The 72,089-nt window shown below is 35.0% G+C and overlaps 1 protein-coding gene and 2 long non-coding RNA genes across 3 annotated transcripts in view; 1 reads left to right on the top strand and 2 right to left on the bottom strand.

Annotated features, from left to right (window-relative positions):
* Window positions 1–33,795: 33,795 nt before the first annotated feature.
* LOC128192459 (uncharacterized) lies at window positions 33,796–34,421 on the bottom strand. Its single transcript, XR_008244548.1, has 3 exons — window positions 34,280–34,421; window positions 34,077–34,175; window positions 33,796–33,877 (listed from the first exon to the last, which is right to left on the bottom strand). It is a non-coding gene; the product is annotated as an uncharacterized LOC128192459 (long non-coding RNA).
* A 178-nt stretch (window positions 34,422–34,599) lies between these two features.
* On the bottom strand, window positions 34,600–35,260 carry LOC128192011 (uncharacterized). The gene is made up of 3 exons (XR_008244495.1): window positions 35,163–35,260; window positions 34,807–34,987; window positions 34,600–34,679 (listed from the first exon to the last, which is right to left on the bottom strand). It is a non-coding gene; the product is annotated as an uncharacterized LOC128192011 (long non-coding RNA).
* Window positions 35,261–60,740: 25,480 nt separating this feature from the next.
* The window catches only part of LOC128156779 (uncharacterized), a 15,361-nt gene continuing 4,012 nt past the window's right edge, over window positions 60,741–72,089 (top strand). The window contains exons 1-4 of the mRNA XM_052819067.1: window positions 60,741–60,891; window positions 64,851–64,919; window positions 65,080–65,517; window positions 70,119–70,292. Coding sequence (XP_052675027.1) covers window positions 64,877–64,919; window positions 65,080–65,517; window positions 70,119–70,292 — 655 coding nt within the window. The 5' untranslated portion in view covers window positions 60,741–60,891; window positions 64,851–64,876. The remainder of the gene's footprint in view (window positions 60,892–64,850; window positions 64,920–65,079; window positions 65,518–70,118; window positions 70,293–72,089) is intronic.

Raw genomic sequence — 72,089 nt, forward strand, 5'->3', positions numbered from 1 at the left:
TCCCTTTGCACCGATCAACGCAATAGAAAATGATTTTGGAACACAAGGTATTTTTGGTGTTCCAATAATTCACAAAGACCAATACTATACAATTCTGACATAATAAATGATGTCCAATTGTAGCATGACCTTTGGCTTTGCAGTTAATGATAAGATTTACATAACAGGATTTTAAAATACAGTTTGTGGTTCCAAGTAGTTTTATTCAGTACTTTATCATTCTAATAATTTGTCACAGACCGAGACATTCCAATTCAATGTTAACCACAGCATTGTTACAGTTTGATTTAAATTTGATTTAACTCGTAATAAACGCCAACAAAACTTTATAAAAACTTTGTCATTATCATTTGCCTTGTGTGATCCGCAAACTTCACAACCATAACATAAAATGCTTTTTACATATGTTTCGAACAAAGACAACATTGTTTCGATATTCAAATACAAATCTTTTGTTTTAGAAAACATTGTAGAGACACTTTAGTTCTTGTTAAGCTACCTTTTTTTACGTTTCTAAGATTTTACAATTATACTTAAATATGACACCTAAGTAAATATAGCTATCAAAAACAGCTAGTAACTGTCTATTGTATAACCAGTGTTCATTCATGTGTAATTTACCACCATTTCTAAAAACAACAATTTAAATTTTTGCCACTTAATAGACAGTGTATTCATATAAAAAAATCGAACATTTTTTGTAAACCACCTTCAGATTCTGAGAAAATTACCATGTTATCTGCATATAGAAGTACACACAGGTTTAAATTTTGAATAAATCGATAATGTCACTACACAAGAATTCATTTTCAAAATCATTGACATAATTTTCAAAATTATTGACATAGAGAGAGAACAGAATAGGTGAGAGAACTTCACCTTGCATCATACTTATATTTTTTTCAAAGTCTTCTGTAACCATTACCAAGTTCCGATGGTCTGACATAAGCATACATAAATTTGATTACTAGCAGCAATTTACCACGTATTCCAAGTTTTTAAAGTTTGTACCACATATAACACATATCTATAGAGTCGAACGCTTTCTGATAGTCAATAAAACAACAATATTACCTTTACTTTGGCTTATTGTAGAATTAATAATTGAGTATATACTAAAAATAGCATATGTTGTTCCTGACATGGGTTTAATAAAGCCAAAATGGGCATTAAGATATAACTTTTTTTACTAAGACCATTCTAATAATAGTAATCTAGATTACAGAATAAATGACAATTTTTTTCTAAGGTTGCTGATCAGGCTGATACCACGATAGTTGTTCGGGTCGGAGATGTTGCCTATTTTATAAATCGGTACGATGAAAGCTCTAGACCAGTGATGGGAAAAACATTGTTCAAAATGTTCTTAAATAAATAATGAAGAGATGGCAACAGCAAATCCATCGACCATGTAGTACTTAAACGTTTCAGTTAAGATCATGACAGGACCACAAGACTTTTTGTTTTTCGTGTTTTTCACTGCGTTTCGAATTTCCTGGAATACAATTTCTCCATCCAATTTTTCAATTATCGAATCTTCGTCCAGTTCTGGGTACGGGTCTTCTGGAAGAGTGGTCCCCTCTAAGTATTTTGAAGTGCTCCAGTAAATCGTTTGCCGTCACAGCAGGTCTTATTGATTTGTGTTTAGAAACTCTTTAGTAAAACAGTTTAGGGTTTGATTTTTTTTAAGCACAAAGTGTATCTCCTCCCCGTTATACAAATACTGAAGCTTTGCGTGGGTCTCGTACGTTTTGTACATATGTATAACAGCGTGGAGCTTAAGCCTATTATATTCAGATTTATTCTTTTGTAATTTGGCAGGTGAGTAAATATAATCCCGGTCCTTTTGTTTACACATGTTTGTGACCCAGGGTTTATCTTCCAAATAGGCCCTGTGGATATCTGACGCTGGGTATTAATTTGTGTTCTTAGGTGTTTTTGTTGCATGAATGCAAGAGCTTAAATTCTAGATGAGGGGTCAAAACTTCCTGCAAAAAATTGGTAAAGAACTTAACACATAAACTCTGATTTAAAAAAAAAAATTAGATTTGAACAAATTTATGCAATATTACTGCATAATTAAAGTTGTTCGAAAGTTTTTAAAAGACATAAGAGTCTACTCTAAATTAATTTTGAAGGATGTGTTTAAAGTATGTTCCAAAGTTACAACAGATACTTCTGTGCAGTGGCTTCAATATAGAACTCTATAAATAATTCTCCTAGGAAACCATTTCTATATAAGAGGCCAATAGGCCTTAACGGTCATCTGAGTAGCATATAACCCATACACAAACTTGTGGAAGTGTCTCATAAATGCATTTAATTAGGTTTCATTCTGGAGTAGAAAAAGTATAGATTTGTTATGATGACCACCTCCCTACCTGAAATCTTTCATTAAGAACAGTGAATCCCATAATTTTGGCGAAAAACTTAAAGATCTGGTCTACAAAATCATGAATTCAGTTTTCCTTTCAGGTGTGTGGGAATACAGAAGATAATTTTTAAACATTATATGCATTAACACCTATACATCCATTTAAGCCCTGCCCTAGAGTAAAAACCCATACTCCAGGGGACATGAAATTAAAAATTTTAATATAGGACTTCCTGGTAAACATAATTATAAGTCAGTTTTTCGTACAAATGTGTGAGAATAGAGAAGAAGATTTTTAAACATTATATGCATTAACACTATATTGCCCCCCCCCCCCCCCCCTTGGGCATTGAATTTCACAATTTAAGTAGAGGAGTTACTGGACATCATAACCATGTATTCAGTTTTTTGCCCCACATGGGTGGGAGTAAAGAAGAAATTTTTTTAAGATTTAATACATTTTAACTATATGGCCATATTAGCCCCACCCTAGAGCCTGAACCCCTGACCTAGAGGCCATGAATTTCACAATTTTGGTAGAGGGCTTCGTGGATATTATACCCAGGCATTTAGTTTTTAACAAATATATATGGGAGTAGAGAAGAGGATTTTCTAAGATTTAATACATTTTTACTATTTGGCCATATTTCCCCAAACCTAGAGCCTGAACCCCTGACACAGGGACCATGAATTTCACAATTTTGGTAGAGGGCTTCATGGACATCATAATCATGCATTTAGTTTTTAACAAATATAAATGGGCGTAGAGAAAAAGATTTTGTGAAGGAAAGCTCTCTCTCTCTCTCATTCCTAATTAATACATGTATTTAATATTTGACTAAATAATACTTGCATGAAAACCGTCATTCGGAAAATAATCGGCATAAATATCTTGGAACAGACTATAACCTAGAGGTACTGTGAGCAAGCTCACAATTGATACCCCCCGCTAAGGAAAAAATATTAATTCATGTATTTTTTCTATTATAGAAAATATTGGATGAATCTTTTTCACCGTACATTTTTCTATATATACAACTGCTCTATTTTTTCAAACTGTTAATGCTAATATTAGTACACAAACCAATTTCTATTCTTTAAATTCCATTTAATTTCAAGTTAACCGTTAATGCATGCTGACATTTGCATCCTTTTGTTAACAAACATGACTCGAATCAAAACGAAAATCCACATGTCAAGGAGCCATTTAATATAAACATTTTGAATTATTGCTATACTGAGCCCGATTTTTTTTCGAGTAAAAAAAAAAAATTAATCAATGAAGGCCATTTTCAGAGAGACAGAGATGAGAATCTAAAAAAAAAAAAATATGTGGCCTGGGACAAGCAAGCTTTGTGTCAAATTTTAGCTTCTAATTATTTCCATTAATACAACACATGACACAGACAGGAATATAGCATTTTTTAAATAATGACCTCGAACTCTCTCTACTGACTTGGGGGTCAAGATCATAACACACCCTCGGGTCATAAGCAATCTTTATGTGAATTAAGAACTTCCAATAGTTGTCTATAAGAAATATATGGACCGGACACAAATTTTGCACTTTTCTTCCAGTGACCTTGACCTTGCCCGAATGACCATGGGTCAAGGTCACATCACACCTTTAGGTCATAAGCAATCTTTATGCAAAGTAAGAACTTCTAATGTTTCTCCATTAAAAAGATATGGACCGGACACGAATTTTGCACTTTTTCTGCCCTTGACCTTGCCCGAATGACCTTAGGTCAAGGTCATGACACACCCTTAAGTCACAAGCAATCTTTGTGTGAAGTAAGAACTTCCATTGTTTCTCCGTAAGAAAGATATGGACCGGACTCGAATTTTGAACTTTTTCTGCCAGTGACCTTGACCTTTCCCGAATTACATTGGGTCAAGGTCTTGACACACCCTTAGGTCATAAGCAATCTTTGTGTGAAGTAAGAACTTCCAATGTTTCTCCATAAGAAAGATATGGACCGGACACGAATTTCCAGACCGACGGACAGACGGACGGACGGACAAGGTGATTCCTGTATACCCCCAAAACTTCGTTTGCGGGGGGTATAATAATGTTTTCTCTCCCATAATATTTCATGTCGCATTACCTTAACGGTTGCTTTCAGTAAGAAAAAGACGTTTGCTGGTTTTATTCGAAAAGTAAATTTCAGTCAAACCACTTTTATTTAGAACTAAAATCAAAGTACTGAAGAACTGACGGGAGTTGATTTTGTCGATGTTTATTTTAAAATCATTGATGTGTTATTTTGCATGGCAAGTACATGTATTTCTAATTTGAATTACACACTTTTTTTATAATATGAATTATTGGACTTTTCAATCAAACGCTCGGCTGACACCGTAAATCTCCGACAAGGATTTACGGAGACAGCTGAGTGTCGAGTTGAACGAGACTATATTGAACTCTGGCGTAGGAATACACACGACTGCAAAATATATTTAAATTGTTCGTACCATTTAAAATCTGACTATTTTCAAGGTATTTATTAATAAGTTTACTTGAAAAACAATACTTTAGCATACATTACATCGAATTCATCAATTATTTTCAAGAACTAAGTCTTGTCAGCAGCAATGATTTGTTCTGAGGTCCAAACACTGTTTCACTTTCGGCTTGTCTGAGTAACTGCATAGGTGAGTTGATTAAAATCAACTCCCAATTAAAACAGTGTGTGACAATTTCGGACACTCAGGTAATAAACACACAGAAAAGTAAATCTTATTGAAATGTTTAATTTTATTCACAACATGTAAGTTTTACAATCTTGCTACAATTCATTTCTTTAATAAGGTATATTTTGTATAATTTATTATAAAGGTATTATTTTCATTTTTAGTAATTTAATCGAAATAGATGGTATTGTTTTGACCAACTGAAGCACCTGTTTCCGAAAAAAAAGCTTATGAACCAATTAATTTAAAGGGAAAGAGGTGTATGTCAGAAATGAGCAAGATGCAAGTTCTTTCTTAAAATAATGCTTCTAATTAGAATCAATACATATTCTATTCCCAACATTGATTATATTTACCGTAACTGCATGAAAATCGACAAGTCTCATAACATGAAAATTCAACTAAAAACTAAAACTTCTGTAGTTCCTAGATGAATATTATATATTAATGATTTTTCGGTAATTTTTTTTTTATTTTTTACACAAATCAGTTTCATAAAACCAATATCTTTTAATTTCAGAGACTTTGTCAAGAAATCAAAGAAAAATTAAGACTAGATAAGGAACGAAATCGAGAGGGACAAAAAGGGAGAAAGAGGGAAGAGAGAGAGGGGAACGGAGACGTCGAGAGGGGGAGGGGAAAAAAAGACGGTGAAAGTGAGAGAAAAATATCGATAGAATAAGACTGAAAGAACGAAGGCGATAGAATGAAAGAGAGAAAGTCTTCAGAGGCCAGGAGAGTCTCTTTTGAATTCTCCTTCACACTGAATCTCTTGTCTTTTCGTTAATAATTTCTACAGACAAATTTGTATGTCTACCAACACATAAATCTATAACCTGTTTGTCCAGAACCCATCAATCGAGAACATATATGTCCTGACACAGCCCGTTATGACTTATGCAAGCAGCTACACGTTTGTATCCATGCAAGTAGAAACCGTCCAGGCATTAACACCTGGAGAGATTTCAATATCTGTACCTGTTCGCCAGACAAGTGTATAGACTGCACGTGTCTCATGCAAGTAGTTGGACGTTTATAACCTATGCAAGCAGAAACTGTACAGCCAGTACCATATCTTGACAGATTTCAATACCTGTGCCTGTTAACCAGACAAGTGTTTACAAAAAATATATGCTGGAGGAGCTATCAGTGACAGGAAAAGGACTCAAAGGAACAGATGCTAGCTCTGCTATCGCTGATAAATCAAAAATTTATATAGGTAAAGTGGATCCTAGGTAAATGATTCATTGTCTCCGTACAGATTTTAAGGAGAAGCATTATGTATATTTTCTATGTATTCTTTCTGCAGTCCCCTGAACGTAGTGGAGAAAACATGCTATTTGCGAAAAAAGAAAGAGTTCCTCTGTGTAGTAATGATGCGAGTCTTTTGTTTGTATGGCGAGTTCTAATTTTTAAAAATAAATCCTTTAATACTAACTATCACAAAACTAGTGTTTAGCCTTCAATAAATTCATTCAGCATTTCTGATATCTGTTTTCCTTCTAATTTAAGATTTAATTTGGAATCTAATGGTCTAACTAAATGTATTTTTTTTTACTAGAGCCAGTTAGTCGAATATAACACAAGTCTTTATAAAGTGAAAGGGATTCAGCTTTTTTCAAATGAAGGGGCGGGTCCTCTAAAAACGGGAGATAATTTAGTCCTGTTATGATTTTGGTATTTTTCAAAATCTTCAAAAACAATTGTCCATAAAATTTGGAACTTGTGTGAAGTATCTTAAGTATTGTATATTAAAATTTATTCAAATCATAATCTCTTAAAAGAAATTTTTAATTAGGAAGAAAAACTTCCCCTCAAACACTGAAACAACAAAAAGGGTTTGATATTTAACATAAAGCTATGTTGATATCAGTAGAAAGATGTATTTTATACTATTTTAGCAGACTCTACTACATATGTACATTGTCAAGGTATTTTGAATTTGATACAGTAACTGTAATGCTCAGATGCACCCCCTAGGCCACTTGTTTTGACGACATTATTCATTAATGCACTGTATTAAAGTGATTGGATTAAGCATTGGGCTAAATGTGACACTGGCACGTTCCAAGTCAGTGTCAATGTGACATTTCCAAAACCAATGCGCAAAATGAAAATTTTAAGGGACAAGTATCGTAAAATGTCAAGTTAGAATTGGACGATTTTTAGGAAGACTTAAATGACACTAAAAAAAAACTAATAAAATATTGTTTATTCACTAATAAAGGCAATAATTTAGTTTCAATTCATTATTTTTATTCTTCTCTATTTGAATATTTTTTATATGAATTAATCCTCGTCCTCAACTCTTGTTATGGCTTTCTGCATATTAGCTCGCAGTCTGAAGCTACAGACCTGCAACTCTCTGTATATTTTTACGCTTGGGACACATGCTGCACGGCAGGTGTTGATTCATGTCTATTCATAGAAGAAGCCCTCTTAGTAAAACATAAAACATTCTTTGCAGGACATTCCATCATCTTTTAGGTATATGTATTTATTTTCAAAATATAAAAATGCTTATAATGTAGTCACACGAAATATATTTTTATATGACTTGAATTATACTTATATAAATTATCGTTTTCGGGATATAAATATGCTTGTAAATGAAGTCAAACGAAAAGTACATGTACAATTAGATTATCGGTTTTAAAATAATAAAATTACTTGATTATCTCCGGGAAGGTATACAAGAAAATTATGCTTCATGGGAGAGTTGCAATCTTGAAAGAAAATTATGTTTCATGAGAGAGTTGCAATCTTGAAAGAGGAAAGCTATTGCCAAATCAAAAGAATCCAAGTGAAGAAGACCGAGCTAAACTCCTGGATATCAATTAACTAAAATATATTCGCACCTGAACTAGAACATTTTAACAAGACCTTGGATTTTTGGTAGGATGTCACTTTTTTGTACGTCCAAACAAGTTAAAAATGACGCTGGTTTCAAGTGAAATATACACACTTTCCGAAAGTCCAAGCTCTCATGTTAAAACGGTTCTAATCTGTTTTCTTTTGGATACATAATGCCTGAACATTGCTGTTCATTAATAACAGGTTGTTTATATTTTTAACAAGTGAAAAGCTGCCAATGTGACAGTAAACCGGGTTTCTTTTTAATCCATAATCCATGTTAAGCCTGAATTTGATAAACTTTACCTACCGTATCCAGTGAAATGGAATACCCTATATGAAATATTTTGCCAAAAAATAAGCTAAAAAGCTGGTATTTTTTCATAAATTATCAGAAATCCAAATCCTAGCAATATGCACACCTCTGATATATGTACAAATGATCTGCAAAAGAACAACTTCCTAATTTGAAAACTAAGAGGAGTTGTCCGTACAATGAGGGTACCATTTTGGCAGCCGCCCCCCCCCCCCCCCCCGCCATTTTAATAAACGGATTTTTTTGTTGGAAAACCCGATTAATAAAGACAAATCGTTAAAAATTATCAACATATTTATAGAGACAAAAAAAGCAAGCGTCATACAAGAGCGTGTGCGGTAATCATTGGGCTATTTCAATAGCACATGAGTTTAAAATCGCGTTATGTCCGCCGTCACGATATGTCCGCCACTTTTTCAAAAAAATCATCACGTTATGTCCGCCTTTACAAAAGTCATTACCATATATCCGCCGCCTTCAAATTTCGGAGAAATAGTATTTAATGCATGCACGTCGCTAATAATGTCAGCATTGTTTTTTGGAAAATGTATGGTCTAATGTCCGCCACCAGTTTTGAACACACTACTCTCTCTATTATTTCTAAATATCATATTTGCTATCCCATTGTGTAATATTATGTTTGGCATTTATTGATCTGAAATTATTTTCAGAATGAGAATTATTATAGCATTGAATCATGATTTTTTGAAGTATACACTCTCATAACTGCAGCGGTGTGTGCATACAAATTGAGTAACGCGCGTTAGCGCGTTATGAAAATTTGTATGCACACACCGCTGCAGTTATGAGAGTGTATACTTCAAAAAATCACGATTTAATGCTTATATTTACATTTTTTTTAACTTCTTGCCTTGTCTGCAAATGTGATTCATACCTTAAAATCCCTATCTTATACTAAGGGTAAGTTGATATTTATGGAAGAGCCACAGTAACAGCCTCAAGCGTGAACTTTGATTTTCGCTTGTGACGTTGCAGTTTACAGCGTTCAACGTTTGTGACGTCATAATAAAACTCGTCAATTTGACCTTTGACTACTTGTTGCATTTAGAGGCATTTAAACATCACGGAATTTAATGGAAAAACACAGTAGAATGTAAATATATGCATTTATACACGTTTTTTTGCAATTTACACTGATCGTATTAAAAAATATACATAAATGTACACACTATCTCAAAACGTTGAAACGTATGCCCGTCATAAATTTGGAAAGATCGTATCATGTCCGACGCGGAAATTTATTGCATAATGTCTGCACATAGGAATGCACGTTCAAATCGTAAGTCGGAACATTATGTCTGCCGCCTTATACAGACTATTAGTTCGTTTAACGCACACGATGCACACGCTAAAAATTGTGAAAAATCGGGACAAAATGTCTGCAAACAGGAATGCATGTTTAAATCGTTAGTCGTAACCTTATGTCCGACATTATTAAGTGCACTCCAATTTTCTAAATTTCGTTTCATAATGTCCGCCGCTTTAACTTTTGGAGAAAACGTATTCTGTCCACGCTAAAACCAGTGAAAAATTATGGCATAATGTCTGCAAACAGGAAATGTGTCGCAACATTATGTCTGTCATTAAAACCATGATCACTTATTTCTTTTAAAAGTCGTTACATTTTGTTTGTTGCCTTTAAATTTTGAAAAAAAAAAATCGTTTTATGCCCACGTTATAAATTGTGGTATAATGTCCGCCATCATGAATGCATGTTTAAATCGTAAGCCGTTATGTCCGACATAAAAAAAGTGTTATCCTATTTATAAAGTTACGCCGCATTAACTTTTGGAGAAATCATAAATGATTATGACCACGCTAAAAATTATGGCATAATGTCCGCCGACTGTAATGTATGTCATAGCATTACATGTATATTAGCCATTTCAAACATTCACTTATTTTCCAAAAGTCGTAATATTATGTCCGCCGTTATATTTTTAAAGGGATTATATAATTACAAAGCTTAAATTGAAAAATAAAATGGCATAACATCCGCTAACACGAATTATGTTTCAATCGTAAGTCGTAACACTATATTAATAGTCGTAACATTATGCCCGCCACTGAAATTTTGGATAAATCGTATTATGACCACGCAAATAATTGTGATCGTTGTTGCATAATGTCCTCCTACTTGATTGTATGTCGAAACCTAATGTCTGCAATAGTCCAATCCACACTTTGCAAAAGTTGTTCCCCTTTGCGGGGTCAACCCAAAGGTCAAAAGCAACTTTTCCCTTCTTTAAACAACCAAATATTTGGTCGTCCTCTGAAGAAATCTCTTGGAATTTGATTTATTCCTTCGATGTGTGGGTTGTCCCAACTTGGGGCAATTAACATTCACAGCGGAAAAGGATTTTGATGTCAAATGACGAAGTTACAACCCTCTGAACTACAAAGGCTACTGTGAGAAATATATGGGTTTTCCCCCAAAGATGGCGGCCAAGGGACACAACTTTTGTAAAGTGTGGATTATATATCATTATCAATAACCCTATTCAACCAACCTGATTTTTTTGTTGTGATCTTTATTTCATTTGATCAGACCTCTGTAGTTGCAAAGTGACATAGTAGTGGTCTGAGTAATATGTTGGATGTGCATAGCAGGCATGGTATGTTTTAAGCAGGTTTAATGATAGATATACATGATCTAAACATGAGCCCTGGATATGCGTCTTCATAAAATTTACACTGGTAAAGTTATATCTACCCATAATTTCTAATAGCTGAGCATTATTAGGTCCTAGGGCATCCACATTAAAATCTCCAAGAATTATTGTTTTTGATACACTTGCAGATAGCTCAGTAGGTTGTTAAGATCATTAATGAAGAGACTAAGAGACACTGATGGTGACCTGTACAGAAGAATTAGTATGAGCCCCTCAAATTCCATCTGTAATGTCTCAATATGATGTCCTTCAAATATAAATTTTCTTTCACAATTGATTGGATTGTGCCAGTAGCATGCTAAGCCATGTTGATGTTTTTATGTGTTCTTTTAAACAATCTCATGCTCATAATCAAAGATTTTAACCATACAGCTTGACTGTTGAAAATATGGGTCTCGGTGTACACCAGTAAATCTGAAGATTTGGTAATAGGGTCCTTGAGCACATCATTGAAATGTAAACACAATGACCTTTCATTCAATAAGCTAATTGTCCATACTCTGCATATTAACGGGTTATGCATAAAGATATATGGGCTTGGCAATCTAACATCATCTCTCAGTCTAATCATCTCACATTTAATCGAAGAATTTTGCAGGATTTTTAAGGGTCGAAATCTAGAATTTGAAGGCCTTGAATCAATCTACATCTACTTAAATCAACATATGCTTGACCGCCAAAAAACTTTTTTTAAAGGACACTACCAGTTCGTCCACTGATAACCCTTGTACTTTATGGATTGTACAGGCAAATGCTAGCTTTAAAAGGAATTGTGTCCATGTGATTGAGAGTTCAGTTCTTTTAAAAGAGGTACAGAATTGAACATCTATTCTTGAAATAAGGACTGCATCCTTATGATAGTTGTTTAAGTTGAGACTTGATGAATTCCTTGCAGTCTGACCAATATTAGGTTTGTCAAACTTGACCAAGATTGCTTGAACACTATTAAGGATTGGGAGGAAATCTACGACTTGCCCTTGAGCCCCATTGACAAGTCCATCCTGAACATCTATGTTTCGAATTATCGTTACTCTTGCACTTACACAAAGATGTAATGTTTTCACCAAACCACCTGTATGATTGGGTTATCAGAAACAGTATAGTTTTCTAAAGAAGCTGGTCTGCGTTCTCTTCTTGTAAGCTAAATATGTCATTGTTGTGTTGATCCGTTTGAAGTTTGGTGGCAAATATATGTAATGCCTCTCTATTGTAGTCTTGATTTGATGAATCAATGCATCTGTCTTGTAAAATCTTGATCTCGTCAGCTGTTTTCTCCTTGACGTACTCTATTCAGCAAAGCTGCAAAATTGCTGTCATCTTTTTGCCGCATAATTTGACAGAGTTCCACCAGATGAAAATGAGACTGCCACACAGATCCAGCAATTCGCGCCATGACATTGGATGAAAGCTCAAATACATATTGGCCTACAGGACGTAACTGGTAGAGATCTCCTACAGCTACAACTGTTATACCACCAAAGGGCTGAGTTGAATCTTTAATTTGCTGCAATCTTTTGTCTATGTAATTGAATGTTCCAGAACTGACCATGGATATCTCATCAATGATCAAGATTTTCAAATATGCCAGTTGTACTCTTAATCGATTACAAGTCGAATCTGTGAGCTTCTGGTAAGTGTCATTCATCTTAGTTGGAAGTTGGAGAGCTGAGTGAATTGTACACCCATTTATATTAAAAGCAGCTGTTCCTGTTGGGGCTATCAAAATAATCTTTGGTTTATCTGGTTCTGCACCCTCCTCCCTCAACTCTCTATTTGCCATGTTGAATATTGCAGATATTACGGAAAACTTTCCAGTTCCAGCTCCACCTGTTATGAAGATGTACTGTGGATCAATAACTTAAAAAATGTGACCTTTTTGCTGATGGTACCATCTCAATAGGTACTCAAATGCACATCTCTGTTCAAAATTTAATGACTGTACTAAATGATAATATTCCGGGTTGGACAAAAAGCTGTGGATCCACTTCAAATACTGACTGAATATTTTCTCCACAAGGTTCAGTAGAAGCTGTGAATGTGGCATTGACATTTGAATCTGGATTCACAATAGCATAGGTGTCGTCAGATTCATAACCTTCCTCGACAAGCTGTGCCTCTACATGCTCAGTCTCAGGTGCAATCTCATCCCAGGCATGAAAAGGAGGGCCAAAATCATGAAAATGAGATATTGCTTCAGTAACTATTTCATCATTTCTCATAAGTCTTGCAAATGTGCTTTCAATTTCATTCTTTTTAGACTTGTAATGTTCACTAAAATTGTTGAATTTACCTATCAGGTCACTTTGTTCATCAAACCGAGGCATAAAATGAAGCATGCTGTTGTAGAAGTGCAAGTCTGGGTTTGCAGACTGAGAACACTGATGGTATCGGACCACTGCCTGTGAACAACGCTTTTTCGTTTTTCCAAGACCTTCCAAGGTTATGATTTTTTCAAAGTTTTGTTCTGATTGGATATCAACTTGAATGGCTTCTTCTGCAACTGTGTTAGTTGGTAGTTGGTCATTGTCAACTTGATTATCTCTCCTGCTTTTATCTGTATCATACCACATACCGAATTCTGCAAGACACATATCTTTCAAAGAGTTTGGTCTAGTTGAATATCGGTCCAAGATGTTGGTAGAAAAAAAAAATTCTCATCTTCATCATCTAAAGCATCCAACTGTTCTTTTGGCTTTAGAATTCTGATTCTGTTTTCAGGAAAACCACTACGAAGCCATACAGTTGAGAAATTTGATTTGTATAAAGGAAGTCCAAAGATTCTATATGCTGTTCTTGGGCAGAGATATTTCTAGCATTTGAAAATGCATATGCTACCTTCTTCATCTGTTCATTAACTCCATGATATCTCATTTCTCGACTAACAGCTTGCAAAACTGTTCCAACTTCCCTTTCATCTTTAGTAACATATCCAGTTACGTAAGCTATGGCTGCATATGGACTTGATGTAAACTGAAGATCCATGTTATCTTTCCACAGTCTTAAAATATGGGGGCTGTAGTTGTTTATGCATGTTTCAGAGGGAGCACGACGTAAAAAGATAGTTGGTGTTTTAGATGAATTTTGTAATGCATTGTAATATTTGTCACTGGATACATTGCATTTTTGTAGAACATCATTCACACACATTGTATCAGGCTCAGACTCATGATCTTGTAGGTATTGTTTCACAGTTGCAAGGGTTTCAACAGCAGAACGCTTACAACTCATATCACATTATTCAAGTTCTGGTCGAGACATCACTATCTGTTCAGATACTGGCCTTGGAAATCCAAATCGACAAGCTCCTCCACGTTTTTTGCACGTTGTAGTATGTCTGTGTGTCTCTAGATTCCTCACTAACTGGCAAAGATTGTAATCATCTGATGGACGATCTGACTGGATATAGTTATCCACAAACTCACAAATGTTTTTTCTCGAGTCACTTGGTTGAGGTGCATTTTTTATCCAAATAACACAATGAACATGGGGAGATCCCCTTTGTTGGAATTCTATGCAATAAAAATATCTAGTCACAATGCCAAGAGGGTGTGCTGGAGATGTATTACAGCTGTGAATAAACACTGGACTCTATAATAAAAGTGGCGAGCTGCTGTTGTAGGATTTGATCTTAAAAGTAAACATCTTTCTTCCCAAGTCATTTTCTATCAAAATAACACAATGAACATGGGGAGATCCCCTTTGATGGAATTCTATGCGATAAAAATATCTATTCACAAAGCCAAGAGGGCGTGCTGGAGATGTACATGTATTACATCTGTGAATAAACACTGGACTCTATAATAAAAGTAGCGAGCTGCTGTTGTAGGATTTGATCTTAAAAGTAAACATCTTTCTTCCCAAGTCATTCGTGCCAGTTCTTTTGTACTTAAGTCTTTCCCTTGCTGTCTTGATATGGCTATAAGTGTGTCCTCCCATTTCATGTCTGCTGCAGACAGGGTAAGTAACCACGTGTTTGATTGCGGCTAAAAGCTCAAACATTAACTTCTGCCAGTAAGGAGGGCTTCCGCGAATAGGGCGAAGAAAACGAAAGGCATCCTCTTTTGTGATCAATGGGCGAATAAAATCAGAGTTTCTAAAGAATCCTGCATTGCGAGCTTCTTCATCATGATTATTCAGTGACTTCCTTAATGCTACTGAGACTGAGGCATTGATCTCTTTCCATTCTGCAACAAACTGAGCAACAAAAAGGTACTCGATATTTGATGCAAAGTTGCTATTTTGTCAAGTAATCGCTTTTGGAAATATTTCTTTGCTGACAATTTAACTTTTCTCTCACAAGTGTAACCAAATTGTCCAGTTGGAAACAGTGTTGGAAAGCCGAGTTCTTCAAAATTTGAATCTTGAAGGATAGTTAGAGATTTTTTACCCTCTCGAGGATAATAAACATAGAATAATAGACATAATTCTGCTTGCATCAATTGATAAATCTGAAGGCTGGATACAAGTTTCTAACTAAACATTTTGTGATTCATCGCTGGTTATTGGAACAATTTCCTCATCTTCCTGTTCACTTTCTGATGAAGAACCTGTGCCCTCATTCTCTTCTTCATCATTGTTGATTTAATCTTCACAATCTGTTATATTGCCAGTCAATTTATTCCAAACATCAGTGTCATCATCTGCACAATCTTCTTACCATGATTGATTTATGGTTACATTCTAATATAGTTTGTTATTTGCTTTGAGCCACTGCAGTGCTTGTAATATCCTTTGTGGTCTTACTTATTGGAAAGAATAATGTCCCTTATATTCCACTTTCCTCTTTAACTTTAATGGAATAAATTCAGCATCTGAAGGTGTACGTGGCAAAGTTTCTGCAAATGACTGCACTTCCACAGGAATATTCACTACAGCTCCCTTAATAGCATTTTGCTTGCCCATGGGCAAAGCGATGTTTCATAAATGGGTAACGTTGTGAGAGTAGCCTTTCCTCAAATGTTGTCAGTCCCTGAAGCTCTTTTGGAATTAATGGCAGTTTCAAATTGTTTGCATCTGACTGTGGTGGTAACTAATTACGTTTTTATAGTGCAAACAAGTTCTACAAAGCCATTCCTTATTTTTAGCACTTCTACAATTGGCAACACACTGGTTTAATAAGTTTTCACTTGTTCTTTTAAAAGTAGCTTTATTGAAAGCTACTACTGATCTTTTATAGAGCATTCTGCTACAACAGGTACAAATGTATTCTGGATACTGCTAAATATTTTTGCAAAAGTTTTTATAGGCTCTTTTCATATCATATTCATCTTTTCTATATTTTCGTTTTGCTTGTGCTTAATTTTTTCTTGCTGTTTTTAAGTCCTTTTCTCTATGGCTTTTTCTGAATTTTTGTTGTTCTTGTTTACGTTTTGATTTCGCAGCATCTGGATCATTTTCTTTATATTTTTCTCTGATTTTTTGTTATTCATGTCTACGTTTTGATTTCGCAGCATCTGGATCATTTTCTTTATGTTTTTCTCCGATTTTTTGGAGTTGATTTTAATCAACTCTCCTATGCAGTTACTCAGACAAACCGAAAGTGAAACAGTGTTTGGACCTCAGCACAAATCATTCCTGCTGACAGGACTTATTTATAAATACCTTGAAAATAGTCAGATTATAAATGATACGAACAATTTAAATATTTTTGTAGTCGTATGTATTCCTACGCCAGAGTTCAATATAGTCTCGCTCAACTCGACGCTCGGCTGTCTCTGTAAATCCTTGTCGGAGATTTACGCGGTGTCAGCCGAGCGTTTGGTTGAACGAGACTAGAGTTCAATATTCCTTGGATCCATACAATTTTCGATAAATATTTCTATTACTGATACATAGTTTGATTTAATTCATTTTATCTTTTAATATTATTTAACACGATTCATATGGGGGTTTCTCGACAGTCCAAAAAATCATATTATAAAAATGTGCGTAATTCAAATTAGAAACTACATGTACTTGGCGTGCAAAATAACATATCATTGATTTTAAAATAAATAAACATCGGACAAACTCATCTCCCGTCAGTTCTTCAGTACTTTGATTTGTTTTTGTATTCACCGTTTTTTTATTTTGCAGCATCTGGATCATTTTCTTTATGTTTTTCTCTGATCTTTTGATGTTCTTGTCTACGTTTTGATTTCGCAGCATCGGGATTATCTTCTTTGTTTTTCTCTGATCTTTTGTTGTTCTTTTCTACGTTTTGATTTCGCAGCAACGGGATTATCTTCTTTACGTTTTTCTTTGATCTTTTGTTGTTTTTGTCTACGTTTTGATTTCGCAGCAACGGGATTATCTTGGTTTTTTTTCTCTGATCTTTTGTTGTTCTTCTCTACGTTTTGATTTCGCAGTATTAGTATTATCTTCTTTATATTTTTCTCTGATTTTTTGTTGTTTAGAAGCACGCTTCTGTTTAAATTTATGCAAATTTTCTGTACGTCGTTTTTCCCTTGCATTCTTTTTTGGTTGTGCCCACTTTTGCCTGGTCAAATCTTTTAACATTTTCTAGATGGTTTTGTTAACAGTTCTTAACTTTTGAAATTTTCTTTTGCATGCAATCAAAGGTAGCATCATCTACCATACTTTTTTTGTTTAGAATAGTTTGTCTTTTTTTTTTATTTACAGCTTGGTCATGGAAATAATTTTCAATCAAGTTCAAATCACATTCTTTTTGAAGTGGAAATTCAGTTATAATAGCACTTTCCAAACACATTTTCAAATGTTTTCTCATGGAACTTTGAAGATATCTCATTGTACTTTCTTCATAAGACTAATAAGCATTTGCTGCAGCAAATGCACCACAATCTAGAGTTGAGCCTTGTGTTTGAGCCACAACATGCTTTATTTGCATGCTACAAATGTTCCCATACATATTAGTTGTTGCTGTAACGCTTGTACTCGACTAAAATTCCTCAGAGAATCATACACAGTAATTGAGTTTTTGTTTTTCGCACTGACAACATAATGACCATGTAGGTAGTGAATTTGTACAGCATCAGCATCCATTGTTACATGCGGGCAGTTGTCAGGTAGTTCCTGTGACATCTGTTGTTGGTATAACAGTGAAGGCGGTAAAAGCCCATATATGGCTCCAAACAGGGCCTTAAGAAGTTTTGAGTAGTAATCAAGGACTTGAATCTCAATACATCCTGATAAGATAGCTTTAAGATCCATTCCATGAAAAAGCTGATAACAGTAACAAGAGGCCAATTGGACTTAACGGTCACCTGAGTAGCATATATTCCATACACAAACTTGTCATGGAGTCTCATATATGCATCTAATTAATTAGGTTTCATACTGGAGTACAAAAATAATAAATTTGTAATGACGACCACATTTCAAAAAGAACTGTGAAACCTATTATTTTAGTGAAAAACTAAAAGATCTGGTCTACAAAATCATGAATTCAGTTTTCCTTTCAGGTGTGTGGGAGTAAAGAAAATAATTTTTTAGCGTTATATGCATTAACATCTATACATCCATTTTGGCCCTGCCCTAGAGTCAAAACCCATCCTTGAGGGGGACATGAAAATTAAAATTTCAGTAGAGGACTTCCTGGTAAACATAATTATTAGTCAGTTTTTTTTATACAGATGTGTGAGAATAGAGAAGAAAATTTTCAAACATTATATGCATTAACACTATATTGCCCCCCCCCCTTCATTTCCTGAACACCTGACCCAGGGGCCATGAATTTCACAATTTAGGTAAAGGAGATTGTGGATATCATAACCATGTATTCAGTTTTTTGCCCCCATGTGTGGGAGGAGAGAAGAAGATTTTTTAAGATTTAAAACATTTTTACTATATGGCCATATTGGCCCCACCCTAGAGCCTGAACACCTAATAAAGGGGTCATGAATTTCACAATTTTAGTAGAGGCCCTCATGAACATCATAACCATGTATTCAGTTTTTTGCTCACATGTGTGGGAGTAGATAAGAAGATTTTTTAAGATTTAAAAAAGTTTTACTATATGGCCATATTGGCCCCACCCTAGAGCCTGAACCCCTGACCCAGGGGTCATGAATTTCACAATTTGAGTAGAGGGCTTCATGGACATCATAATCATGCATTTAGTTTTTAACAAATATATATGGTTGTAGAGAAGAAGATTTTCTAAGATTTAAAAAAGTTTTACTATATGGCCATATTGGCCCCACCCTAGAGCCTGAACCCCTGACCCAGGGGTCATGAATTTCACAATTTTGATAGAAACCTCATGGACATCATAATCATGCATTTAGTTTTTAACATATATATATGGGAGTAGAGAAGAAGATTTTCTAAGATTTAATACATTTGTACTATATGGCCATATTGGCCCCACCCTAGAGCATGAACCCCTGACCAAGGGGTCATGAATTTCACAATTTAGGTAGAGGGCTTCATGGACATCATTATCTTGCATTTAGTTTTTGACAAATATATATGATAGTAGAGAAGAAGATTTTCTAAGATTTAATACATATTTACTATTTGGCCACATTGGCCCCACCCTAGATCCTGAACCCCTGACCCAGGGGTCATGAATTTCACAATTTTGGTAGAGGGCTTCATGGACAACATAACCATGCAACCAGTTTTTTCCTCACATGCGTGGGAGTAGAGAAGAAAATTTTTGAAAAGTAGAGCCATGAATTTCACAATTTAGATTCTTCTTATCATAGAGATGCTTCACACCAAAAATGGTAACGATTGGCCTGGTAGTTTTCAAGAAGAAGTTAAAAATGTAAAATTGTTAACGCACGACGCACAGACGCACGACGACCAATTGCAATAGGTCACCTGATTGACTCAGGTGACCTAAAAAGGCGTGTTCATCTCTACTTGCGCTTGACTAAAATAAAGCAAAAGTTATATGAAATTGACATTTTGTCACAAAAATAGTGATTATTTACAATAACAATGACTCTTTTAATTTGAATTATCTGTCATAAAGAAATGATCATGGATGCAGTTAATTTATTATTGGGTTTACAACTGACCTACTATGGAAACAATTAGGTGTTCAATTATGATCATAGTGGGGTTCAGCTTGGCCTTATGAACAAAACCGACCCCTTATATTTCTGTAGTAGGTCACTTATAAACCTAAAAACAAATGCTATAGAGTTTGTTTTGGGTACAGATGTACATACAATTTACTTAAAGATACAAGAATGTGTCAATTTGCAGAATTTTTGTCCCCCGCCGCAACGCGGAGCGGAGACATAGAAATGCCGGGCGTCCGTCCGTCACACTTTATTGTAAGCGCTCTCATGCCTACAAATTTTGACAGATTTTCATTAAATTTATACCAATTGTTTATACCACTATTACCTTGGTCAAGTTCGAAAATCAGCATTAGTCGATACTTTTTGTTGAAGTTATGGGACTTTGACCACAATAATGACTCTGTTTTATCCAAAAATTCACCTTGTAAGCGCTCTCATGCCTACAAATTTTGACGGATTTTCATTTAATTTATACCAAATGTTTATACTACTAATACTTCGGTCAAGTTCGAAAATCAGCATTAGTCGATACTTTTTGATGAAGTTATGGGACTTTGACCACAATAATGACTCTGTTTTATCCAAAAATTCACCTTGTAAGCGCTCTCATGCCTACAAATTTTGACGGATTTTCATTTAATTTATACCAAATGTTTATACTACTAATACTTCGGTCAAGTTCGAAAATCAGCATTAGTCGATACTTTTTGATGAAGTTATGGGACTTTGACCACAATAATGACTCTGTTTTATCCAAAAATTCACCTTGTAAGCGCTCTCATGCCTACAAATTTTGACGGATTTACATGAAATTTATACCAAATGTTTATACCACTAATACCTTGGTCAAGTTCCTAAATCAGCCTTGGTCGATACTATTATACTGCTTGACCGGCTGGGGACCCAGGAATTCTATTCTTGTTTTTATTGAATATCAGTAGGGTGATTTCACCATGCATCGGACACCTTTGGATTTTTCCCTTTGCATCAATTGTCGTCCAAATATAAATAAAACTTGTTTTAAAAGTTACAGGTTTTCCCCTTGCTTAATTATTGGAGAAAAACAATTAGGAAAATAATAATGTAGAAAATAAAGCAAATTATTGAAGTGTTGGAACTATTTCACCATGGAACGAATTATATTTACCAAGCATCGTACAGCTATAGCAGTACAGTAGAGATTAAAAATAACATTATTTTCTGGTTTTAATGCAAAAATACAAAGGTTCGGAAAAATTAATTTATTCAAATGCTAATCAGATTTCTTTTAATGTAAGTTCTCAAATCTACATATAGGAATTTAGACTAGTGCTTCTGTTTAAAGGAATATTTATCATAAGGGGTTCTTTATCGTGCCAGCTCCTACAGGAATTTCGGACTAAAAAGGCAGTGTCCGTAAAACTTTATTTTTAAGTGGTCCGAGGAAAATGTTTGAATCAATTATTTTTTAAATTTTCATTTTACTTCACATCAAAAGTATATCACAAGGAATGGGCACATAATCTCCGTATTATTAGAAGAAATCATGCAGTGAAAACTGTCCGATGCATGGTTAATTTGTGTCCGATCCATGGTGAAATGTACACGTGGTGCAAAACGACCATTAATTGTTCAAATTTCTTGGACTTATTTTAATCAAATTTTGATTCAAAATTTACTTCTTTCTAATTATTTTACGCAGAGAGTGCATTTTCACTAATTCACAATCAAACGCACAACATTCAAATAATGCTTTAGTGAAAAATCTTCGTAACTAAATTTTCAATAATGGCGTATTTGTCGTCATTTTACGATGCCTATATTGCTATTTCTTTGACAATGTGACTGTCAAATTCTTAATAATGATAAAGTTCATTTGTTCTAATTCGGGAATATACGAAACAACACATGAGCGGATGCACATTTATTTGTATATTGTAGTTATAGCCCGTGACGTCACCAAGCGGGAGTTCCAGCACGAGATGCTTTTACCGCCAGTTGGAGATCTGCAGCTGGCGAGTACAGACGCCAGACGTGTTAAGGACGAGGCGACCGGCGAGTCCAGCGGTACCGGACCTACGGATCATTATTATTGTAAAACATTAACTCAATTAATACTACATTGGCGCCCAACTCGAGGCCCTGGACTTGCCGGATATTCCGAGGAAATTTTTTTCCCGTACAGTAAGCTGTAGACTTTTCTTGATAGCTCGTGTTGAGGCCGCCATTTTGGAGGCCACCGCGTGGTTGAATAACTTGCAAAGTAATGTGAATTTTTCCATTTGTGCAAAGTTAATTCGTGATTAGACTGACATTCCAGTGTTTATCTGTGCTAGATTTCGCCGGACATTGTTGCATTTTTATTTTTCACTGTTTTTGTGTATTGACCACGTGTCATCAAGTGCACTATTTTGCAATGAACAATACGTTAGAAAACGCATTTGCGGACTTAAGGTTAGGTGATAACGATGACATGATCACGCCCGTAGGTCCGATCGGGCGCGCGTCTCGAAAACATAGGTATGACCCCTATTGTAGGCCTAGTGACGGGGAGGCTGCGCATTATGACACTCCTCAACCATTGGGGAGGGCCCATATGTTTCAAGACCCTGACTGATTGGGAAGGCTATCTCCGTTTTGGTAGTAAGGGATACACTCGGGGTGGGACCGAGTTTCTCAGTAGTCATAAGAGGGGGGTTGGCGTTGCTCATGGTGGCCGTTGTGTTGGTCAAGCAGCGTTGCAGGGTAGTCATTCATTATATTCGGGTGTTAGTCAGGGATCGGTAGTTAGATGTCGCTCACCTGTTAAGGATCACGACTTTGTTCCACCCAGTGAGATTTTTTGTGACCCAATATTGCATGGTTCTTATGTGACCCCTATCCCTGGGAGACCTTCAACAGTCTAAAGTGCTAGTGCTACACCCTAGTCCAAGAGTCATTTTGTTATTAACTCACTACCATCAGCCAGTGATGTACTGGAATCCAATACACTAGTCTTTGATTCCCAGCCCACTAAAGGTCAGCAGCTCCACCTCTCTCCTCCGGCTGGGCCCGCACCTCAGCCCTCGGGAAGTCAACATGCCAATCCAAGGGGGGCCTCTTTAGGGACTATGCACCCAGACCAGGGGGATGCTCATGTTGCCCCACGCTCTGCCCAGTCGTTTAATTTGCAGGCTCAGGGCTTTGCGACCCAGACCCCCACCACCCAGGGACATAATGTTGCAGTATCAAGCGGGGGGACCCCCTCTGCAGCGCACTTGTACCAGACACATGTAAACATGGGGAATGCCCAGACAACACACTTTTCCTACACCCCCGGCTGTCAACCTGTGGTTAGCCAGGATGGAACCTCGCTAGGTTTGTTCATAGCTAAAGCCAGTAACTTTGGTCACCCTGCACCTGTGGTGCTACCCCAACCTTATTATTTTAGAGAGGAGGGGGGAGGTAGAGAAGCCGAAGTTCAATCACATATGTTCGAGCCAAGGGAAACCCAGGTACACTTTGGGACCCCCAGCCCATACGCCCCACAGGAACAGCAACCTAATGGCCATACACCCAGGGACCTTTCACCAGATTTGACGTTTTCTGTAAGGCAGAGGCCATCAAGTGCTGTATGGCTAGACCTGCCCAGTTTAAGTTTCTCGACTCCCAATTCCCATGCCCAGCAGCAACCCGCTGAGCACACCCTCGCCCAAGTCACATCGGGGGGACCTTGTAGGCATACTTCACGCAGTCATGATAGAGGCCCACCAGCACCTCGTAGTAAGCTGAAGTACAAGGACCTGCGGCATGATGGCAAATCCAGCTGGAAGGCATTCCTGCATAAGTTCGTGAGACTCTCGCAGAACCAGCAGTGGACCAAGGTGGAACAACATGATCAGTTTTGCTTATCCCTGGAGGGCCCGGCCAGTGACTATTACACTCTTTAATTGGAAGTCAGTCCCCGTCTTGTTTCCGTGACATCCTGAAGAAGTTCGACAAGCGAATCGGCACTTCAGCGCCTGACCTGACCAATCAGCTTAACTTCCAGTCAGCATCACAGAGAGATGACGAGTCCCCGAGGGAGTGGGCTGATCGTGTACTTGTATTGGCCACCCGAGCTTTCCCCCAGCTGCCAGATATTCACACCCATGCTATACCCCGCCTGTGCTTTGGTGCGGAGGATGTGGACGCTGGCCTGTACGCCTTGGACGGTAACCCGAAGACTGTGGAGGAGGCTCTGGACCGGATGCAGTTTTACCAGCAATCGCGGCGGAGAAGGCCCTCTCACAATGTCACAATGAGGCAGGTGGCAGAGGACGATGACTGGACAGTGAAAGCTAGGAGAGAAGCAGACGGGGAGAATAGGAAAATGCAAGAATAGCACAGACGCATTAGTTAGATAGAGGAAGCTCTTGAAGAGATAAGAACCCTAGTTAAGCCGGAGAATAGTAAGATACAGGACTTATGGAGCCGGGTGTACGATTTGGAGATGGCGCTCAAGGAGACGAGCAGGAGGTCGGAAACCCCTCCGCCCTCTACCAGAGAGGAAGCAGGTCTGTGCTTCCAGTGCGGAGAGATGGGACACTTCTGTAGGGATTGCCCTCTGGATGCTGGACAGAAGTCGGAAGGAAGTGTTAGTGGGGACTGGGATAGCCGCCTGTCCGACGGATGACTAAAGCAGAGGACCCCAGTTTAGGAGCAGAGCCGCTAGCGAGAGTCAGCTGATTAGAACGGTACGCATGATGACACCTGATAGAAGTGACAGAACAGAAACGCCCCCAGTATGGAGCAGACTACCCCGAAGTCAGGTTCCGACACATTGGTGGTGGAGATGCGTTCCTGTATGAAGAGGAAACGCAGTGGACTTAAGGTGCAATTTGAGAGCTCACCTTCACATGATCTGTTCTCCAATGAAGAACCTGAGGTTCCAGGGAGCAGTGTGTCAGCCTCTGCAGACTGGAGTGCAGAGCCCAAGGTGCGGCCAAGTGAGGAACTTATGTCGAGTCTGGGTGCCCTGAGGTCCTGGACGACAATGGAGAGGACTCGATGCGGGTTGTTAAATGTGGTGGATGTGGCGAAGCTGAGAGCGAGATCAAGGAGTTGAGGGGGAAAGTGCAGCAGCTAGAGAAGACTCTCAAGGAAGTACTTGACTCAACTCGGCTTGGGACTCAGATTACTGGCCTCCAAAGACGCCACCCTGGTCCAAGGACAAGCAACTGTTTTAAGTGTGGGAAAACTGGCCATTTTCGGAGAGAATGTCGCACTTATGTCAGACGGAAGGAGGTGCTGGAGACGATTGTCCTCTGCCGTGGTGCCCGTCGCAGTTGCAGATACAAAGACACAGATGGGCAGTTCACATCCTATGGAAAGCGGGCAGCTTCGCACTGTGTGCCGGCCGACCCGGGATAAGATGAACAGTTTGAGGAAGCACTCTGCAGGTGACCTGTGTGTGGATCAGGACATGGACACCTCTGGTGCCCTCATCGGGTGAAGGAGGAAGCGTGAGTGGAGGGTGCGACGCAAGAGGCTGAAAGCTGCGATCCTTGGAGATGGTGAAGTTACCCCGACAGACAGGAATCCGGGGCAACAGGTGCAGCGCAGCAAGGAAACTCCTACAGAATCCAGATACCCTGAGGCCATGGTGGAGGCGAAGGAGTATTTCAAAGTTTCTGTTGGGGGACCGTATCCAGGAAGAGCACCAAACTTGGAGTATCCCAGTTCTGGTGTCCTGACAGGAGTGATGGATGTACCACCGAGATCTTTGACCTCAGGATTGCATACGGCATTCCCGTTGACCAGATATAGCAGAGCTGCCCTTCCCAAACTGAACCAGCAACCCAGAACAACGACGTGGACTGTCCCTGGATTTTCCATTGTGTGTGTGTGTAGGCCCTTGTCGTGGAGATGGGCCCTGTCCTTGTGACTTGCTATCCCGACTGTTGCTGAGATGGCTTTCCCACTTCCTAGTTTTTTGGAAGTTCTAATAGCACCAGACGTGACCTACTCCTCTCAAAGAAAACGGAGGGGAGGGTAGTGATTGTGGACTTATTCTATGTACGGGCTGTTAATAGCCCGTGACGTCACCAAGCGGGAGTTCCAGCACGAGATGCTTTTACCGCCAGTTGGAGATCTGCAGCTGGCGAGTACAGACGCCAGACGTGTTTAGGACGAGGCGACCGGCGAGTCCAGCGGTACCGGACCTACGGATCATTATTATTGTAAAACATTAACTCAATAAATACTACAATATTTATAAACAAAGCCGTCCGATCCAAGGTATGTCTCCGATGCATGGTTAATTCACCCTAACTCATTTATATTTACTTCAAATTACTTGTCACTAAATATCACCATTAAAAGTCTATGAAATTAAGAAGTGACAAACAGACAGAGGGACAGGCAGATCGAGCAAAAAGTCTTGAACATTACAATGTAAATTAATATTCTAATTTGGTATCTTATTTATCTAAAATTGAAGATATTAAATATACATGTACCTGCTCAGGTGCATCCTGTGTTTTTTACATTTATTTCCACTTTCTGTGTGGTGCCATGTTAAGATCTGGCTGAGGTGGGAGTATACTGTAAAAGGATAGTTAGATTATTATGCAACATTGATCATTACATAGCCTAGTTATGACAAGGACTTGCTAAAAATGCTGCATTAGCTGTCTGCAGGTTTTATTTAATATAACTTGTAAAGAAAAAAATACTTGCCGGTTTTTGTTTTCTAAGTTTATCAGATCTCCTTTTCTGATTGTAATTCTTTTTCTTCAGTTTTGGCATCATGAACTAATATCTTAAAAAGAAACCTTTATTTGTAAAATACAACATGAAAGAAATGCAATTTGTCCACTCTTCTTTAAAGGGGGACATAATTAACAGAATTAGAATTTAAATCAAAGTATGTTCATTGATACTCTGGAAAAAAATATTTATTTGTAATAATGTACATTAAAATATAACACTTCATAATTAAGCTCCTGTCTGAAGCACGGTGTAAGAATTTTAAACGCTAAATATAATGGATGTTGTAAGAACCATGACAGGTGTGTTTCAATTGTCAATATTAAAAGTTTGTTTTCAACATGTTAAGACAATGTCGGGGTTGGGATTGGCCAGGCTAAAACTTGAGAATGTTGGCTGTCAATTAAGTCATCATCATGTTGGCTCACAGTGTCATAAGCTTGTTGGCTCATACTGTTATCAGCTTGTTGGCTGTTATGAACATTTTCATAAAATGGCTATATTCGCCCCGCCCTTGAATTCCTGTCCCAGGTGTCACGAATTTCACAATTTCGATTCAGGACGTCAAGACCAGCATAATCGTGCATCAAATATATATATACATGTATATATATATACGGGAATAGAGAAAATTTTAAAGATTGATTACAGTTTCCTTGAGCCTGATCTCCCGATCAAGTGACCATGAATTTCACAATTTTAGTAAAAGGCTTCATGGACATCAGAATTCTGAATTTTAAAAATTCCACTTTTTTGCATATTTGGCCCTACTTCTGGCGCCCTGGGAGTGTTTGAGGGGATTTTACAAACTAAAAATGTAACACTTGGCCTTGTAGTTAAAATTGTTAACGCACGACGACAGACGAAGACCATTACAATAGATCACTCGAGTTTCTGTTACTATTGATGCTGAAGAGGAGACATTGACCACAGTGTCAAATTTAAAGTAAATGAGCGAAAGAAAAACTTCGGAAGTCAATAGCATGAAAAGTCATTGACCAAGCTTATTTAATTGTTGGTTTTTCGTTCCTATTAATGAAATTTAGCGCCCCCAGATAACCATTATCCTTTTGTGCGGCTAAATTAAGGTTGTCCGAAGCTAATATAATGTCGGAAATTGTTATTAATTAAATAACGAAAAAATACTATAACCGGGCAAATTTCTTTAAAAAACTGCCATACGTAAATTAACAGGGATATCCAACACTGTAATTGTTGCATTTTTGTGATGTTGTTTATACTTCTTAATGATGTGACGTGCGTATCCTTACACGGCAAAGGATTTATATAAATCATATCGGCGGAGGTTGACTAACGACATCAAATCAAAGTTTATTATTGCGTGGACCCCGATGTCCACGCAGAAATATATAAGCGAGGTTAAGGTATTCGATGTATATCGACCACATTTTGTACCTAATAAATGAATGGTCCGATATTCTTAATCATGATATCATTTTGAAGGTGTTATCAAATAAAAATACTCCACCAAAGGAATTATCAAAATTTTGATTATGGTCCAACTAATTGCACCTTGAATTTTGCATTGAAGTCTATGAGCAACGTATGTTTTATCAAGATATTGTAAAAAGTAACTTAAAATTTGTTAAACTCTCTTGGTTAATACATGCAGAAACTTTCTTTTTATTGAAATATGAAATAAAATGAATCATTTACCGCAGATATTTTGACAAAATTAAAATTTTCTTTTTTTCACCAAGGAGAGATAACTCTTTTAAAAAAAATTAAGGTGCAAAATGACTGGCTTCTTATATGTTGTCAGTATTGTAAATTTGGTTCATTTCACTTTCATTGTTATCTAGCAATACATATCTAACTAGTTTAAAATGATTCAAAATTGTTCAATATCCATTCATTATACATTGAATACCTTAAACCGGATGCTATGGGGAAAATTCAGCCTGCGCATTAGCTATAGTCTGGTTCCTGAGCGTAATACACTGCCGGTATTTCTTTGCCGTTAACATCGTCGACATCGCAACGTCGACGTTGTTGAACCGAAATCGAGTTTACATCGTCAACATAGAGTCTTTAGACTCATAAAGACTTTACAATATCGTCAACGCCGATATTTCTTTGCTGTTAATATCTTTGACACTGTCGACATCGCAATTTCGGCGATGTTCAACCAATATCGAATTTACATTGTCGCGGATTTTCTTTCACGTTTACATCGTCGACATTGTCGTTTTGTTTTTTCTTTACAAATAAAATGAACTGCATACATCTTCCATTTCCATTTTATTAACGATTGTTTCACAACTTGAAAGCAAATATATCATCCTGTTGAATGAATTTATAATTTACTTTAAAAATGAAATACATCGATCTACAATACATCTCTAAATTTAATCATAATGATTATTACAGCCAATGATGTTAAATTTCACTTATTTATCTTCTTTCATTCTTTAACCGTTTCTTACTAACCTATCATTACTATACATTTCTGCAATTTTCAACATGAACAAGTTGTTCTTCCCACAGGACATATGTTTCGTCGCAAACTAAAACTTCGCCACAAATTGAAAAGTTTGTTCACATGCTTCCGTGTTAATATATTTTAACAAAATGTCAGTGTATGGGTTGACATTTCTTCTACACCATTTCACAACATGATTTGCAAAATGCATTTTTGTCAACAACTATCCGTAATATTGTTTTAAGTTTTGAGCATTCTGTTTTCTTTTCATTAGTCGGATTCATAATGATTTTTTTAAATGACAAGCATGTCTTCAAAGGCAAGTAGAAAAAGGAGAGAACAGTTCTAACACCTTTGCTAACCAAATCAAAAACATGTAGACTTGGGTCAAAGACTCGCATCCGTACAACTCTCATGCCATTGATAATACCATAGTTATACACAGATACACACACTCCTGCACTAGCTTTTGAACTTTTGGAGATGACCATTTTCTTTAAGGCTGTTACATACAGAATCTTCCTCTGTCTTCGCACCTCTGGGTTGTTTCTGTCAACAAGTTTTTTAACTTATGTCGAAAATTTATCTTTCAATCACCGATTTATAATCATATTAAATTTAAAATTGCCTGCCCAGCGAATACTAGCAAATGTGTTTGTACTTCATAAGTTATGAGTTTGTAGAAGAAAAATGCAATAAATAAAATTCCATAACAGATATAGACAGTATCACTAAGTATCAAATTTGAAATCACTTGTATTTAATTACCTCTTTTATCTATCGATGTTATATTGAAATGTATTGGTAACAACCATTTTCTTAGCTTCTTTCTTAGCTTCAGATCTGTATCTCCCGGTCTGAAAAAATTCGGATGGACGACCTGGGAGCTACAGTGTCTCCCATAATAAAAATCTGCAATTTACGGCGCACAAAAAAGTGCGCTAGTTTTGGACTGATTAACCTTATTTCCAAACACATTCTGTACAAATGTTTGATTCCAAAAAAATCCTCAGACATTTTACATATCGTCATTTCACTTGCCTCTGATATTCTTTTAAACACCATCACCAGTCCCGTAAAGTGAAGTGGAGCAAAATAAATCCTCAGACATTTTACTACAAATATCGTCATTTCACTTGCCTCTGATATTCTTTTAGTCCCGTAAAGTGAAGTGGAGCAGTTTGTTAACACGTGAAAATGTCGACTCTTGATCTCAATAATATTAATATATTAATTAATTAATTAATTAATATACTTCGTTTTCCGAGGTCGATTGACATGTTTAATAGAAAGTCAGAGTAAAGTGATGATATCAGTAGTAAATTTCCTGAAAGAATTAATGGTACTAACTGTTTTCACAGAATTTGTATGCAAATAAGGTTAATCAGTCCAAATCTAGCGCAATTTTTTGTGCGCTGTAAATTGCAGATTTTTACTATGGGAGGCACTGTAGCTCCCAGGTCGTCCATCCGATTTTTTTTGGAGACCGGGAGCTACAGACCTGCAGCTACCTTTTTCTGTTCTTCTTTCACATGTTTGTTCAGTACAATAAAGTGAACCCTTTATTGGCATTTTCCAACAGTTCATTTGGATGTTGTACATGTACCAAGTTCTTCAGAGTCATGATCAATCGTTTTCATTTTCGTTGCACCACAAACTTATATGCCCGTCAATAACTATTGCTTTACAGCACTCTTACTATATAATACATAACTATACATGTCATTAACACATTAATTCAACATAGGTTTTTTTTATATTAATTCTAACTCAACTGACATTAAAATATTTGTTGGGCAGTTAAATAACACAAAAGCTGGGCTGTAGAAGCCATTTCTCTAAAGCCTATATTAATGCCCAATTTGATTCCAAGATATAAAATAATTTATTCAACTAGAATGTGGTCTATAATAAAATTCTATTGTTCTATAAATTACATAGAGCAGAATTAACATATATGGGTCAAGTATGATTGACATTTAACTGGGTAAAAGGAATTAGAGCATCGATCCATGGATATAATTTCCCCCCAAAAGAGAGATTATAGGAAGTATTTTATTGTATCATCAAATTTAACAGATACTATGAATATTCATACAATTGAGTACTTTTAAACGTTTGATGAACATTTGCCATATCAGAAATTATCATTTCTTAATGCATATACATATATGAAGTTTAAAGAGCTGATCCCTAAAACAATAACATATTTCCTACGAAAATTTGGAAAGAATTTGTTTTACTTATAATTAAATTTCTTAATTTGTACTGATTATAAATACATGTATATTGTAAGGTATAATAGTTTAATTCACCTCAACCAATATTGTAAGCCTTTCACTAATATTTATAATTATTTTCTGCATGAATTTAAAATTAGGCCCAATTAGGAATTCTAAACAAAATTCAGAGTTTACAAAGAAGACCGACCTTTCAAACTATCCTAAAATTAACAAATTCAATATTCTACGAATCGATTTCTTTTTACCTTTTCCATTGGCCAAGCATTCAGGACATACTTTTCTTCGTTGATATTTCTTTTGATGGCTGATTTGATGTGTGATGCTTTTCTGTCGCATGAACCCTTTCCATCTTAAGCTTGCGCTTTGCAAATTGTATGAGTTAATGATGGCTTTGTTTTCTTGATATACATGTAAGGCATGAAGATTGTATGAGCTTTTGCATTTTCGGACATGATGTGAACCTGGCGAATTTATTTTCGACTTGCCACATCTTTGACTACATCAATTAATGGTGTAGCAGTGAGCCTGGATCCTGGGGACATTGAGAATGTAGAATATAGAATATGCAGATACGTGTTCAGCACATAAATGTCCTTCTTTCTGGCACAAGCTGCAATATGCCAGTTTATTTCTCGCTTCCCGAACCGATTTGTTTGTCCTTCTAGATTTGCTTTAAATAGGTTTGCATCAGGACAAAATGCATTGTTCACAATGTTCATAATTGATAAAGTAATGTCTAGCTAATAACAATGGACAAGGCTGTCTGAATGGTGGGAAGACTCTTCTTCAAAGTAAATAGCTTCAGCTCTGATGGTATTTTACCAGTAAATAAAGTACATTCAGCTGGTATTTTACTAGTGAATTAAGTACATAAGAGTGCTTTTCTAAAAAAAAAAATAATTATAATATTTAATATTTGCCATTACACGAATTTGGACGATCCCTTTCCATGACAACCGCTGTCAAGTCAAAGCTGCAGTTACCCTTTTTCAAACTAGTATGGTTATATTTATACTTTATTTACATTTCAATCGATTACATACAATGGCAAAGGGTTTGATTCTTACATGATTGAATTGATCTTAATGTCAACCCTCAATCACAGTGTATACATGCTCAAAGATTTTTATTTCAAAATTGGGAAGGGAAATGTTGAGCGTCATACCTGTTTTCTAAAATTTATTGTATATATTCTTTAGGTCAATTTTCTCATTTTCTGGACATATTTCAAAATTTTCGAATTTTCAATCAAATTTTAAAAAACTCTTGTAAAACCATTGCATCTGATTACAGCAATTAGATGTGGGTTATTTTGAGATAAAACCTCACTTCCGTTGGCTGAAGATGAATCCGTTTAAAAATTGTTGGTGTAAATCCCAGTCCCAATGTATTAACATAGGCATAACATGCAGGTATCAGTGACGAAAATTATCAGGCTATGACATGAGGTCACCGGACTAGAAAAAAACGTGAAGCTGCAACCGAGTCAACTGCCCTGCAAGTTTCAACATACATTGTAGACTGCGAACTTCATAGACTAGGTCTCGCAGGGGCAATCGGTTTTTAGAACGCAGTTCGCAATTGAATAGTGAACTGCGTTCTATCTAATTTTCAGGGGCATCTACTAGTGGGATTTCACTACCACTATGAAAATATGGTGATGCAGCTATCTCTTGTATTTAAGAATCGGGCTTATATGCAATTGAATAGTGAACTGCGTTCTATCTAGAACGCAGTTCGCAATTCAAAATTTAGAATTCGTATTTGGGGCTCGAAATTTTCAGGTGGTATACCACTGCCACCATGAAAATTTGGTGAGGTGGTCTTCTGTACTTTTTGAAATTTTGGCCTTTTCGCAATCAAATAGTGAACTGCGTTCTATCTAAAACGCTGTTCGCAATTCAAAATTTAGAATTCATATTTGGGGCTCGAAATTTTCAGGGGCATTTACTGGTGGTATACCACTGCCACCATGAAAATTTGGTGAGGTGGTCTTCTCTACTTTTTGAAATGTTGGCCTTTTCGCAATCAAATAGTGAACTGCGTTCTATCTAAAACGCAGTTCGCAATTCAAAATTTAGAATTCATATTTGGGGCCCGAAATTTTCAGGGGCATCTACTAGTGGTATTTCACTACCACTGTGAAAATATGGTGATGCAGTTATCTCTAGATTTTGAGAATCGGGCTTATATGCAATTGAATAGTAAACTGCGTTATAGAACGCAGTTCGCAATTCAAAATTTAGAATTCTTTTTTGGGGCTCGAAATTTTCAGGGGCATTTACTGGTGGTATACCACTGCCACGGTGAATATATGGTGATGTAGTCATTTCTAGATTTTGGGGTTAGGGCTCCCATGCAAATGTAATGCATTTTCCCCGAAAGTGTGGTATTTGAAGATGTATAGAATATATGTATAGATGGAAGATTAGTATTTTTAAATGAAGAAAAAAACAAAGAAATCAAAAGCAGGAAAAGTGCTGCATGTTTATTTTACACAGATGTTTCTGCGGAAAATCTCTACTTTTATCTCTTGGCGAATGAGACTCATTTCCTTCTGGAAAAAATACAGGACATGAATCAATTAATAATAACTATAAGTTATTTTGATGTTGATTTTGATACGTGCAATGAGAGTAACATTTCTGTATGAATTATTGAGAAGAATAAAATAAGTTAATGAAAATTCATAAATAAAAAAAAAATGTGTGTGTGGTGTGTGTGTGTGTGTGTGTGTGTGTGTGTGTGTGTCATACCCATTTCCTTATCTGCGGGAGTTGTAAAGCTTCATTCTTCGCAACTTGGAGAATATACGGGCCACAATGGTCCATGTGACTAAATGGAGGTTTGAATATCTTCAAGAAAATTTTAAGCAAATTAGATTTATTTACAATTCTTATGAAAAACTTTCAAAGGAAACAATTTACAACAGAAAATAAGTAGCATGACAGACTCAAACCTGCTCTAAAGCTTTGTTTCTCGATGCCACAATTTTATGTCGAAGCAGGAAGCGTCTGAAAGTTTTGATAAAAAACATTTAAAAATAAGTGTACAGAAGAATTTTCAACATGAAAGATGATGAAAGAAAGCAAACTGTAATGTTCCGTTCAATTTTAAAGTGAATACCATGCATTTAATCGTATTTGAGCTTTCTGATAGTACAGTTGTCATCGTCTGTATGCAAAACTCATTGTGGCACAGATTTGCCCTTTTATACAAACACACACATGTATTATATGTATCTTTTCATCCTATGTAATAGAGTAGGGATAATTTTAGCTAACGATTGTGGCTACTTCCTTCCCAAATGCTTTAAGTGTATCAACAACAACGAAGTATCCCTCTTGGATGTACACAATCTGCCAAAATATAAACATAAACTGTACATGTAATATGAGACATAGTTAAATGAACCCAATCAATACAGGTAATTTCAATACCATTAAACTATTTGCTTATGTAAACAGTTGTGATACCAGAACATACCACTAGTCCCCAATGTGCAGGTTTGTGTACAGGGATTAGCAACACACGTTTGTGTTCCAAATTGTTTACTTTTCTGACCTGCATAACCCCCTTTTTTTATACAATGTGGAACCCAAAAGGAATCCATGAATGCTGTGTCGTTTGTATATGACTGTATCATATACAAATAGGAATTTACAACCTGTTTGAAAATAACAGTTTACTGTTTGAATCAGCTTTATAGTATGGCTTTAGATAGCAATAAGAAAACATTATCAAAGCATCACAGTTGTAATATATTAGATCAAAGTTGTAATATCTTATCAACAGAAACATACATTCATTTATACACAATAGGAATAGATTGTATGATTTACCTGGTCGGTTATCCAATTTGAGCCGTCCAAAGATTTTATATCTTCAGCATTCACTTGGTATGGGCCAATCAATGCACTTGTGGAACCCTCTTCTTTCTATATTATTTAATTTTGTTATGTACTTGTATATAAAATTATAATGTCATTACGTATTTTATCCGTGCTTTGTGCTTCGTCTTTCTAATTTGTCAAAGTATAGATGCATTTATATCAAATGCATTATGTTACGTCTGAAAAAAAATCGAATAAAGCTTTGAAGTTGCATAGTACCATAGTGACCAAACAAACATTCCTGACCATACAAAGATGATGGAAAGCGATTTAAAAAGTGTCAATGTTTTACAGTGAGCACATTTGACAAACGTTTACCTGGATAGAACCCACGTGATTATTTGAAATAATTTATTCCATGCGTGGGTTCAAACATGGGTCACGCAGGTAATAGCTTTCGATTGCTATAGGAAAAACCTTGAAATTTTCATACTTTTTTCATTTTTTAGGTTCCAGTCTAATGTAGTACAAACCTCTTACTTTCACAGGAGTTTTCTTAATGTATAATGCGCATTAAGTATTTTGTGCTCGGTTAGGCTTACAGTAAACAAAGGCTTTGAAATGAATGCCCGTCGTCGATTTACTATACAAAATCACAAATGTATGGTGACCCCTACCATGTTTAATAGCCTCGTGCTTTTTATATACAATAAATTCAGCGCTAAAACTTGTTAATTCGTCTGGAATAGATATCAATAGATAATGTTAGGGGAAAAAATATGCTTCATTTGAATCTTTATTTTTTTCACTTTTTACCGGGGCCCATAGGTATTCAAAATTTTGAACTGGGAACTGCGTTCTAGATAGAACGTAGTTCACTATTCAATTGCATATAAGCCTGATTCTTAAAAACTAGAGATAGCTGCATCACCATATTTTCATAGTGGTAGTGAAATCCTACTAGTAGATGCCCCTGAAAATTTCGGGCCCCAAATATGAATTCTAAATTTTGAATTGCGAACTGCGTTCTAAAAACCGATTGCCGCTTATCGATAGGATGCAGGTGATCGGTTCTGCAGTTTGGCATACTTTAAAACCTGGCCTGGCCTCACTTTTGATCTCAAAATTGGCTTGGCCCCAAATTTTGGCTTGTCCCCTTATTTGGCCTCTTCAAAAATTTTTGGCCTCAAATTTTAACATTTTTTTTTCTAATGTTCTTAGATTAAGATTGACTTTTCATTTATTTCTTTTAGAAATTGAAAATTCTATGTCTAAACACACGAAAAATACCTACGACAAACATGCACAGCACTGCTCTTAAGGAATAGATTATGCCAATATCAAAGTGATTAACTTTAAAACAAAGAGTCGCCACCGCCTCCCCCATTTCAAAGTTAAACATCATATTTAGAGACTGACCTGATTGATATCCAAAACCTTCTTAAACTGGTACATAGCATTGTTATCACTGTGTAATGCACTTTAAAATTTGCAATTTGTTTACATTACCTGTCAAAACTATCAAGCCCAAATTTTACTGCCTAGCAGAAATTCGATATAAATCTTTTCTGTCGCTAATCTGATACATTAAGGTCAGATTCATTGTCTATCCTGTCATTTAACATTTCACTCGGGTCAAATGCAATTAATGGCATTTGTGAACGACTGCAACATCGCCTCCTCCGATAACTTGACTCAGTGATGGTCATTAATCATCACCTCTTGATTAGAGTAGAGCTTCATGCATGTGTTGGTAATATATTTAGAAAACAATTTTCTGTTATAGGGAGATTGTTATTATCAGAATTTGAACAAAGAAAACATTTTGTGACTTAAGATGTTGGTTAGAATAAACAAATATTGCCCTCTACCTTTATTTTTTTCTCAAACGAGATGTTGGTAAAAGAAGAGTTACATAGATATTGTCCTATCCTGAGAGGAGTTTCATCTAAATACATTTCAAAAGCATGCCATGGTTATAAAATTGCAGGGCAAAATCACATTCTTAAGAATTTAAAATAGACTCTATACAAATCTATAAGAATGGACTACTGGACATACCTGTAGTCATAGATATACATTGTAAGTACTATTTTTCAACTGTAACTATTATATATAATAGACTATCAATTTAAGACAATAAAGCCACCAAATGGGATGTGCATTAAAAACAAGAGATGTTTGTGAAACAAGTATGCCCCCCCCCCCTTCCCTTAGAAATATCCACAAAAAAAGAACAGAAACCGTAAAGAGCATAACTCTGTCGAAAATTGCTTGATTGTAACAAAAATCGGACTTGACTTAGACATTATTATGATACATCTGTATATTAAATTTCATCTCAATATTTGCAACCTCCGCAAAGCAAATGAATGGAAACTGCAAATAAGTGAAAGTTTTCGAAGTCTAAGGGGCATAACTCTGTCGAAAATTGCTCGATCGTACCCAAAATCAAACTTAACCTAGATATTGTTATGATTAATCAGTATACAAAATCTCATTTCAATATACACATTTTTTATTAAGAAAATGAACGGAAACTGCAAAAAAACTGAGTTTTACTAAGTCCAAGGAGCATAACTCTGTCAAAAAATACTGGATCGTATCCAAATTCAACGTTGACCTAGATATAATCATGATAAACCGTTATATTAAGTTTTATTTCAATACGTACAACCTCTGCAAAGAAAATGAACGGAAACTGCAAATAAGTGGACAAAAAAAAGGGGCATAACTGTTTATAATTGCTTGATCGTACCCAAATTCGAACTTGACCTAGATATAATTGTACTTAATCTGTATACCAAATTTCATTTCAAAACATGCAACCTCTGCGGAAAAAATGAACGGAAACTATTGATGGACGGACAGACAGCAGCAAAGCAATATGCCCTTCCTTCTTCGAAGGAAAGGGGGCCATAATAAAATGATATAAAATCATTAAATATTTTTAAAAAATTTTGAAGAGGCCAATTTTAAGGCGAGGCCAGGCTTTAGAGTATGCCTGTAGTTTGACAGATTTCACCGAGCCATTTTTATTTGAACCCGTCACAACAAACAGATACATCGCGATCGCCCCCTCAATCTGTACTCTCCGATAGCTGTCGCCATGTTTCTTTTCCTACAGTGAATCTAATTCTTCTCTCGTGTAGTAAAACTACTTCTGAAGGCAAACCCGATGTAATAAGTCAAATCATTTTAAAAATGTATCGGATGGAAAATCGAAGCAGTAAATCGAAAATTGAATCGTCTGTAAGTTTTGAACAGTATCGGTGAATCGTTTCAGCCCTATCATTCATTATACAAAGTTTTGTACAATTCCTCTACCCAAAATGGTTACAGAGAATGGACTTCTCACGAGGATATTTCTAGACAGACTTTTGAAATAGAAAAACAAACAGAAAAAAACGAAACAATCTATACTTATAAATTAAGGCATTTTGCAAAAAAACTGAAGAATGCCTGCACCCGAGTTCTTGCTTACACATTTGGTATTTCAACAAATGCGTGATAATGTCCGTAAGGTATAATTGAATTTTAACTGATAAGTTATTCTGAAAGTAATGAAAAAAACCTTTCATTTTCCATAAACAAGAATGAGAGTAAGGTGGTAGACACGCTTTGGCAGATCCAAGTCAGGGATAGTTAGCATCAAAATATATACTTGCAATGAAATAATATTGAATGAAAAGAGCTAATATATTTACTGTGAGCGTCTTAGGGAATACCTAGTAGTTAAGACTTGACAAATGTCGAAAATATGAAATGCATTAATTCGTTTCTTTAGGGGGAGATTTTAGTTATGATACTCACTTGCTTGAGAACCTTCCAGAACGAGGTAACCAAGAACGCGGATTGACTAATTAACGAAAACTGTTGGACGAGTTCATCATGCATCGCGGGCAGATACCTTGGATCGGACTTCTATTTATACAAAAGTTAATAAAATGGAACTATTAATGTGATTTTAGTATTTTCAGAACGGGGTGCCCAGAGGTGGGTTGAATAATTGACATCATGGCGGAAAGTGTAGGGCGAGTTAATCATCGGCCCGATCACCCCTGCGAATGTGTTCGGAATGTTTTCTTTATCGTTAGTAAGTATTTAATAAATCCGGAGGTGCTTGAATGAGAGTTCTCGAGACTTCACCGATTTGTTCACTTTCTGTGAAATTTCGAGCGGAAGTTATGTGTTCGAATAATATTCTCAAAGTACGTGAGTACTGGTCGTACATATCATATCCTACATTGATTTATGTTAAAAGATGAAAATCTTTTAAGATGTTTGTTTTAATTCAACATTTAGCGGTAATTTAAATTAAACAGAGTTATCGTTCTTGTTCAACCACGTTTAGAGTGGTTGAAAATATTAACATTAGGTTGCTTAAAAAAATCATATCCATGGTTGATGCTTTTTGAGTGCAATACCATGTTGTTGGTTTTTTTAAAAATAATTGGTGTCTGTTTTACATAAAAACTTGTGTATCGAGCAGTTTACAAGGAACATTCTGAAAAAACTATAAAATAGTATAGTCTGTTTCGCTATTGATGCTATTACTAGGTCCGGCGCGGATCGAAAATAAAACCTTAAGGGGGATCTCTACTAAGCATGTGAATTGTTGCAACAGCAGAAAAATACTTTTTTCTAGTGTCACATCTATTTCTGGAACACATTTTATCCACCAATTAATGAAAATACAGTTTAAAATCAGTTACATCTAGATTTTATATTTGACTTCAAGTACCTACATGTAGATTCTAGGAAATAGACCATACGCACGAGGCACGATTTTTACTGCGAAACTGAAAGGGTAAAAAAAAGCACGTGGTCTAAAATATAAATAACAATAACATCGCAGGGGTGCAGATACTTTGAATCTGACAACTTTGGTTTAAAATATGCATGAAAATGGATATAATGCATAACCTAGCGTGTTTTAATTTCATACTTTTTTATAGCACGACAGATTGGTTTTAAACCTTAGATATTAATTTGTAAACATTAATGAACAGATAATTTATTGAATTTTTAAGAATAAGATTAGGAAAAAATCGGACAAAGTATATAAAAAAAATGAAAAAAAAATATGAACATATTTAACATAATATTAGGAATAAGGAATCATTCTTTGAGTATTATGAGGTGTTGAATTTGGTCGGGGCGTGATTAAATCAAAGCCCAAAGGGCTTTATGGTAGATTTGATCACGCTACGACCAAACTTATTACCTCATTATGTTCAAAGAGTGATTCCTTATTACTTATATTTATATAATTTTAAGCTATTGTACAATTAAATATTCAAATATAAATAAGGAAACCCCGTTTGCGCCTCAATTAAACGTCATGTGAAGTTATGGGTTATACGTATAGTACAAAATCGATAAGTAGTGTTATCACAAACAAAGACACTGTAAAATGTAAATATATGATAATAATGTGTAAGGTGTTAATTCCCGCGCTTGCGCTGGGTATCATCTAGTATTACAAAAAGTAAGCATGCATAAAAAACTTCAACATAAAATGCCCCAAACAGGTTGAAAAATCGAAAAAATGTTTGCAAAGGTTGACTATGCAATCCCACTAAAAATTTCCTTCTAGTTACACAGAATTTCCAAGTTCAAGTACTCTCCATTTCTGATTATTGAACACAAGTACAATGTATACTATTTAGACCCACTAGGGTACAGTAACTGCCAGTCGTTATTCACGCATAGTCACGGATTTTCTTCATACTTGACAATTTGAATGACCTTGGTTAGTAAAAAAGCCTAACACCATTTGTTTGTTGCTATGTGGTCCCGTTGCCATGGTAGCCGGGTGTAAAGATGTAAAAATGGCATTTAAATGCTTATTTGAGAACATATTGTGAGTAATGTGTAGAACATGGGGTTTCCAGGGTGGAATCTATCATTAAAAATAGTTGTCATTTTTCAAAACAATGAAAAAAATTCATGGAGAAACGCATATTTTTTAGAGCGTTTCCATGGATACCTAACAGAAATTTTAAAATCTGTTTTCTTCATTTAATTTGAATAAAAAGTGCAAATCTTGGATTTTTTGGTAAACACCATTATGATTGTGCAATTAAGAATTTAGATATGAAAATTGAGAACCGTTGCTATGGTAACAAGCTTAAAAATAAGGAAAATTATAATATTTTTAGGCATCTTTGAATGGATATTATTCCCTTATAATGAATAAATATATAAAATCAAATGGTGAGAAAAAATAAAGTATGTCCTTAACTTAAATGACACTTGAAAAAAATCTCAAATTTTTTAAAAATAATTGCCGTTGCTATGGACTTTTTAAAAAGTAAGAATTTCTGTGTGTTTTTTAAACAACTTAATTTTCCATAGCAACAACACTTCTCTGTTGCATAACAAAGCTTTTTGTGGTATGTAATGAAAATTCAAATATATTTTTTACAAGTTCCAACTAAAACAATTGCAAAAAAAATGCTAAAATTGGAAATTAAAGCATATTAAAATCATCTTCATTTCCTTAGTTTTTCCTATTTTTTGGCCTTGTTGCCATAGCAACAGATGGCAATTTTCATAATAAAATATATATAGCATGGACATTGATATGGATGTAAAAATTTAACAGTTTCTAATCTTATTTTGGCTTATTAAAAAACCGCAAAATATTGATTTCAAAAATTTGTAACGTTTTCCATGGTAACATTTTAAAAGTGTTGGTTTCTCCATCAATTTTCTGATATAATTAAATAATTGAAAATAGGACAAAGGCTGTATTATGTCTTTAGTAGTTTACATTAGTGGGCAAAACCTTCTAATATGGCTTCAAAGTAGGTAAGTTTTGCTATTTTTCCATCTTTAGCCTTGATTACTATGGCAACCAACTTTTAGTGCTTTTTTGCGTTTTACACCTAGGTGTGTCCATGTATGAAATATAAGGAAAATTGGTGACTATGCGTGGCCAGACCCTTTTATAAATCTTTGATTCTTACATAGAATTGACCTTAAAAACATGTGGCGTCAGTCACACAGCATCTACACTGAGGCAAGATGCTGTCAAAAATAATACCCAAAATGTACATGTAGATAGTTTTAGATAATTTATAGACACTTATGATTTGTTTATTGAAAAATAGCTGTCACAGAAAGGTGGAAGGCACACGTGACGAAAACCTTTGTTAATCTTTAATGATGTGCGGTTTAGGGTTATTTCTTCAAAGGCCCGGAATGAATTCTACGTACATCAAAGAGCACCTGATTCAGTTCTCTGATACTGATAGTTCCCAGAACTTCCCGGTGAACATTACGTATGTATAAAGGGACCTGTCGTTACCTTCATTTCGGCTCTAATCGGCAAACCTTCTCATCATCCGAATCATCTGCTATAAAGTTGGCCTCATTCTCTTTCACTACTTTTCAACAAAGCTGAGACGAATCGACCAACCTAACAGCTCTTCACATGAGTCGGAAGACAATCCCACACCCACCCTGCAGACCACACAGACGTTGTAGCAAAACAGATAATGAATCAAGTATCCAAACGATGTACAGATGAAGTAAATCCCATCCCTTCCATTTTCACAGAAGAACTCAACAAACTTCGAGACAACGAATGGGACGACACCACCAGAGAAGTCATCGAGAGGCTGCCCACCTTCAACACAGCAAAGTCAACTCTTCAGAGCTAGAAGAAAACAGATACCACCACTTCCGAAGACAGTAATTGACATCAGACTAGAGGGAAAATGGTCAGAAACAGGACACCATCCAAGAAATATTTTACAATCAAGACGAGACTACAGACGCTGAAGGAAAGATATCAAAACGGCATCATCGATTTAATGACATTTCATCAGAAATACTACATTTGGGATAAAGATCTAGCGACAGTGACTGATAAAGCTTTTAAATAGGAAAGTGCTTTGTTTGTGTAAATAACAATTTCAAAAAATTTATCAAATTATGCATGCTACAAGTCTAATTGTTAAAAATATAATTGAAATATTGGGGCTTCGTTAAATGTAAATACTTATTTATAATGCATATATCTAAAGAGTGCTATTTGTTTTAAAAAATTACTCAAAGCTGATCTTTTGTTTTACTTTAAACAAAATCAAATTTATATAAACATGTAGGCTATGTCTATTCATTGTTATTTGAATAAAAAAAAATAACAAACACTGCATTATTGTTTGTTCTTTTTTAAAAAAAAAAACTTGCTTTATAGGAACATGCTTTAATTTTAATGAATTTAATATGCTTAAAAATTGATTAAAGAAATACACATGTACACAGGTAAACTCTACCATTACCCCTTTAGAGGGCCCCATAATTGTCTAAAATAATTAGGTGTTTGTTTTGGCAAATAGTCGTTCGGGGAATAAACCCCCTAACGCTACTAATTTATTAAAATGCGAAAATAACAGATCTAGATGCTCATTCTAAACATTCAAAGAATGAATATATGCCGACTACTGTAACGTTAATGTACCAGTGGGTCATTATTTCCAGTTTACAATCAGTTAAAAAAAATATCATGTTATCATAAATTATTATAACAATCGTAAAAAACCAATTTCTATCACTATAATTAACAAAGACAAACCAAAAAACCGTAAAACTTTTAACGAAAAAATCATTGATCAAAATTTTTGCTTTGAAATGCTAGAATATAAACATAATATATATATTGTGACCCACGAACAATGACAGAGTTTATATATTGAAATATTTAATTCACTATTGTAACTCTACATACATGTAGTTGCTTATTAATTATACCCCCGCTCCGAGGAGAGGCTGTTTACTGTTTTACACTCCTGTGTTTGTCTGTCTGTTTCTCTTTCCGTCACATTTTCCCAGCAACCATTCATCGCAGATGAATATCGGACATTTACGAAATTCAACTATGTAAGCGAGGCCCTTTGAGATAGTCACCATCTCAATGTTGTCTAGACTAGTTTTGCATAGAATGCCTTGTCCGGGGGTACTGTTGTTTCCATGCTCCATGGATTACGATGGCATTTATAATGCTGTCATATTTTTATGCTGCCAAATAATTGTAATCTGTGCATACAATTGTCTGTTGCATATTGCACTACAAATTTAACAGGCATTCTGAGAGTATTACCTACGTCCCCTACCGGTTTGTAGAAATTTGTGAAAACAATGCACTGTTATGCAGAATATCATTTCCTACCGTCTCAACAGACCAACCCGATAACGAACCCGATTGTAATGATACAAAAAAACCCTGTCGATTAAATTTACAACACAATGCTTGACACTATTTTACAGAACTTATTTGTTTATTAGAAACAATAAAAGGAATAGTACAAGTAATGCACGATGTTATTACTGACAACATACTTTATTTGATACACATCGAGCCCGATAACGGACCCGAACATTAAAAAATTGGAATATAAAAAATTAATTTTCTCGAAAATATGTCAACCAGACGCTACAAAAGTGTAAACTTGATCTGTAGTTTGACATTTTGAAGCTGTTCAGCTAATTTCATATTATTCATCAAACGCATAAAGAAACTAGTAGGCTAATTGTTCTCGAACAATTAGAGGTCTTTCCACCTAAGTCCTTAATATATTTAATGAATTGCTAGATTGCTTAAAAAGGTATACAAAAAATTATTATACCTATGATTCATGTTGTACTATAAAATGGGAAAACCACAAAGCCATGAAATGATAAATGGTTTTTAAAGAGATTTTTTTTTTATTTTCAAGCCATTTCTTTAAGAATTCCATGTTGTATATATCGTAAACATTTATTAATTTACTTTTCTGAATTGTTTTCCTCTTACTATGAGCAAAACTGAGCCAAGTGAATATTATTTACACAATCATATAAACAGTAAACCTAACAATAGAAGAGAGTGTTCTGGAGGCTAGCTGTCTTTGTACAAAATGAATGGGTTGACTGTAAAAACAAGTTCCACTTGAGTAACCATAGGACTTGATGTGATACCTGGCTGACTCAATTGAATACCTTATTGCGCAATCCGGCAAGCTATTGAAACCCTTACTATAATTCTGTATTTCAAATGGTATGAAAATTCATTAATTAACAGACTTCTAAATTACATTGACCTTTGACCTTTATGTCATTTTGTTCGGCCAAAGTAGACGCTTCTATTCCAAGTGGTCAGAACTCTCTATGATAGATAGTAAAAAAGTTGGAAGTGATTTTATCGAAGTTTCAATACTTTCAGGGGCAATAACTGCTATAAGAGGGGCTCGGATCCGTTCGGTATGAATAGATTGAAGAACCCTCTAAGTGTACTAAAGACAATGGTAAAAGTTCCATATCTCTATCTCTAATGGTTTCAAAGGAGTAGCGATAACAAGCATTTCGTACAAAAGGGGCTATAACTCTGTAATTATTCAAAGGTATGAGCCAAGGGGCTATATTTTAAAATGGCTTAAGATGTCCTACTACATCCATAAAAAAAGTTTTTCTCTACCACCCTAAACAAAAGAGATATAAAAACTCATTAATTAACAGCTTCTCAAATGACCTTGACCTTTGACCTTTATGTCATTTTGTTCGGCCAAGGTAGACCCTTCCATCCCAAGTGGTCCGAAGTCTCTATGATAAATAATAAAAAAGTTGGAAGTAATTTTATGGAAATTTAGATACTTTCAGGGGCAATAACTACTACAAGGGGGCCTCAGATCCTTTTGGTATGAATAGATTGAAGAACCCTCTAAGTGTAATGAAGACATTGGTAAAAGTTCCAAATCTCTATCTCTTATGGTTTCAGAGGAGTAGCGATAACAAGCATTTCCTTCTCAAAGGGCAATAACTCTGAAAGTTCTGGGAGTTCTTTGACACAGGGTCAATTGGTACCATAACTTTTAATGAGCATTTACATAAAGTTTAAATTGTTTGGATATCTCTAATAATAAAAAAGTCACCCAGAGCTAAATAGAAAAAAAGAAGAAGAAGAAGAAGAAGAAAAAACATAAAGAAAACAAGAGGTCTTTCACCTGAAAGGTGGAAAGACCTAAAAAAGTGTGGAAAACTGAAGTGGGACAGACTGACGGACGGACAGACCGACAGACGGACTGACGGACGCAGAGGAAAGCTATAGTCCCCTCCGGTGAAAACCGGTAGGGGACTAATAAAAGGTCATGACAAACACGCCAAACGTCATTTAATTGTTGTCAAGTGTAATTTTGAGGAGGTAAGGTTAATACAATAAGGTACATTTAATATAAATTTTTGTAATTGTCAAAAAAAGGTAGGCTAAGTGGTCGCTGAAAAATCAAAGGATAATCAATCTTACGCTAAAAAAAATCAAAATGTGTAAATTTAAACTTTAGCAATCTTGAAAAATTATCAAAAAGTATATGATAAATGAAATATTGAAAACTATATTAACGTACTATAAAATGTATAAGAGGGAGACCTGCCCCTCTTCACATATATGCGGTAGGTAATTGTGGAGTGTGTGATGTTGTAGAGTCGCATATTTGCTTTATGTTGCGATTGTATATTTATTACTTAACATATTTTATCGACAGCTAGGTATGTTCTACAAATATATGTACAATATTGATACGAATATTATATCAATTGACTGAATGATACCTCCCCGAATAGTACTCTTATTTTACTTTAATATTACTTGTATTACAATGTGTTAATTCATATTTACGGCTTTTTACGCTTTAAAAAAATACAATTATAAATACTGAAGAAAATACATGTAGATACTTTGTACACTTTATATAGATGTATGATTTATTATACCGCTGAATAGCATTACTAATCCAATGTATATCTAGAGAGCCTCTGTGGAGGTATTATCTCGCATCCAAATGTATTGTGTTTAATAAATACATATAAATGAAAAAAAGGATAATCAAAGTTGAAGTGCCAGTGTAAACGGCAACAAGAGGAAATGCTGGACTCCATGAGCTTACGTATTACAGTCTACCTCCGTTAATAAGAAAAAGAAATAAATCTGATCCAATGATGACCCTCCAGATCTCCACAATCTTTTATGAGAACTGGTTCCATAAATGTAAACACCGACATTTAATAATAGTTTTTTCGTGATTACTGATAAAGAAAAAATGTGATAAATGAGATCCATTGTGAAAACAGTGATGATAGAGTTAATTATTTTTGCAATAAATCATAATTTGTTCAATTAAATATTCAGCACTGTTTTATCCTCAAACATGATCAAAGCTCCAATCTTATTACCCCAATTTGAAACTTGGTGATTTATCAAGTCGCACTAAATAAATTCATAATTTGTTAAATTAAATGTTCAGCACTTTTTTATTCTCAAACATGTTCTGAGCCTATGGCTAATAGTCCAAGTTTGAATCGTGATTTATTAGCTAAAGTCCAATTAATTCTGCTGAAGTTTAATTACATGTAGCTTTCAGGTAAAGATGTTTCCCTTTAATTAAAGGCATATTTGTTGGGCGGGATTACCGTGTGCAACATACGCTGATTGTCTCAACGATAAAACTACTTTTAGGGCTAGGGTCGTTAAATATTTCCAGTTGATGCATTAAAGGATTTTTAGACTGAGAAGGAGGTAATCTTGACCAAAAAAAGAGCTTATTGTAGCTTTTTTTTAATTTTCAACGCGATTAAGATGCATATGAATGATCAAACTCTGTATGTTGATGCATTATACCCCCACCAACCCACCAGCATCGAAACGTGATACGTATATAATATGGTATAATTATTTACAATAATGTAATATTCTCCAGAGAGCCTGTCTGTAGAATGTATGCGCGGTCAGTTGATTTGGTTGTTGTCAAATGTTTACATCTTAGTGTCTTACATATCTAACGTTTCTGTTACATTGTAGTACACGTCTGTTAAGAAAGAAAAAGTTATGATTATAACGAATGTATCTTATTTATAAAATAACATTGGGACACACAATTACAGGTATCACGTTTTCATCCGTACCTAAAAGTATTAATAAAATCGGTATAAAATAACATTTGATGTTGATTGAAAATAACATTTTGCGCCTTGGAAATTTCGGGAATTTTCTACGTTAAAGGGATATTTTCGAAAGGGATTTTCCAAAATGGCTATTTAAAAGCAAAATCTGATGAGGAAAACATCAAATTTAAAAAAAACGAATTGAACATTTTATAACTCAGAATGAATTTTGTTTATAAAAAAAAACAAAAATAATTTTGAATTTTTCACCTGTATGAGGAAGAATTTGATATTTGAGATAAAGAGCATAAATTAAATCAAGAACATAAAGACCAGGCATAATAATGTAAATATAAGGAAAGTAGAAAATGTATAATATAAAAATATAGAAATCTAAATTAAACAAAAATGGATTAGATGTCAATTACTTCTTAAGTTTGTTTATTTTGTTCTAGCTCAGATACAATCGATTTCAAACAGGTGGTAAAATTTCTCTTCTGGGTGAAAAGTTTTACGCCTGTCATTGAACAATAGCATTGCAAAAGGTAACGCCCAACGATCCCGAAGAAAGCAAATACGATTGACTGTGTTCACCCACTGGAACGTATAAGAAACTGAAGACGTTTTCTAGTCCACTCGGTGTATAAAATTGAGAGGAAGCCAGAGTACCCGGAGAAAACCCACGTGTCCGATTGGGCGACCACCATACCCTCTCACGTACAACCACTACTGATCACGGGGATCGTACTTGGATCAAAGCGCTACCCGGAAATTATATCTTTTCCCATAAGTCATTTTTAAATTAATGTGTAATTGCGCTTTCTTAATTTGTTGCTGATGAATAGATATGTCTCATTCAATTTGATCAAATTAAGAAAAAACTGAATCCCCTTAAAATAATGAAAAATCTTGGCAAAAGTAAAATTCAATGTCGTACATTTTATTTTTAGACATTGCATTTTGGACAAAGCAAATATTTTACATTTGAGTAAAATAGGTGATTAACGTAAAACTTGCAATTTTAAAAGCAATCTTTGGTAGCCATTACGAGAGAGAGAGAGAGAGAGAGAGAGAGAATTTTGAAATGAAATATAACTCGAATCAATGGATACTTCTTTTAATCCCATTTTTCATGTATTGTATTAGTTAACATTTTAAAGGAATACTGAATAAAACAAAATTCGTATAATATATATATTAAGTAACTACCAGTTAGTTTATTGAAATTAAGTGTCTTTAAGTTACATGATACACACACGTCTTTTTTTTTATCAACCAGAAAAGTAATAACAGAAAATATCGAAGTCTTAAATTAAGTTTTCCTTTCTTCAAGGGGAGATCATTTTGATCGGTCACGTGGCTGACGGGATTTTGGGTGCAATTATGACATTGAGACGTAAATGGAACTTTGTATTGAGTTTGTGTATTGAACACGTTCCGGTGGGTGAACACAGTCAATTGTATTTGCTTTCTTTGGGATCGGTGGGCGTTACCTTTTGCAATGCTATTGTTCAATGACAGGCGTAAAACTTATCATCCAGAAGAGAAATTTTACCACCTGTTTGAAATCGATTGTACCATTTGTAATAAACTATAATATTGGTAAATACATTGTTACTTCATGTTAGTAATACCTTATAATCATGTTACATACTCCTTCCTTTGATTGATTTCTCAACTTTGCTGGACTTCAGTTAATATACATGTCAATTTTCTCTTAGAACACAGCAGCAATCTTTCATAAAAGGGATCACCAAACAAAGCCTTTTATACCTCGCAACAAAAATGGTGATGGTAAATTTAAATTATCGTAAAGAACACAAACACAATAAAGATCAGTCAACAAATTTTCAATGTGATTATATAATTTTTTATTCATGGATTTTATTTGATTGTGTATTTTTCTATGTCACAGGAAAGCACTTAATTACCTCAACAATAGCGAGATATCGGCATAATAGTAATTTTATCGTGTACAATATTATTAATAATCGTAACATTATGGTAACAGTATTTTTACCAATGAGACTATAAAAATGGACTTTTATACAGTAAGTACTCATAATGAAAAACAAATCTTACGATTGATAAATCAACTCATTAGAAGGGTCCTATATACAGCAGATGTCGTAAACATATATTTTATCATTGTTAATATTGCAGGATTTTAAAAGAAAAGTCTGGATGTTAAAGCTGATTGATCTCGACGCTTGATGAAAATCGATATTTTAGGTATCCATTATTTATTTTGCCTGCATAAGCATTGATTTTAATCTCTGAATCAAAGGAGTTATCTATCACAATATTGCTCTGCATGTGAATATCTTTACTCCAAGCCAGAATAAGAATTTAATGCAAAATACATTTTCGTGATAGGATAGATAAATAAAACGTGTCGTATTTGAAGATTGGTGTATGTACAAAAATGAATTCAAGGAAGTCAGTCCTATCATGTTTGTATCATTTTGCATCATTTATGATCTGTTTGCAGATACCATGGCATAATTTTATGATCTTTTTAGTCTTGTAACTACCAAGTTTCATATAACCTATATAAGTCTAGTCCGATTTAGTCGAAAAAAAAACTTTTAACGGCAAATGATTATTATTTGGTCCAGCATGGTTTTTAAGCATAATTAAAGTGTGCTGATTCCAAAAAAATATGCTGGCCTTCATGAAAATGGCGTAAAGAAGCTCAAAATGGCGATTCAAAATGGCGGACAACCAAATTTTATATTTTGAGCCGGGCTCTGCTGAAAGCAGAGTCCTGGCTGTAGGTAGGCAAATCGCCAATGTTACTATAAATAGCACAACTTCAAAAATAAACAAAAAAACAAACAGCTTCAAAGTCAAAGCTTCCGCTTTACCATACGTGTTTTAAAAACAAGACTATGCATTTTGGACACATACATTGCGCATGAATTTCTATGAACTACTTTGCTGCGCGTTGAAGAAATGGGGATTGAATATATAACGCTTGTTGCAAAATTCAAGGCAGAAACTGTTGAACTTTTTTCTACTAGACAGACATATTTTTGTTTTTAGCCGCTTACAAAAATTGATCGCTCTCTGATGCTTTGCCGACATTATTAGCATGAGAGAGAGAGAGGTTTTCATTTTTTACTACACAATATGCATCAAGACACACCAAAAGAGCCCGGCTTCCAGTACTTCAGTACTTTGATTCTCTTAAAGTCTTCATCATTGACAAACAATAGTGAAATGATCCAGCTTAGTATTTTATCATATCTAAAGTGTGTCAAGTTTGAAAAATTTACTGGCCTTCCCCAAAAAGCGTTAATTAGGTCAACATGGCGACCCAGATTATATATTTTTTTCCTTAAAAAATTTAAACTAGGGAAAACGCATAAAAACCAATAATAATTCAGTCAAGCAAAGTTATTTTTGCAAAAATATGTTGCTGTGACAAAAAACGGCGCTAATTAGGTCAAAATGGCGGTCAAAATGGTCGACAGGCAAATTCTATAATTCTCGTAAGTCTTAAAAATTGAGGTAACAAACGATTATAAATTGATTCAGCATAGCATTTTATCATAACTAAGGTGTGCTGAGTCCAACAAAATATGTTGATCGCGATAAATAGTTAAAAAAGGTGGACAGCCAGATTTCATCATTTTTCGTCTCACAGTCTTTTAATGGGAAAAAAACAATACAAAATCACAAATAGGTCTAGCAAACATATTTAACATAATTAGGTTTTGCCAAGTTTGATGAAATGTGTTGGTCTTCATGAAAATGCCGTTAATTTTGTCAAAATGGCAATTCAAATTGGTGTACACATAAGTAGCCATATTTCATTAATCTCTATATAGACTACTAAAGGCCTCTTAAATGGGGAAAATGTTTGAATATCATAAATTAAATACTAATGATGTAATTGAAAATCAAATTTGAACACTTGTATTAATACAAAAAACGCCACCAGCTTTTTATTTGGAAAACAATTTTCTGTTTTTTCTTATTAAGCTACAGTATATAATTATGTTATTTATACAATATTTTTTTGAATGATAAGATTGTGATTTGAAATTTGCAAATGTCTTTACTCGGGAAGTAGGAACGTTTACATTCACACATAAAGGTTCTGCAACCTGTGGGACAGTTGCAAGCTATCAAATCTAAGAAAGCTTTAGGTATAAGATCTTAAGGTCATTAGTTCCAGCAACAATCAACCATCACTTAATTTTTTTTATGTATCCCATTTCGACTGGGCATGGTAATATGGACATGCTAACATATGCCTGTCTCCCTATCATTACCTTGGTGTGTGTTTGTTTCATAAGCAACGTAAGGCAAATCCTAAGTTAGGACATATTCCCGGACTTTGATTTTAGGAAGAAAGCAAATTAAACCGTGTCAGTGAGCAATGTGTCTTGGTTATTCATATAACTAAAGAACTTCTCAAACTCTTTGATTTTCTGGTCAGTTAATTCCCCTTTTCATACTTGTTTCTGTTCACTTTTTATGTCGATTTTCTCGATATGCTGTAGAAATAAGAAGTTGTGTCACACCATATCAGTGAATGAAATGAACCAAGTGCTAATTCAAAGTTCTATAAAAGGGGAACATTTTCTCTTAAACAACATTGACAGGGATGTTTATCGACTTTAAAAAGGTTCATACATCCATCAGCAAACTTAGTTGTGAGGATATGTTGCAAATTAACACTGGCATGGTCTAGTATAAAAAAGCCTCAACTTTTCCTCTGAATATGGATATGCATTGCTATACTTTCCTCAGCACATTTGGCCAAAAACATGTTAACAATTTTGGAAGAGGTTCTTTTATCTTTAACGAAGACATAGACAGCTTGACTCCTTATACAATATATAAATTGTCCCTAGTAATGTTAAAAAGAGTAAAATTCTTGGTTGCCCAAAACATATTGCACATTCTTATTACTATGTATAAAGCTGGACAATATGTTAATCTCGGTTTATTTTGAATCACGAGCTTTTCCAGTGTATATGATGATTTATTAGTTAGATTTATTTGCTTGAAAGGTATTAAAGGAAGATACAGACATATACTAGAATAGTTCTTCATGTCGTACACTGTTCCTAAGTAACTGATTGTATCTCTGTTATCTTACAATGAAGCGCATTGAAGTGGTAACAATTTTCGTTAGAATGGAATGTCCTAAACTTTGTATCGAACGTCAATTGTTATATAAAACACGCCCATTTCTTCTATAACGAGGAAAACAGTATTCGTAACAATGCTTTCGGAACCGCTCATCTTCTAAACAACACAAGTAGGGCTGCGGACCCTCGAAATGTGGACACAAGCTGAATCCCGATATTTTCTCCGTATATGTTTTCCATGCCCTGCGCATATCCCAGTCCCCTCAGTAAGCTGCGAACACAGCAACAAATGCAGAAGAAAACGAAGAACGTACTTTACCCCTCTAAAACTGAAACATGTGCATATATGTTGTGAAAAAACTTTTCTTTATTTGCAATACAGTACATGTAACAGGAAGATCAAAACACAATTAAATTTGTTACTAAAAATATTCTTGACTCTTTATTTTGATCAATATCACTGTTTTTGAACGTAGTTGGAAAGAAAGAAAGAATGTGATTTTGTATTTTTTTATAATGTACGTGATCGAGTGAAATTCCAGCTTGTGTTGTTTAGAAGAGGGGCGGTTCCGAAAGCATTGTGACGAATACTGAATTCTTCGTTTCAAAGGAAATGGGTGTGTCTTTGTAATTAAGTTGATTCAGTTTTGTATATACAGGTGTTTGTATTTGTGTTCCTCTTTCTTTTTGTTATGAATGGGTTACCGTAAGTGAGTGACGAGTGTCGGGTGAGTGTGCTATTTTTAGATCGAGTATTTAGAGTGACCGGTTTGGGTGTAGTGGTCAGTAGAGGGTCCCGTAAAGACATCAGCCGGGTGCCAGTTTTGCAGCTCCTGATTTAAGATATGGTGAATATCTCCAGTTAGTATAATACTGAGGAGAAACGGGTAGCCATTGAATTCTGGATTCTGTTAGGTGGGCACATGTTTTCCTAGTCGGAAAGGTTGTTTTATTGTATTCTGTACATATTGCTGGTAATTTAGTTCTTAGTGTAATTAGTCGTATTTTTGTATGTTTATCGGGACTTTATTAGTCACATTGTGTTATTTTCAGTGCATAAGGGTGTTTGGTACAATTTCCTGAAATGCAGACTGTGTGTGCTAGACGGGAATTTTCCTATGAAAGGCCATATGGGTAAAAGACGAATAACAGGGACGTATGCTGTGTTGAGCGGGGCGTAATTTTCTGTCCAAGAAGTGGTCGTAGACTGAAAGCGAGAGACCTGTGAGTCCGGGGCTTTCAGTTAGGATAGCAATACTAGAGGGACAGGCAATTTGACGAGTGCAGGAACGTCTTGGGTGCATGGTGACCTTGAAGTGACTGAGTTCCTTTTCAGAGAAAGGTTTTAAGTGTTTAAAAGCGGCTGTTATTAAAGGCTAATTTTCATATACATGATTTTGAGCTGAAATTTGAAGTAATTGTATTATCACGGTTTTTTGAATTATTGAACTTAACATTTTTTTTGGAGTAAATTTTTCAACAAGAGTTTTATTGGTTGAAATAGCTTCTAAACAACATTTTGTAGTTTACTTCCATTTTACATCTGATAAAGTGTGATTTAATTTTGAATTCAGTTGATATTATCAGATATTTGTTCATTTGTTTAATTGAATTATTATTCTTCTTTTTTTATGTTCGAATGAGAGTGGCGTGAAAGGGGGAGTGAGAATAATGATTTGTTTTGTTTATTGATTTTTTTTTCAAATTAAACTTGTTTATTTTCTTTACAAAGTCTTATTTTTCATTCAGCCGACAAAATCCAAAAGAACTCATTACAGTCTTATGTAACAATTGACGTTCGATACAAAGTTTAGAACATTCCATCCTAACGAACATTTTCACCACTTCAATGCGCTTCTTTGTATCAGCTTATGACATCGATGTCTTTCAAGCCTAAAATCACCAGTTTTATAGTGCAGAAATATTTCTCCTCTCTCAAACTTTGCTTTGTAAGCATTTGTTGTATTTCACGAACTTGCAGGTCGAAGAAATCGGTACATAAAGTATAATTTAAAAAACCCTGAAAGGTTTAGGAACAAGACGGATATTGAAAAGCATAAGGACAGAATGTTTAAATAAGATACCGGTAAACGCCTTAATAAGACAAAATGGATAAAAATTAACAATTTTTTGTAAAATATGGAACTGTTCTTTTTCTTCGTTAAAGTGTTCCAATTTAATTTTTCATGTGCATATTGTATAATGTAATACTTACATGTTTCATCCCTGTAAACGGCTTTAAAAGAGAATTATGAATTCTGGCTGTTGGCCATTTTGAAACGCCATTTTGATCCAAATAACGCTATTTTTGTAAAAGTAAGCATGTATCGTCAAACTCGGTACACCCTAAATATGAATAAAAAAAATTTGTTGGACCGGACTATAGTTGTTTTAATGCTTTCTTTCTTGTTTAAAAATTAAATAGAAAGTAATTAAATCTGGCTGTAGGTCATTTTAAATCGCCATTTTGACCTATATTACGAAATTTCCTTCATAGCTAGCATATTTCTTAAGACTCAGCATGTCTTAGTTATATTGATAAACTTTGCTGGACCAAATTAAACTTGTTGGTCTCATGCTTATTTCCGTTTTAAGAAACTTTAAAGAAAAAAATATGAAATCTGACTGTCCGCCATTTTGACATATAAAGCATCTCTTTTGTGGAAACTAGCATGATTCCTCAGACTTAGCACTTCTTATTTATGATTTGAAAATTTATTTAAAAAAATATAATTGTTTGTTTCTCGCTTTTTCACCATTTAAGAAACTAAAGGGAAAAATTATAAAATCTGGATGTCCACCGTAATGAATCGCCATTTTTTTAAGGATAATTTACGACATTTTCTTGAAAATGGCATATTTTTCCTGACTATCCACACCTAAGATTTGATTAAAAACTTAACTGGACTTAATATTATTTGTTTTTCTCATGCTTTATGTCCATTTCAGAAGTAAAAGACGAATTAACAAAATTTTGTTATCCGCCATTTTAAATGACCACTTTGACCTAATTAACCACATTTGTGGAAAGCCAGCATAATTTGTAAGACTCAGCACACATTGGATATGATGAAATACTATTTTGGATTAATTCATTAGTATTTTTCATTATTTTTTCCCATTGAAGAGACTTTTAGAGAAAAAATTGAAGATTGGCTGTCCGCCATTTTGACCTACTAAACGCCATTTTCATGAAGGCCAGCATATTTTTTCAGACTTAGCATACTTAAATTATGATAAAAAATCATGCTGGACCAAATAATAATTATTTGCCGTTAAAATGTATTTCTGGAGCTCTTTTTAGAAATTAGGACTAGACTATATACTTTATCTTTAATAACAAATAACAAAATAATCAAATAGACAAAATCGATATCTTATTTTGATGAATAGGAAGAAGACCGAATTAAAATCAATTTGTTTTAATGATGATTTGCATAGCAATATAGTATATGCGCAATTCGAATTTTTCCCGAATAACTTGTTTTGCATCGCTGATTTATATATATTAACAAGTAGTAGATTTTCAAAATGTTTTCATTGTAAACATAGATAACGTGGTAAAAAATAGGATTTTTATTTAAAGCAATGTGAGCTGCAATTTTTATGATGAATTTTTTTTTAACGAAAATGTTATTTTCTACTAAAATAAAAAATATATCATGGTTTTTAAATTTCTTTTTGCCAAATTTTTGTAAAAAGGGCCGTTAAAGAGCATTAATTGGAGCGTAATTAAATTATTATCATCCTGTACAAAAATTGATTTGCTATATGTTCCTTAGAAGAGATATCTTTCCTCTGACAAAAATTAATGATTTTTTCCAACCTTATTTATCATAAAAATTTAATATACATGCATACTTAGCAAATACTAGCAGGTTTATACAGCAAAATAAAATTCTAAAGAATACAGCTCATATTGCTTAAAGCACACACACACACACACACACACACACACACACACATATATATATATATATATATATATATATATATATATATATATATATATATATATATATATATATATAAGCACAAACATTGCAATAACTCTCAAATTGACATATACCTGCCCATAGTGAATGATATAGATATATATAAGGCACAAGGAAATTCACTTTTCTATTGGAGCTCCACCGCCGCCCCGACCGAGGCTTGTTGTCACGACCTCTGGAACCCATTCTCCTAGCAGTGAGCGGCCACCGCGCTAACCATTCGGCCATCTAGGCTAGACAAAAATCTTGCTTTCGATGACGAACGGAACCTAGCGCGTTAGCCGCGCACTACACTGTCGTTTGAGATACCGGTGGAACACAGTTAAACGACAATATGAGAGGATCGGAACGATACACATTGCAGAGATAAATACATATATAATAAGCACAAACATTGCAATAACTCTCAAATTGACATATACCTGCCCATAGTGAATGATATAGATATTTTTAAAGCACAAGGAAATTCACTTTTCTATTGGAGCTCCACCGCTGCCCCGACCGAGGCTTGAACTCACGACCTCTGACGTCTCTCAAACGACTGTGTAGTGCGCGGCTAACGCGCTAGGTTCCGTTCGTCATCGAAAGCAAGATTTTTGTCTTGCCTAGATGGCCGAGTGGTAAGCGCGGTGGCCGCTCACTGCTAGGAGAATGGGTTCCAGATGTCGTGACAACAAGCCTCGGTCGGGGCGGCGGTGGAGCTCCAATAGAAAAGTGAATTTCCTTGGGCTTATATACTTCATTTGTAATTTCATAATTTCAAAAAATTAATGACTCATTGATGGATCTTGTAAGTTACGAGAACTTGAATCTGATAATTTTTTAACTCAATAAATTATGTGCAACACAATAAGAAATAGTTTAATCAATTTTATTTGTCAGATTGAATTCACCCTTTGCTGATATAAAAAGGTCAAGGTAAAACATGGAGTAGGTTCTTTTCAGCTCTTGTGTAAATATATGTCGTTTTGGATAATTAACTTATCTTCATGTGGGGATTTCAATTGCAACTTCTCGGGCCTTTCCGGCAGGCTCGGAAAAACACCTCGAATGTATTAACTTGGCGTCCATGACAACTCCCCTTTTTAACCGAGTTTTCCAACGGAAAAATCCGGTTATTAAAATGGTGAAAATGGCGGACGGGTGGGCGGGCGGGCGGGCGGCTGCCAAAAGGGTACCCTCATTGTACGGATAACTCCTCCTACAGTTTTCAAGATAAGAAGTTGTTCTTTTGCAGATCAATTGTACATATATCAGAGGTGTGCATATTGCTAGGATTTTGATTTCTGATAATTTATGAAAAAAATACCAGCTTTTGAACTTAGTCATTTTTTGGCAAAATATTGCATATAGGGTACCCTCATTGTACGGATAACCCCTCCTACAGTTTTTAAGATAGGAAGTTGTTCTTTTGCAGATCAATTGTACATATATCAGAGGTGTGCATATTGCTAGGATTTTGATTTCTGATAATTTATGAAAAAAATACCAGCTTTTGAACTTAGTCATTTTTTGGCAAAATATTGCATATAGGGTACCCTCATTGTACGGATAACTCCTCCTACAGTTCTCAAGATTGGAAGTTGTTCTTTTGCAGATCAATTGTACATATATCAGAGGTGTGCATATTGCTAGGATTTAGATTTCTGATAATTTATGAAAAAAATACCAGCTTTTGAACTTAGTCATTTTTTGGCAAAATGTTGCATGTAGGGTACTCCATTTCACTGGATACATGTTGATAGGATTATGGATACAGTTCACATAAAAGAAAACCCGGTTTGCTGTCACATTGACAGCTTTTCTCTTGTTATAAAACTTGATATGAATACAACACATTGTAGGATCTGTTGAGATGTATGCTAGAGTTCAATAGTAGTAAATGATATTCCCTAAAATATAACACAGAAGCGACTTATAAGGCTGTCTAGCCGATACTTATTTTAATGGGAAACGACTCCATTTTGTATAAAATTCTAACATTCGGTAATGTTAATACATTCGAGGTGTTTTTCCGAGCCTGCCGGAAAGGCCCGAGAAGTTGCGATTGGTGGGGATTTATGTTACTTGGACTATGGAACAGTGTACATAAAGTTAAGTTTTATTTACTTGACTTCCAAAGTGATTTCAAAAGTTTTCATTATGGGAAGATACATGTACAACGTCTGTCATTGATATCTGCTAAGTGTGACAGGTATACATGAGTCTATACATGAACCAAGTAAATACTCAGTATATAAAAATACCTATGCAAAGAAAACCAAGACTGTGATAGTGAACACATTTATCAAATTTATTGATTACTACATGTAATATATCAGTATATAGTTCCATCCCTCCTGTAAATCTGGAATAATCTCTGATAATTAACTCTTGTAACTATTTGCAGTTCTAACTCTGAAACAAGGCCATCTGTCTCAAGTAAAAGTCATTACTCTGAAGTTGTTAATGGCGAAGGGCCTAGCAGTAAAGGCTCTCCCAACATTGTTGGTTCATCTAGTCAACCTAGCCTTAAAAGGATCCGGGAAGGAAATGACTCTAAAGCATCCCTGAAATATCACTAATCAAAGATTGTCGCAACTGAGTGCTCTTCTAGATGAACTTACAAGGGGTGATGAAGGTACCAGGAAGTATATGGATTTACTTCTAGGTAATTCTGCAATCAAAAACTGCATAAATGAATATCTCATGTCAGAAATCCATAATCTACGCTGCACAGTCACAAATTTGGAAAATAGAATGGACGGAATGAACAATATTCGATATTTTAGGACACAGTCATAAATGAAGCTATTTATTTATTATAGAGGTGATTAGTGTTCTTGAGGCGAGTAAAGGTGTATCGTAAACTGTTTAGTGTACTTTAAATAAATATTTCGGATCTAATACTCTTGGATAAAAATGTCACATATTTCTACTGATATATTTCTATGTCACGTATTAAAAGTATTGCTATAGTATGTCCCAAGATATTTTTGACGCACATTTTCTAAAATTGCTCTATGCCCATAAATACCTGTGGGTTCAAACGATGTTAATTCAATACGTGTATTATGAAAAAAAATCCGAAAAATTCCCCTTTGAAACGCTCCCTCTGTCTTGTCGTTTCTGTGAATTTTCCCGAGTGAAAAACGATAATGTGTCGGTGAAGATATCTTGAAAAATTTCTATTTCATCGATTTTAAATGTACATCTTTCACATGAATACATGTGGGTTTTTTATTATAAAAATCGTCTAAGGTTGCAGCATAAACATCTTGGACTATAGACTATAGATATCTCAGAATTCGGAAAAAATTATGACAAAACTGGACAAACTAAGTGCCCATTTGATATGTTCAACTGAAATAATTATGGTTATTAAACATTTAAATCGGATGGAAGTGACACGCAAAAATCGATCTATTCCAATCATACTTAAAGCCCTGCTTGATTTACGAGTGGAAAACATTGCTTATAATTTACTTCAGTTTTAGAAATTAAACGTCACGATTTCAATTATTGATTTAAATACGTATACCAGTATTTCTTAACTCAATAGTTTGTGGGATGCGTGTTAGATGCATAGTTGAGAATATTGATATTTGAAACACCTTATCCCTGATGTGTTTCTCCTATACCTGAAGCAATTAATTTTCAATGAAAAATTCATTTTGATATAAATACACTGTACCTGTAGATCTCCAGATGGGAACTTAACAGCCAAAATGAAAGGTAGGCCATAACAACCCACTTTTTGAAAACTTACCTTAAATTTAACTTTAATAGCTTGATACACATTTCTTTTTTACTACCATTCGGGACATTTTGTATGCATTGATTTGTTATTATATTTCTCACTTTAAAGGTAGAACCTGTTTTAAATGAAGTCTTCAGTAATGAGTCTTCAATGTTTGTTTCTCTAATACTTTTTTATTTTTCCAAACGATTTTGTACACGTGCATGCTCTTTCTCAGAAACGGCTCAGCTACATGTAAGTAACATAAAACATTTAGATCCGAAAGGTATTGACTTGGGTTATATTTTTTTGTGATTAAGTCGTATGCTCTCGGATCTCCTCAGTAATTACACAGAGTTTGCATCAATTTCCGTTGCTTTCGATAAGTTTAAAAATTATAAAGAAGTCCTCTACCTGACAACCGAGCCATTAGTGGTTTCTCTAGGTGCTGGCACTCCCTTTTCTGGCTGTAAGTTCAAGGATTAACATTGACACAAACTAAATATCAAATTAATAATAATAAATTTATTCCTTTGAACCTCTTTAATTTTTGCATAAAGTAAGAAAAATTCATTACTTCTTATCACTACGGTATGGTTGATTGATACTTGGTTAATTTTGTCCAATCTATGGATTATTATCCATGTATTAAAGGGGCGTGGTCACGATTTTGGTCAAAAATTATTTTTTTCTATTTTAATGTTTAACGTTTGAATGTTGAAGGGAAAATTCCAGTTTTAGACATGAAATAAATGTATTAAGGTCAGGAATTGTTTATTTTTTGCTAAAAATGAAGAAAAAGAAGATAGACAAATGGGCTTAAAAAAGACATTTTTACTGTTATATTGATCCTATGTAAAACAAAAAACACTGTGCCGGATAATTATGCCAGTGCCAAGGTGGCATTTTTGCACCCGCTTAAGCTGCATATATCGAAAAATTCAAATATGCCATATGATAGACCATTGCTTAAAGAGTTAACAACCACCTTTGTTATCATTGTATCTCACCTGTCAGGTAAGATATTTACCTTTCAAAAATAAATTCCTATAGGAAAATAATTTTTCCCATAGGAAAAGCAATATTCCTATAGGTAATTTGAAATTTCCTATCGGAATACAAGAACTTCCTTTTATTAGGAATTTCAATTCCGATAGGATTTGATAAAATCCGATAGGAAAACTTAATATCCTATAGGAAAACTACATGTCTGAATCAAATTCTTACAGGAATTACCATTCTCCTATAGGAAATATAATTCCTACAGAACTTGTTAAAAATCCTATAGGATTGTCAATATTTCCTGTAGGATAGTCAATTCTCCTATGGGAATTATCATTTTCCGATGGGATATTAATTTTTAAAGGTAAATATCTCACCTGTCAGGTGAAACACACTAAAAACAAAAGTGGTTATATACTCTCTATACAATGGTCTATCATTTGGTATACATAGATTTTTCCGAAACTGCATCTTAAGCGGGTGCAAAAATGCCACCTTGGCACTGGCATAATTATCAGGCACAGTGTTAAAAATAGGACACGACAAAGAATTGTGTCAGAGCTCTGTATCTTGCTTATAACTCTACGACTGACTCTCAAATTTCATTTGATCATTGGAAATGCATTCCTTAAAGGGGCATGTCATGATTTTTGTCAAAAATTATTTTTCCGATTTTAATGTTTATAATGCTTTAATAAGCCTTAGGCCTTTGTAATATGTAACCATAATTTGAGTTATAAGCGAGTTACAGAGCTTACAACTCTTTACTAAGTAAATAAAGCTTTGGTTAACATTTTGAATGTTGATGTGAGAAATCCAATTTTAGACCTTTTATGAATGTGTTAAACGTAAGGAACTGTTTATGTATGCTTATAATGAATAAAAAGATAAAAAAAAAAATCAGCTTGAAAAAGATATTTACCGGTACATGGAACCTTTGTACACAAAAAATAGGGCACGAGCCTTGTTTACATAACAAAAGAATTGTGAGCTCTGTATCATGCTAATAACTTTATGACTGACTCTCAAATTGATCTGTAGAAATGCATTTCTTAAGCATTGTAAATGATAAAAACAGAAAAACAGAATTTGACCAAAATCGTGACCATGCCTCTTTAAGCATTGTAAATATTTAAAAAACAGAAATATAGAATATGACCAAAATCGTGATCAAGCCCGTTTAAACAAATTTATTATTAAAAAAGGGTAAACCCGTAACTTTTAAAACAAGTTTTATTTCTATTCGAACCATAATTGACGCATGATCAAACAGAAAAATGAAAGAGTGAAATCAATATACCAACTAATATAGGCTTGTTTAAAGCCGACATTAATTTTGAAGTATATGGTCGCCATAATAAATTCGATCGCTCTTAAACTGCTTTAGGATAATACCGTTCGAGAATATTACAGTTGCTCGTTTGCCTATCGAGGCATTCAGGTTGCGCGGACTTATAAATTTGTAAACTTCACTTTGAAGCAATTTATGTTTGAAAAAAAGGAAATTGAAAGAAGCAACAACAAAAAGAAAAGAGGGTATATTATTTAAAAGAATTTTCCAGGAATCTGCATCATCTTGCACAGTTATTACTGCCTTACTACGCAGGCAGTTCGAACACGCGCATAACGTCTAAATCATAGTGTAGACCTCCGGCCGCACTACATTTAACACTATACATGTAATAGTAAATAATCGATAAAATAATTGAGAACATAAAGTCTTCTTTGAGCAACGAAATTATGTTTTAGAAATGATAGAGATTACTTAAACGATCCAAAAACAAAAGTCGGGGATAAAAAGGAAATACTACGTATTTATGAATTCATGTCAGCTTTGACAATACTTCGTGTTAAAGGCTTTACTATATCAATCAAAAGAACACACGTAACTTTGCAATATAGCCTATGCTGTTTAACCATTTACCAGTGATAATATTAATTCAGCCATACTACAAAAACTTAAACGATGGCCATTTTATAATATCAAGCGATATAGTTTTTTCAAACTTGATGTGGATAACTATGTAAAAAGTATCATTTTCATATGTTTTCTAACAACTACATGTAATAACGGTTCATTTTTGTATACCTCTCTACTAATATTGTTTGTCTTTTACAAACAATTGGGGAATGAGTTACTTTTCAGTTACAATGTACCTGTTTTATTAAAAGAAAAATATTTTCTTTTATCACTTTAATGTGTATTTACTTGTGGTAAGGTTCAGAATCCCTGTTTGCTTCCCATACAATTATAGAAATTAAAAACCTAGCAATAAGTATAGGACGTCGTCAGCGCTCAGAGCACGCCGTGGACGCGTTTCTTATGATTTTGGTGGTGCTAAAGCTGAACCCTACTTGTATAAGGCATTGTGACTTCCCCATTTTAGCCGCAGACCTCTAAACAGATCAAAGTATTTTGCTATAAAGGTCTCACATGTAAAATTGTCGTGTTACTCGGTCGCGTTGAGGTTACCAGTTTTTACGACTTTTTCCAAGCTAGAATACCATGTTAATGCATTATATGTAAACAGAAAATGCACTTAATACATGAAACAAATGCACAGAATCTAAGACTACGAAAGAAATACTACACGTCAGTTACGAGTTTCAGGTATGCAGTCGGGTACCGTAACATAATGGAAGGGTTTATTTACTTGTGTGACGGCGGTGTTTAGACTAAAGTTAATGCTGATTTTTTAACCTCTCCACAGGCCCCAGTATTAGGTTGTGGATCACGATTATCTACACATTTATTATACAGTTTGTATTGGTTAGGAGAACACATGCAGTTTGAACCAACACTGCATCAGGATACTTACAAAGCTATATTACTGTATATGTTGTAGTATTGACGTGTCCCTTCTCTTTAAGATGATACACACCAATTTGGTTAATACAGTGTTGGTGGGATTTTAATGCATGATAATAGAAAATACTTTCATTTGATTCACAGGTTGGTAGTCTCGTCGTTTGAGGAAAATGGAAGGAATACTACTTTTAATTTTCATACCTCTATTGAGAGGTAATTCATATTATTGTCAAATTATTTTCCGATATGTAATTTAAAAAAAGACCTATTTATTTGTTTAGAACTATTTTAAGATTATTACCGAGTCTAAAGTTGAGTCTTAAAAGTTGTAATCTTGCGAGTAATAATCTTGATTCTCTTATATTACTTGTAGCTACAGACATTGAACTTTTCACTGCTGACGATCAACAGTACGTAGAGTTGAGTCCATACTGCATCACCGCTGCAAATAGGTCAGCGTTTTCGTTCCAAGTTTCAGCCCAGCATGATGCTCATGTGGCCTTAATGAGTACAGACAACACAGCCGGTCCCCTTTACGAAATTGTCATCGGGGGCTGGGGAAATACACAATCCTGTATCAGGTTAGGAAAGCAACAAGAGTGTAAAAGAACTTACTTCGGACCAGTTGTAAATAGCTATACATACACACATTTTTGGGTATCATGGGCAAATGGAGTTATTTCCTTGGGAAGGTCGGAAACCGTAAACCAAACTAAGCTGATTGATTTTACCCACACCGATCCTTATCCAGTCAACTTTCTAGCTGTGATGACCGGATTCGGCTCAACTGGAAACTGGAAATTTATTAATGGTAAATAAAAAGTTTTGTTATTCTTTTAGGATAACGCCTAAAGTTATTAATGTAGAATTATTGTAAAAAAAAAAAAAAAAAAAAAAAAGAAGAATAAATAAAGTTCACGTAATGTGGGTTGAATCGTAAAAATGTATAATTTTGACTTTTACATATTATTAGTTCATCAATTTTATTTCATGAAAACTTGATTATAGATCGCACAAGCGCGGGAAATAACACTTTAGAGGGCTTTGTATTGTTTCATAATTTTTTTAATGTATATACTGGGTCTGAATTTTTTCATATTTTTTTCCTAATATTTTTTTTTTGGCAATTGAATTAAAAGAGTTGGATATTTAAAGGAGCGGGCATGGATAGAAATCCAAACTAAAATTGATTATACATGTACTGCTAAATTCTTTTCGTTGCAGCTGACTGAAAAAATACAGTAATTGTTTGTTTCCTATGCAGTTTTTTGTTGTAAGTGGAAATATTTTCTTGTGTGTGTTATCTGTTGTATTAAAGGCAACCTTTAATTTAATTGCATGTATACATGAATATGCATAAGAATATTTATTTCAAAACGGGGTTGGGGTAGTGCTTTGAAGCTCTATTTAAATTTAGTTCATTTCATATGTCACCGTAATTTTGTAACGGTAAGTTTCATATAAGATTCTGTCACCACCCCCCCCCCCCTTCCCTTCCGGATGCAACGTCCTCGTTTAATGCGTACATCATTTATTCAGGAAGATTTCATACAAGTCAAACTGATGAGTTGTCGGCACATCTCTTCATGGTCCACAAACTAATAGATGTTTGCTACCAATCTGTCAGTGGTCTTAAATGTATACATGTATGTATGATCTAACCGCTAGCGAATGTATATTTACTCGTTACGGTATATTTTAAACCAAAGTTGTCCGATCAAACGTATCTGCCCGATGCGTGATGCACTCGCCCTACTCTTTCCGTCTGAAAATTAGTCCGCCCGCGTTCTCGGTTACCTCGTTCTAACTATACTAATGAAATAATGGACCTGATTTTTGTTCTTTTATACCGGTAAATCTGCTGAAAACTGTTAATTGTTGTAGATATTTCAAATTTTCCCTACATATTCCTATGTTAAATTTCGAACCGCCTTTTGGGCCCAAGTATTGTCCGGGTATCACGATTTTAACAATTTAGAAGTACACCTTCTTAGGATTCTTCCATAGTAATATCACAAATTATCGTAATTCTTGAAAAGAAGATTTTTGAACGGTTTCTTTCATGATTAGACTTGGTATCATTGGCACCAGTCATCATTAACCGATCCAAAAGACCGAACTTGATTCCAAGTAGGGGCAACCAAAAGGTCATCAAAATATGCAAATGATCTATTAAGTTTTTGTCAAACTTACACCTTTGATATTTCAACACATGTGAAATGATGTCTTTAACCTGAAATGTACAAACTAGAGGCCCATGGGGCCTCATCGCGCACCTGAGCAACAATGACTTAATATGAGCGTTCAAGAGATATTGTGCCATATGGTCCCTCGGTAGAATAACAAAAAATAATTATTGTAAAGTATTCGAATTTTACACTTATTTTTGCATACACTTAATCTTTGACTTTGTACCTTTATGGAATACCATTTAAACCGAAAATAAGAAAATCCTATGCAAGATATAAAACTAAACTTTTCTTGGGGGTACACTTAGGGTAGGGGTAACTTCCAATGCCCTATATTTAAGTTCTGCCCCCTCCCCCCCCCCCCCCCATTAAAAAGCAAACAAAATATATGAGAGCATATAGGTACATTTTCTTTACGTGTCATTGTATATTTTTTTAAATATATTATAATAGTTATTGTATTTTATTAAAAAATTCCTATAGGTGTGAAGAAAAAAAGTGTACCTCAGTGCGCTTAATTCCTCAAATTAAAATCATTCAAAAATTTAATTGGTCTTCCCCATTATAAACGACTGTTGTTTGCCTGGCGTAAACTCGTGTGACTTTTATAACCTTACTCACTTGATTGATGAATACACTCGAATGAAAAATTTTGTCAGGTGACATGTTAAATAGCTATTATAATCAATGTATTGACAAGCATATCACTCTCTTTTACTAAGGCCCACTCAGTATTTTCATCTTTATTCAAAAACAACAAATGGCTACAAACCAGGATGATCTTCGATTGTAATATTTTCTTAGGAATAGCGATAATGCCTTTATCCCCGTAACAGAAATGTGTCAGAACTATGGAAACTGTTTTAACGGTATTGTTTTTATTTACTCGTGTCTGAAAAACTTTCAAAATTGATGTAGATTTCATAATATTCATCGTAAAAAGAGGAGGTCCCAGGAAGTAGTTACAACATATCATCCTTTTTTGTACAAGTATTTAACGTTTAGCGAGACATTCCTAATGATCAGCCAAAATTTCAGAGTCAATCGTAGAATTTTAAGCAAGATACAGATCTAGAGCTCACAACTCTGATTGGTTTGAGTAATATTTTGTTCACATTAGTTTATATTTCATTCAGCTTAAGACTTTTTACTTGGTATTTCCTATTCACATTTAAAACGTATAAAAAAAAGAAAGACATCAGATCTGTGTACAAACATAGAATTGTGAGCAAAGCTCTGTATCTTTTTTATAATTTGAAGCTTACCACTTAAACATGGTTATTAAATAGAAATTGTAAACAATTAAACAGAAAAAAAAACATGCACTAAGACAAATATAAAAGAGCCCTATTTATTTTTTCAAAAATTTATATATATATATAAACTCGAGAAAATGAGGAGCATCTCTACTAAACACATTGCATTAATCAACCAATACGCAAAATATCATAACGAATATGTATATACTGCCACCCGGTAAATTCAAAATTTACAACATGACACAACCGTCAAATAAAAAAAACTGTCAACGCATTGAAATATTTAAGCTCAGTCTACTTCACAAAGAAATAATGACGGTCCAGACCAGAATTCCAACCCAGGCCCCCTGAATCTCTAGTCAGGTACTCTACCAACTGAGCTATATGGTACCGGTATTCAAACAGGTCTGTCCCTCACATTCCTTCCCCCCCCCCCCTCCTTCAATCTTCGTCGTCCTCGAAGATCGCCCCAGGCTTTTCCCCGGCAGGAGTTAACTTGTCAGTTCCAGGGGTTGGTCACGGCACCAAACGTAACGTGGTGGGAGAAATAATGACGGCCCAGACCGGGATTCAAACCCAGGCCCCATGAAATAAAAAATAGCCCATAATTTTTGCATTTTATATTTTCCTTTCCATAAGGATTATTCATGCTAAATTACGTTGAATTTGACTTAGCAGTTCTTGAGAAGAAGAATTTCAAAAATGCACCCCCTTTTTCTACAGTTTCGAGGTTTTCTTCGCTTTGAATGCAAACTGGCTTTTTTTCTGCAGTTTACATTCGCCTAATTAAAATTAGTGCAATCGATTACACAAAATTTCACTATGTAATCGATTATTAATCGATTACTTTTTTAAGTAATCGTGCCAATGCCTGTTGAAATTGGCCAAGTGGTTTTAGAGAAGAAGTTCAAAATGTAAAAAGTGTACAGACGGACAAAATGTGATCAGAATAGCTCACTTAAACTTTCAGCTCGTATGAGCTAAATATTTACCTAATCAATAATTGTTGTAAAACTTTTTAAAACCCTACTTTCATATTCGAAAAACTACCACGAAGTTTTAAAAATAAGAGTAAGATGTTTGACAGGCTTTGGCGGATCATATTGAATGATAACGTAAAAAGTAAATTTATTTACCGTAAATATATTTAGTATTACAAAAAAAATTAAGACATTTACTGAATAAATAGAATGCAGCAATTCGATTCTTGAATGAGCGTTTTAGTACTGATGAAAAGAATTTTCCAGATAATGCTCAAAACGAGTACTGATGACTAAAAGTGTAGGACAAGTTAATCATGAATAAGAGAGATACGTTGGACTATTTTGGTTTAAAATTACAAATGAATATGCGTGCTCTCGCGTGATTAGATTATAAACATTTTTAGACCGCTGATAGATAGGTACTAATAATTACAAATACTTATATAATTTGTGAACCATGAACAGGCTGTTTCGACAACTCTACGGTACTTGTATATATGGACACATGCATTTTTTTTTTTAAGTAAAGAATGTACACATAATAAAGAACTTTGCATAAAAATTTTAACGAGATTTACATACTGAAAACATTTTTGGGATAGTGATAAAGATAGTTGTAACATTGACATAAAGAACAATTTAAAAAAAAAAAAGAACACGCACTACCAGACCAGACCACCCCCCTTTTTTGGTAAAAAAAACTTATATATGTGCATGTGATTGAGGGTTGTCATTTTATTATAAATACATAATAACACTAAAAATGAAAATATTTCCAGTTGCAACGAGAAACTGCGTATGGGACAGTCGGAAGTCGAAAGATATGAAATTCAACCAGTTGTTTTGGGGGGTTTTTTTTAGAAAAAACGAAATCCGTATATGCTAAAAAATAAAAATATGGTTCAACGTGTGAAACCAATTAATGTGTAAAGTGTCATTTCACTTACTTGCGGGCTATCATCTTGCTTTTTTAAATGATAGACGTCACTTGCAATCTGGAAGCATTCGAAAACACAAGAGTCATTATTAACAACACAGAATGCAATGGAATTACAACATATGATTGTGAGCATGGCTATTACCTAGTCCAGGGAAACCTACAGCGCACTTGCTTAACGGGAAGAACTTGGTCGGGGATACCCCCAGTTTGTGAACGTAAGTCTCTAATTCTCATCAAGAACAAGAGTAGAAAAATACCTTTATAAGGTCAGGTTTCATATCCTGCTCTTAAATATACGTTGTAGTGTATACACTGTCTCTGGTTTTATTGTTGTATGGTCTAATAAAAATAATTGGAACGTGATTAAAATGTAGTGTTTTATGTAATGCATAGTATTGCCAATTCTACCTTACTTTAAAAATAAATTTATGTTAATTAGCGTTCAAGTATTATTAAGATTTTTATCATTTTACACAACAAGAGGCCCTCAGGCCCTGATGGTCACATTAGAACCATATCCCTCAGTTTGAGATGTCAGAGTCTCATGTTTGCATTTTAAGCTTCGTCTTGAAGTCTAAACCCTTATCTAAAACTTCTCACACTGTTACCCTGCTTGTATTGATTGATCTCGAAAAATATTCCTTTATTAAAAAAAAAGTCAATTAGAGTCGGAGGAATTTTGGATTATCTGTACCTGAGCTCCAGGGGCCAAATGTTTGGTAACAAGAGACATGCAGGCCTTTATTCGTCAATATTTCATTATATATACAGCTTCGTTTATAAGGCACGCAAAATGCATACAGCTTATTTCTACAAGTATACAATGTACAAGGTTTTAAAGTAGATTTCTTTAAATAAATCATACATATACTAGCGGAAAAAAGAAACTGTGAATTATTTAATGTATGAAAAAACATTTAAAAATTACAATGAACAAATTTTATTTTTTGTAATACTGTTAACACATGTATTCGTAACAACATCTCATAACACACTAATGTCAACGTCGAATAACGTCAATTTCAGCACACTCGAAAGTCACTGTTATTTGAAATTGAATTAATAACGCGTGTGACCACCATTTGCGTTCACGCATGCTTGACAGCGACGCCTCCTTGATGCCACTTAAGTGTTCAGAAATGCTTGAGGGATGTTGTTCCAGATGTTGGTTAAAGCCTGGCCTAAATCAGCCAATGTCACTGGCAGATTTGGTAAACGGTGTAAACGTCTTTCCATTTCATCCCAGACGTGCTCGATCGGCGACAAATCGGGGGAAACAACTGGCCAAGGCAAGACATCGACATTCTGTTGAACAAACAAGTCCCTGACTACACGTGCAACGTGTGGCCTTGCGTTGTCTTGCTGCAGAGTGATGTGATTTTGATATTTCTGTATGAAGGGTATCACATGACGCTGAATAATTTCATCTCGATAGCGAACACCGGTGAGATTTCCATTGACAATTTGTAGAGGGTCCTTCCACGTGCTGATATTCCACCCCACACCATAACGCTACCTCCACCAAATTGTCGGCGTTGCACAACACAAGCGTCCTAGTAACGCCCCCCAACGCGACGATACACCCTACAACGGCCGTCACTGCTATCCAAATGAAATCTGGATTCATCAGAGAACAGAATATTGGCCCAGTCCTGTATTCTGAATCGCAGATGTCGTGTGCACTACGCTAGTCTGGCGATACGATGACGTTCGGGCAGTACTGGGCGCACCGCTGGACGTCTTGGTCTAATGTTTTGCTCGCGCAGACGATTACGCACAGTTCTTGGACTAATTGGTCGAAACCCTGGAATGCTACGGGCAGTCAAACTTGCTGTCTGGAGACGATTTCTCAGATGCACAAGTCTAATGTGGTTGTCCTGTTGACGTGACGTCAAACGAGGTCGTTCAGAGCGCGGTCGATCCTGAGTGTTGCCAGATTGTTGAAAACGTCTCCATAATGACTGGATGGTGTTCCGATGAACTCCAAAGTGTCTTGCTACAGTATTTTGTGC

Source organism: Crassostrea angulata, chromosome 7 (assembly GCF_025612915.1).
Source record: "Crassostrea angulata isolate pt1a10 chromosome 7, ASM2561291v2, whole genome shotgun sequence".
Taxonomy (NCBI): Eukaryota; Metazoa; Mollusca; class Bivalvia; order Ostreida; family Ostreidae; genus Magallana; species Magallana angulata.